The sequence below is a fragment of the Phaseolus vulgaris genome, chromosome 9 (genome assembly GCF_051622355.1).
Source record: "Phaseolus vulgaris cultivar YP4 chromosome 9, ASM5162235v1, whole genome shotgun sequence".
NCBI classification, from domain to species: Eukaryota; Viridiplantae; Streptophyta; class Magnoliopsida; order Fabales; family Fabaceae; genus Phaseolus; species Phaseolus vulgaris.
Window position 1 is genome coordinate 11,391,360 of NC_143506.1, and position 57,988 is coordinate 11,449,347.

General features: G+C 28.5%; 3 protein-coding genes and 1 non-coding gene across 7 annotated transcripts; 1 reads left to right on the forward strand and 3 right to left on the reverse strand.

Moving 5' to 3' along the window:
* Positions 1–7,196: 7,196 nt before the first annotated feature.
* LOC137820987 (uncharacterized) lies at positions 7,197–12,186 on the reverse strand. The gene is made up of 8 exons (XM_068625364.1): positions 11,769–12,186; positions 10,137–11,354; positions 9,937–10,027; positions 9,666–9,823; positions 9,526–9,577; positions 9,118–9,197; positions 8,896–8,989; positions 7,197–8,739 (listed from the first exon to the last, which is right to left on the reverse strand). The coding sequence occupies exons 2-8, from the start codon at positions 11,238–11,240 to the stop codon at positions 8,210–8,212; spliced, it is 2,109 nt and encodes a 702-aa protein (XP_068481465.1). The 5' UTR covers positions 11,241–11,354; positions 11,769–12,186; the 3' UTR covers positions 7,197–8,209.
* Positions 12,187–31,087: 18,901 nt separating this feature from the next.
* Positions 31,088–32,944, reverse strand: LOC137822871 (uncharacterized). Its single transcript, XM_068627884.2, has 8 exons — positions 32,777–32,944; positions 32,498–32,616; positions 32,158–32,393; positions 31,905–32,072; positions 31,724–31,831; positions 31,572–31,647; positions 31,400–31,495; positions 31,088–31,327 (listed from the first exon to the last, which is right to left on the reverse strand). Exons 1-8 carry the CDS (start codon positions 32,937–32,939, stop codon positions 31,220–31,222), a joined length of 1,074 nt encoding a protein of 357 aa, XP_068483985.1. The 5' UTR covers positions 32,940–32,944; the 3' UTR covers positions 31,088–31,219.
* A 149-nt stretch (positions 32,945–33,093) lies between these two features.
* On the reverse strand, positions 33,094–40,196 carry LOC137822868 (uncharacterized). 4 transcript variants are annotated; one of them, XM_090295535.1, is made up of 8 exons: positions 39,942–40,196; positions 39,224–39,316; positions 38,557–38,967; positions 37,691–37,748; positions 33,923–34,220; positions 33,635–33,841; positions 33,318–33,560; positions 33,094–33,230 (listed from the first exon to the last, which is right to left on the reverse strand). In XM_090295535.1, exons 5-8 carry the CDS (start codon positions 34,214–34,216, stop codon positions 33,099–33,101), a joined length of 876 nt encoding a protein of 291 aa, XP_090151661.1. In that variant the 5' UTR covers positions 34,217–34,220; positions 37,691–37,748; positions 38,557–38,967; positions 39,224–39,316; positions 39,942–40,196; the 3' UTR covers positions 33,094–33,098. The 4 variants fall into 4 exon arrangements, 3 of the variants coding, with proteins under 3 accessions (XP_090151661.1, XP_068483981.1, XP_090151660.1); XM_068627880.2 differs by lacking the exons at positions 33,094–33,230; positions 33,318–33,560; positions 33,635–33,841 and adding an exon at positions 34,312–37,515 and having other exon boundaries at positions 34,001–34,063; positions 34,144–34,220; positions 38,557–38,636; positions 38,840–38,967; XM_090295534.1 differs by lacking the exons at positions 33,094–33,230; positions 33,318–33,560; positions 33,635–33,841; positions 39,224–39,316 and adding an exon at positions 34,312–37,515 and having other exon boundaries at positions 34,001–34,063; positions 34,144–34,220; positions 38,557–38,636; positions 38,840–38,967.
* Positions 40,197–43,394: 3,198 nt separating this feature from the next.
* Positions 43,395–43,466, forward strand: TRNAW-CCA (transfer RNA tryptophan (anticodon CCA)). Its single transcript has one exon. It is a non-coding gene; the product is annotated as a tRNA-Trp (tRNA).
* Positions 43,467–57,988: the final 14,522 nt, after the last annotated feature.

Below are 57,988 nucleotides of genomic sequence, written 5' to 3' on the forward strand. Positions count from 1 at the left end.
GAGCATGAATAATATTTGGTGTAATTGCTGTGAATTTAGCAACCTAATCACAATCTTATTTGACACTGTATATATAGATTGGTTTTTTTAATCTTTCTATATGGATTTTGGTGCCTTATAAAAAAATCAAAGTAACCCCTTTCATACTTCTTTCCCATCCTACTTAAAAAATTCTATCCTGTACATATCAGTAATTGATCCCAGTTGTTGTTATGACTGCTGCATGGTCAGGTAATTTACAAGAAACACCCACCAACTGATCAGAATACAAAGTTGTGGGCAGTAATATAACCATTTATTTTGTACAAGTAATTTAAAGTTTGCCAATAATAGTTGCTTAGGTAACAACTTCATCACTTCATGACTTGGAATTCCATTATAGAATCTAGTTATAAGTTATATGTTATACGTAACCATTCTCGTCATAGGTATTTTCAACAACAAAAAAAAGAATTCGTTTCTTCAAGGCTTCAACTACATGAACGTCTTTTGTCCATCAAGTTAGAACAAATACAATTCACTTTGGTGCAGGACAAAAACTTTGTCCTTTGTTTGTGATCTTATATATGAAATTTGGAACTCAAATATAAATTTGGATGCTAAATAAGTTTTACGTAGGAAGCTTTTTTTAGATCTTCATATAAAAAGTTATAAGTGAATATGGTTATAATTTTCATATAGTTGTGTAAAATTTTGTTTCATTTTGATCACACTCTTTTCACATTTGTTGCCCTATCAAGAAAAAATGACATTAATTCGAAAAGGACACGTGTAGCCCAAGTAAAGGCCATGTACTTAAGTATATATTAGGTTGCTTTAACTTTGCAGTTGTACCTTCAGTTCATAGAGTGAAACCTACATTGATTCCACCATTCTAAGTATTCAAATAATTATTATAAAACTCAATAATTTTACCAAACATGATATTTTCACTTTAAGTATATTCACTTTAACATTTATATCTCCATTACAATTTTATTCTAAGAAAATATTTTAATAAATTAAAAAATACTTACCCCGATCCTTAAATTAATAAGACTATTTTAATATATCACTAAAGTAGTTCCAACAAGACAAGAAGGAAAGAGTAGTATAAACCCTTTCTTCTAAATGTATTAGATAATAATATAATTTTATTTACATTATTGTTTACATCTTTATGAACCTTTTTTTCGTGAAAGGTGACTAAAAAGAAATCACTTATACCTATTAAAAGTGATTGAGTTGAATTTTTTTATGGATGTTTCAAGAGCATTTGTATCACACATACAACACCCCTTTTTATGTGAACATAGCTAGTCATCGAGTCATTTTCAATATATTGGAAATGAAATTGCTATTTTTTGGGAACTAATAGTTTTTTTGTTTTGTTTAGGGTTTAGAAAGTTAACAAGATTAGCACTGAATGCAGGAAGTGTTGACATTGGCAGAGACCAATATACCTAACTGGTGTTATATAGGCAACATTTGTAGGGACCTATGTATACAGTGTGACGGTGCCAAACTACACTTTCATACGTGTTCATGTCAAATCAAATGTTCAAAAAACACGACTGCAATTTAAATGCTTTTGTTTTCTTTATCAACATACAAAGGAAAAGTATTGAAAAGTTTAAAATAACATCTTATTAATGTAAAAAACATAATTACAAAGAAATAATAATAGCCTCTTTAGCTAAACGATTTTCATCATAAACTATTTTAAAGTAAATAAATATATAATTTAGTGTCTATAGCGTCTAAGATTCTCAAATTTGACACGCCATAGATAAAATCTTATTTACACAAAAATAATTATCAATTTGATATGTCACAGTTGATTTTCTTGCATTTTTAATATGGCCTTACATATATAAGAACAGAATTATAAATGTGTTACATGGATTAAAATATATACTTTTATAGGAATTAAACAAAAATAGATGATGAACGACCCTTACCAAAAAGAATCTCACATATAAGAATTAATTTAATAAGGTTATGAACACAATTGATAATTCATGGACTAAAATACTAAATTATATGTTCAATACTGTATTAAATAAAGAAAATCAATTTCAGCACCTGGCTTATTTTTTAAATAAATACGAATGAAAATATTTTATTACCAATATTAGTTGGGTAAATTCCCTATCTAGCACCATTTACACTTTTATTTCCCTAACTAGCACCCTTTTGTTTTTATTTTCCCATCTAGCACCCTTTTGTTTTTATTTCCCTATCTAGCACCCTTTTATTTTTTATTTCCTTATCTAACACCAATTCAAAAATAAATGAATAAATAATAAATTATTATTTGTTTGATAATTTTAATTTTGAATGCATTAAAAATAAATATTTTTAATTTTTAAAATAGTTAGAAATATAATTAATGAATAAAGAAATGAGTTTTTACAAAATAAAAATAAAAAAAATAATAAATTTAAAATGTTCATTTTAAAATTATATATTTTAAGAATGAAGAAAATAAAAAATTAAACCCTACAACAACATAAAAATTGAATCTATAAACATAAATTAATATTTATTTTTATTATTATTGATGATGTAATCATGTTAATTTCAAGTAAAAAATTACAGGACATAATTATAAAAAAAAACTAAATGCAAAATATTGAAGTGGACACATAAAAAATATTGAAGTGTCTACCCTAAATGCAAAATCCAAAAAAAAAATTAATGCAAATGTTACACTTAATGCTTAAAAATGAGAAGAAAAAATGAAAAAATAAATAAGTTTAGAAAATAAAAACAGCAACAATAAAATAAAAAAATAAAGAATGGCAGAAAAAGAAATAATAACTAAAAACATAAAAGATATAAAATAAAAGCAAAACAAAATAAGATAAAGATAAAATATATAAAAAAATCCAAATAAGATAAATATAAGAGATATAAGGCGATACTAAATAAGTATATGTTGATCATAAAAATGAAAATAAGTTAAAGATGATCATTCATTTAATATTTTCTTCAATGGTACATTAAATAGTTTGTGCGAAATGAAACATAATTAATGACGAGAAATGCACAATCCAGTAATGTTGGGACAGATTCTTTATGTGTATCCTGGTGTTTGACAATATGAACATTTTTTTGTTCGATCATGTTGTTATCTTATGTCCATATCAGTCTTTATTCAACTTGGTTTTTTTTATAATTATGTCCTGTATTTTCTACTTGAAATTAACATGATTACATCATCAATAATAAAAATAAATACTAATTTATGTTTATAGATTCAACTTTTATGTTGTTGTAGAGTTTAATTTTTTATTTTCTTCATTCTTAAAAAGAAAAATTTAAACTAAACATTTTAAATTTATTAATTTTTTTATTTTTATTTTGTAAAAACTCATTTCTTTATTCATTAATTATATTTCTAACTATTTTAAACATTAAAAATATTTATTTTTTAATGCATTCAAAATTAAAATTATCAAAAAAAATTTAATTTACTATTTATTTATTTATTTTTGAAATGGTGCTAGATAGGGAAATAAAAAATAAAAAGGTGTTAGATATGGAAATAAAAACAAAAGGGTGCTAGATAGGGAAATAAAAACAAAATGGTGCTACATGAGGAAATAAAATAAAAATGTAAATGGTGTTAGATAGGGAATTTACCCATATTAGTTAACTTAATTTTAAAACTAAAACTGGCAATTTTATCATGCCATATGACAACTATTTTAGGTTCAATTTTTTTCCTTTTAGTTGGAATTGTCTGTGAATTTGTTCCTCAATGTCTTTTTAACTCATTAAGTTTTTCTACTTTCAAAATTATATAACTTTTCTTTTTCATTGATTGTTTTACCAAAATCCTAAAAATGTTATTGTCTATCTAAGAACTTAAGTTTTATTATGGAATGGAAGTATGGACTCATTTAAAAAGTTTAAAAATATTAAGTTTAATAAGTTTAAAAAAATATCTTATTAACTATCACTTACTCTTTTAATATATTTTAATTAAATTCTTAAATTTAATTTAATTTAATTTCAAAAGATCAGCTTAAATTTTTTAATTAGAATTTTAAATTTTTTAGTTAAATTCAATTAGAATTATAATTATTTTGATGTTATATGTCTTTGAGAGAGATTTTAATCATAAAATTAGTAATCATTTATAAAAGAAAGCAAGAAAAATTTCAACGGGTGTCTTTATAAATTAAATAACTTTTTACATAAGTAAGTTAATAAAAAAATATTTTACAAAGGTATAGGTTAAATTTACTTTAGAAAAAACAGTTTATTTCAAATTTTTAATTGTTTTAGATATTAGCAAAGAAATTTAACGTCTTTTTTATACGTAGTCCTATATATCTCTTATATATCTTCTCCCTCTCCTTTATATATATATATATATATATATATAACGTCTATTCAAATTAATACAATTTTATTATATATAGCGAAAACTCATTATTTGATACAACAACTTTAAATTTATAATATTTTATTAAATAATTTTTTATTACAATTACTGCATTATTTTTACAGTTTAGTATTTAATTATTAAAAAATAGTTGCCATCTTGCATAAAAATTAGCTATTGTCCAAGGACATCATTTTACAAATTTCTAAACATTATTCAAGTGGCTTTATTGTTTGTAACACAACATAAAAAAAAAAGTTGAACAATATGAAAAAACAAAAATAGTTTTCACATGATGGAGTTAGAAAAGGTAAACAATGAATGCATTAATAAAGAGTGAGACATGAAGGTACGATAAGGACCAATCTACCCAACCCAAACATTACCGGTAAACACACGAGACTGATTTTGTAGCATTGATTCACGAGCCATGGCACTGCGTTCATCACATCAAACATTTGAACAAACATTAACCATTTTTATTAGTTCAAACCCCAAAATAACAATAAAAACAATTAACATAATAAAAAATATATGTTAAACATGGTTTTGAATGAATAGCTATTGTTCACATGTGTTCAGAACTTGATGGAGATGAAAAGAATGAAAAAAATGATGAACATTCTACAGCATTACACAGTAAATCCAAAGTGTTTATTAAAGCAATCAAGAATTAAGTAAGGATTAAGTAAGTATAATGATGGTGCAGAGCATGGAGAGAGGGGAAACAATTGTTACATGTTTGTTTGTCGGGTGTATGTATATTTTTATCCAAACATATCTCTCTGCTAAGTTAATCCAAAGTTATGCTTTTTGTCTTTTCCTCATTGATTAACACAGCTTTTAGCATTTGATTCTCTGCACCAGTGCTCTTTGGTGGGTAACACTGTGTACTACCATGGTTGGCCTAATCTCAAAAGGTTAAACTGTCACACATTAAAAAATTCAAAAGAATAGGAATACACATATCATACAGGTTTTCCAATACCCAACTCATGAATTTGAAAATGAAAACTGCTTTGATTAAGATTGCAGCAAACCCCAACACTCCCTCTAAAATTAATCATTCATTTTTCCCCAATCGTTGTGTCATTGATTCGATTCCTTTCTTGGGTCTATTATCTGCTCATAATGTTCACAACCATGTGCATTTGATTTGGCTTGCCTGTTTTTGCTTTACAGTTTCTCCAATCACCTTCATTAATTCATCATCTTTTGTTTCCTCTGCAAAGGTTTTGGTCTGTGAATGTATTAAGACGTTTTTTCTTCAATCACCATATCATGTTTTAGGTGCCTCTGTTCCCTTTTTAAATATTATTTGCTACAATTATAGACCATACAGAGTGTTCCAACACTACAAAACTCAGTTTTCTGTCTGAAATTTATATAATTCACATTCAGTATGCTATTTTTAAAACAACATAAATATTCTTTCAAATAATGCTCCTATTTTTTAGTAAGTTTTCAAATATTCTTTCTCACTGATTTTTCCCTTTTGCAAGTTGCCCTTTTCTATCAGGATATTCTTCACTGCTGGTTTTCTGCATCCAAGTTTGCTGTGTGTATAATTTTCTGCAACAGAAAAGGAAAACAAAAAGTATAATTATTCGTCATTTAACATGTAGAAAAATAAGGTAATTTTTGTGACACCATAAGGTGTCAAAACACATGAAATTTAAAAATTACTTCTTTTATGTTGTCTTCTAAATGCAAGATACAGTGAGAAAAATAATAGAAGCGAGGTTTTAATATTGTAACTTTTCTTTTCAAATTTTTTAAATTAAGAAAAGGAAAAAGTAGTGCTACATTTTGTATATTGATAAAAAAGACCCCTAAAAATAGAAACAGGAAACAAACCAAACACCACCTTTAAGCACTAGTGAATAAAGGCTACTAATCATTCATAGCAAAGATTAAACTAATGATAAGTAGCCTCCATGTGACCGTCACACATTCTGTTTTCCCAATACCAAAGTATTTTACTTTTGAAATAGCAAATAACATTACAAAATGCAGGGAAGACAATATTGCATCAGCAATGTGTGGGCATGTTCATGAATTGGGCTCTTAAACAGGTGAATGTGAAAATAGTGTACTTTTTTGTAGTCACAAAGTTGTCATTACGTGTTTTCAATACTAATTAAATCACTCATACATCAAAAATAGGAAGTGGAAAGACACATTTGCTTATAAGGACTTCCTCTAACTCTTGAGCCACATAACAGAACAGCAGCACAGAACTGAATGAAGCATAGACCTCATATGAACGAGCAATCAAAACCAAAAGAGGCTTATAATTTGAGGGCAGGACAAAGCAATGCAACTGTTTTGTGACAAGGGACAAAAGTACCAATCAGTCACTTCGAAATCTATTGGCTCCAATTTTTGTGACTTATTCCCCTCAAGTCCCTTCACTAAAGTAGATCATGATTAATTAAACTTTCATCGTGGCATTGCTAGAGTCTAACAATCATGATTCTTTCTGGCCTTTTGGTTTGATGAAACAGTGAGTATTTCACAAGAAAAAAAAGGTTTCTTTTCTTCATCTCTCAGGTGCCCATATAACGTTTATTTTAAAAATTGAAATGCGTATCTAAAATAATTTTAACCACAAATTTTACATTGGAAGTGTGTTATGTACGTGTAAAGTCGTTTGTGATGTTTGAAACATCAATTGAAACGTGTTTGAAAACTCGTTGAGAACTGAGACATCATATTTAAGATGTGAAAATTATAACCATTAACTTCTAAGATTCATCGTCATCATTGCAAATCCAAAAATCTAAAAACACTACAAAAGGGGAAGCAGAAAGAAGCATCATACAAAGAACTCGTGTTTAATTGTATTTCTACCAAGCCCACAAAATTTTACTTACATAAGTTACAAATGTACAAATCTGCCTACAGTAGAATGGAGATAGTATTGTGGTGTCAAATTAGAAGGGATAAGACAGTTGTAACTCAAATAAAAAAAAATTATGTCAGTCTAAAATTGAGACCATATTCAGAATGTCTGAGTAATAATAATTGTCAGCAGTGCATCAGTTGCCAAAGACTGACAGTCAAGTAGATTTGAAGCCACTAAACAGAAAGCAACCAGATTGGTTGTTCGTACTGTTTGTATGATTGCAGCAACAGGCAGCTAAAAGCAGGTATTCAAACAGAAATGACCGCCACACACATCCTCACCACACTTGAAAGCATCAACTCCAGGCACATGAGGCCCTACCATGAGATGGACGGCAAGATTGGCAGACAAAGAGATTCATTTAGTTAGTCCTGCCAATAGTAAAATCATCAACAACCCCCGGCATTTTGATCACAGTGAGAGCTTCAGCCACTACCTCTTCATTCTCATCCTCTCATCTTAGGAAAATAATAGCCCCACAACATATCAAAATAATATCTCATAGGCCCCCTCCCAAGTTCTAACACATGACTTTGCATCTCTTTTAGGGGTCAGCAGATTCTTGTGCAGCAAAAGGCAATTTACACTGGGTGCCAAGACAAGCTAAAACTTGGCCATTTGCTAAGTTCAAGCAGGGTTACATTAGAACCATAATAGTGCCACCGCTTGTCATGAACCAATGAGCAATATGAATCCCCTGAAATCTGAAAGGGGACCACCCTCCAAATGCCCGTGTTCACCACTCATTTGAACTGTAATTCCTGCTAAAGGTTTTTACCACAACCTGATTTTTTACTGATACTGCCAAATTTAACATCGTTCACAAAATGGCCGTGCTGCATGGAATTTTCCAAGGACAATATGTCCACGAAAAGGAATGAATGAATCTTGATTCTACTCTCCAACCTAGGAAAAGTCACCTCATTTCAAACGGGAATGGGTAGCCCATAATTGTGGAATGATTTTATCCTGCCATCCCAGCCAGCTGTGACAATGACCATACCCCACGAATGAGCAGAGGAGGTACTCTTGCAAGAAGACTTCAAGAAATTGTATTCGGATTTGTGAATCACCGATGTTTTAGCCTTGGAGCTTGAAACAGGAAGCTTCTCCTCGGGCCAAGTTGCAGACCCCTTCGGAAAAGACTCCAAAATAAACTCTTGGTTCAGAGAAAAGGAAGCAGGTGGATTAAGTTGCATAACTTGAGATGATCCTTTATCCAACAAATCCAATTGATGTTCATTTTCAATATTTATAGATTTCAAACCATGCCAAGGTACTGCTACAGATGCATTTGAGTAAAACCGCTCACAAGACGTAATCTTCTTAGCTTTCACAGGATTAGACTCTTGGGAATTAACATTCCATAGGTATACGTTAGAGTCCTCACATGCTGATAGAATATGTTTCCCATCAGAAGTAAACGATGCACCCATTGGGCTCCCTGCGCTAATGCCTGGAACAAAAATATAAAAGAATCTTAGTAATAATATAACATGAAATAAAATTCAAAATTAATACGAATTAAGTTTTTAGGAACTAAAGAATGACAGTTGAACAAGCCGATCGAAAAAACTATCAATAAATATAGGAGTTAGACAAAAGGCCATACTTTTGTATTTGCCAATCACATTAAGACCGTCAAGGATTCTGACTTGTGAATCAGCACAGGAGACCAAAACTTTGTTAGAATTTTGTGGAAGAAACTGAAATAAATAACAGATAATCAGTTTACAAGACAAAAAGTAAAATTATATAGAAAACCAAAAATTCATGAGAAAAAGTAAAATACGACTCACTTATTACAATAAACAAAAGACGGAAAAGAAAATACCTGAAACCCAGTAATCCCTCTGCCAGGAAGTTTCTTTTTACCAATTAAGCATAGTTGGGAATCTAACTGCAAGCGATTCTCTGGATCAAGCAAAAATGAAAATCAGAAGAGTTAAAGGCCAAGTTCCAGTCCTATATGGTTGTAATTGTAATATAGCTAGTGAAATTCATAACATCCCAATGATAACTTGATTGGCATTTCAAGGCATAAAGAATCTTATTACTTCCCTCCTTATCATGATCAGAAGTAACAATAAATCAAACATTTAAGAAATAAATAGATCGGAAGCATCTATAGAATCAAGTTTAGCATAATTTCAACACTGACTTTTTTACAATCATAAGGAAATCTACCAAATGACATTATCCAGGGCAAATAAAATATTAAGATATGTGAAAATGATGATACCTGATACATTGTAAAACCGACAATAGCCAGCCAAGGAGCCAATGATCCCTCCCTGTATAAAGAATATCATTCATCTTAAGATCATTTCTAATTTTATCTATGTTTCTACAGAATTGAAATTGTTTTGAAAAAAAGGTTACCTGCCCATCAGGCCGATAGCATACCGCAGTCACTATATCTTTGATACCAATCCAATCAACAACATGACAATCAGGAATAGCCCAGATGCGCACTTTTCCATCTATAGATCCACTAATGAAATAGTTATCATCCACAGGATTGAATTGTATGCACGTCACTACAATACATCCAACACAAACAAATTGTGAGATAATTTGCGATAATAAAAAAAGTTAGGATGACGGCTCAAGAAGCCTGAAAAAAAAATAGAGCAATGCAGCGAAGGCGTACCATAATTACTGTGTGAGAAAACCTTCAAGCAACGGTCATTATTCACTTGCCATAGTCGGACAGTTTTGTCAACTGAAGATGACAGAAGATACTGCATTCAAAGAAGATGAAAAACCAAATCAACTCTCCAAACTTTCATCCATACCTAAGTGTATGGTGCTTAGTTTATTATAAAAATTGAATTAATATCATTCACTCACATTATTGTTTGACCAAGAGAGATCCAAAACTTCACCTCTATGCCCACGAAACTCATGCAATGGTTTCTCCAACAACCAGAAGATCTTAGGAGGAAAAACTACGCAAGCAGAATCTGATGTTTTTTTCAGGCTCTTCAGTTTGCTTATTTTTTCTTTATCAATAAATAGTGGTGTCAATTCAGAGAGATTGTTCACAGTAAAATAAATGCAAGATGGATCAATTTCTGGAATATCAACTTCATTACATCTATCCTCCTCAACCACTTGCCACAAGCGCACAACCCCATCTTCACCACCACTAGCAAGATACTGCCCATCAGGACTGAACTTCATGGTCAAAATCGAACCTTCATGAGCTTGGATATCTTGCCTCATGTAAAGAGCTGAAAGTTCCTTCACTGGCTTCTTGGACTGACGGACCTTAACTTTCGGAAGCCTGCACCTTGGCATTTCATCAAGGCCTTCTGCTCTTCTAAAATCACCTTCCCCATGTTTATTAACCATGCAATTTATTGACCGCAATCTCCTGAACCAACCCTTTCTAACCCGGCTTGTCCTCGCAGCAGAAGCATTGGCATCCGTTTCCCTAAAGGGATTCTCTGAATCCTTAGGCTCTGCCACATCCACCAACCGATCTGAATCCAGATCTCTTCCATTACTCATCTCCCTACACTGCAGCCCCTCCTGATCCACATTACGCTCCAAATTCTCATCTCTACACGGCGAGTTATCCACTAAACCAAACTCCTCTGAAGAAATCTCCCTATGCCAACAAGACATTGATGTCCGGCTTGAACAGAATTCTTCTTCTACAACACAATTTCGGGTCACAGCCCCACTAGTAAGTTCAACTCTATCATTTCCCTCTTCACACAGAACACTACCCACATCTACTGAATTTTCTCTTTCTAGGGCAATCAAATCCACGCTACTCAGTCCCATACTCTTCATAAACCTGCCCCTACGCTCTCTCACGCTCCTTGGACTCGGAATCCACAATCCATAATCCAAAGCATTGGATACCCCTTCATCATCCGCAATAGACACAACATCCTCTTGAGCATCGAAAAACCGACATTCATCGTCTTCGCTGAAGCTACCCATGATTCTCTGAATTCAACCCATGAACCCCCTCAAAGAAGCAACATTTTATACCCCAGGAATTTGTCAAAATCCAAATTTTTTTTCTCTCTCCAGACAAGCCACCCAGATCATGAACTACGCATTTAAAAAAGCAGCACGGAAACCAATATTAGCCAAAATAAACATTTCACTAAACCACACAACAACGATAACAATAATTTAATAAAAAAACAGATACCGAGAGATCCAACATAGATCCCAATCCACACTCATTTAACCTGGCCTTATTACATTCGACAATTGGGAATGTAAAGCGCAAACCACTTTCGAGTAATCAAGAAATGAGAACTATTTTATAAAAAAAAAAACAGAAATCAAAATGAACCCTCAAAAAAAGGGGTATGTGGAAATTGCAAAACCCTTAAAAATTAAAACCCGTCGAAGACAACTGAATTAACAAAGAAGAGAAATTGGCAGAGGAATAGTGGGAAGGAAAGAACTTTTTAAGAGGAAAGAAAAGGAGGAAGTAATAAGGAAATATGTGCTTACATGGGGTGTGTTGATGATGAGAATAAGATTGTGTATGTTGGGAGGTTCAGAGGGTTTAGACGGAAGAACTATAGCATCCAAATATTGTGTTGCGATGAGACGATGAAGAAGCAGAATGAGAGAGCAGAACCCAAAATACGAAGTGGAATATATATGTGCGTGAATAATATGTTAAAGTGCAAAAAGCGAAGAAGTCGGAGGGAGAAAACCCGGTTGGAGTGTAAAAAAATACGAAGGTTGAAAAGGGTAAAACAGGAAAATACGACACAGTCATCGATATTGGTGATGGTTATGGCCCAAGATACGAGATTGGGAGAAACACTGCGCAGGCTTGTGCTGTGAGCGCCCAACGCAACATCCTCTCTCTCTATCTCTCTGTTCTGTGCTACTCTTCGCTCTGTCTCATTCTCGTGCTAATGAATTTCGATAAATTAAAACTAAAATAAAACGACAATTCCTGTAGCTTTTGCATATCTCTGACCCAGTAGTAAATAACCCTGTTTTTCTTAATTAATAATAATTAATAAATTATTTAAAGTGCAGTTAATTCCTGCTCTTCTTAAAGTTTTCAATTTTACAAAATCATGTTTTCATTCAAAAGTGAATGGTTGTGCTATTATTGTATAATTATGAACATGTCAACCTATCACAACACATTTTACTACTTTTGTTTCCAACCCAAGTTAACAAGTGATACAATGCTATTATAACATTTTTCTCCCTACAAATTCTATGGAAGGTATTTTAAAAATTGGAAGTGTGTATGAAGTTATACGCAAGCCAACAAAATTTATTAGAAATTCAAAAAAAAAAATTATAATATATAAATAGAAATAAACTTTATATTATAAGTGAAATTTATAAAATTAAATAATGATTAAAATTAATTATTATAAGCTTGTTATACATGCTCGATTTCATAAAAAAAAATGGATAAACTAGATTAAGGAATACATTTGCTAATTTGAGTGATTTGAAGATGAAAAGGGATTTCAAACAAGGGGATTTCTTGATGAAGGTTTGGGTGGAATGATGAGAAAGACATATGAGAAGAGAGTCTAGAAAGGCTATAAGTATAGAAATTAGTTAACTACAATTTTTTGCTGAGGATACCATTTTTCTTGGAGACATGTCTTTAATAATCAAGACAGTGTTAAAAACTTTTGAACCAATGTTGGAATTCAAAGTTAATTTGTCAAAAAGTAAGTCTAAAAGAATAAAGCTGATTACATCTAATATAGTTAGAATGACACATATTCTATCACTATATATATCAAACATCTATCACTATCAAAAAGGGTGAACCAGAATTAAATATTTTTGTATAATGTATTTCTTTTTATAGAAAATGTCTTCTTTTCTTTCATTGAGAGAGTAATGATACAAGAAGGGTCACTATTAATAATTTGTTAACCCTCGTCTATGTGTTTAAATCAAATATTGTATACACTTTTATTCATTTAGAGTCAAATAAGTTAGAATTGAAAAGTGTCTATAATTTTTTTTTTCATCAAAAAATAATGAAAAGCATAAAATGCACTTGTACTATATATGCATGCTTGTAGGTTAAAAACGAGGGTCTTTTTCATTCTCGATTAAGCAAAAGATAGAGAGAATGGTTTATGGGTTGAACGTGAGACAATAGAAAGACTTGCATTCCAACGACCAAACATAGCAAATGGTTTATGATATGCAAATCGGTGTAAGATTAGCTTATTTTGATGTTGAAAAGTTGAAAAGAAATATAATCTTTTTTTAAAATACATATTTAATGAATATTGTTTGTTATATCTCTTCACTCACTTATTATTAAATAAATTTATATAAATGTTACTAGAAGTATGATGAGTACACTTTTGTTTAAAAGACTCTTGAAAAATGATGATGGCGGTGTTATTTAGATAAAAAATAGTTTAATCAGATTACTGTTTCATTGTTATTGACGGAGTAATAAAAACTTTGCAGGCACTTGATAAAAATTAATACAACAAAATACCTACCATTTTTTTAGTACATTTTGCATTGTTATTGTTATTGAGCAATATTAAGATTACATCAATTATTATAAATTAAATTTGATTATTGTAAGAGTAATAAAAAAATACATTTGATAGAAGTTTAATTTGAAAAATACGCTACTAAATATTTGGATTGACATGGAGCTAGATCATTACTGAGGTTTATATTATAAATTTATTAAATACTTGTCTTAAAATTATAAGAATTTTAAGATTTATTGTTTATATGGAAAAAAAAATTAAGGATAGGTGAAAAAAAATGCTCCATTTCAACAAATAGATAAATATGTTGTATTTATCACATCTAAAAGTTGACACTGTCAAATATTGATCTTACTACCTACCTTGTTTCTCAACAAACTCCCTGAAGGCTAATTTATTTTCTGTAGTATTTCACATTTTTCATTTTCTTTCATTCATATTAAAAATATTATTATTTAAATTAGAAAAATGAAATTTAAACCTGAGTTTGAATTTTAAATTTTAATATACCATATAAAATTGATAGATATAAGAATATAGCTTTTATTTAAATGGTGTATTCTCATTATTTTATTCAATTTGTTTATATACAATAAAATAATTGGTATTACTCACAGTACAAATATTATGTACTATTAAGTATGTGACTTTGAGACTATTTCAAATATATTAAAAAAAATACTTAAATCTAATAGACTAAAACTAAAACACTCATAAAGGATATATCCAAAAAACATGTTATATACTGAATGAAAAATATAAACCTTTTAGGTGGAAAACTGGTTAACCTACCCCCCACAATAAAAAAAAAAAAGAAGAAATATCTGTAATCACGTAATCTTCGCAGAAAATAAATAAAGTGTATGATTTTAATAATAAAAAATCTAATTGATTGGTACATTCCCTTACATCATGAATGACTCCTTTTGGTGATGGTGAGCTGAGTCCTAATCAGTTTAAATTTAAATTTGGTGTTTTTTCAACAAACTATGATTTGTTTTATGACCAAACTATTTAGATTAATTGTGCACTATAGTGCTCACATAATGGTATACTCAGTCAAATTTTGACATAATATTAAACAGAGTATGATAATAAAAGATTTGGAACAAAATACTCTAAACTTGCACCGAATATAGCTAGCACGATTTTTTGACCCGGAAATTCTTCAGTAATACCTACTCAAAGAGGATCCAGGCTATTGTAGGGTTGATTTTGTTTGTTTTTTTATGAATTTTTTAGGGTTGAATTGATTGGGAAAAAAAGTGTATTATTGATTATTATTTATGGAAAGAATGAAGGAGCATGAATGAGGAATTAGTCAACGGTGAGAAAGGACCCATAAATTGTTTTTATTGTCTTTATAATTGAGAAGCACTGTTGAAGCAAACATGGTTTCCTTGTCACCCCTTTTCCCCAGCTCATCCAACCTTGTATTTAGCAGGGCATGGGCAAATTATGTCATGCCAAATTTAGCCTTACAAACGTCCTTTTATACCCAAAAATACTTTTTTGTTCCCATCAACAAAAAAATTACATAATCTTCACCTGTCCATTTAAGATTTCACATTCCTTACATATAAAAATATTTTTTAGTATTGTAAAATTTATCTTATAAATTAATTTTATAAGACTACGTTAAATTAAAATTTATTTTTTAATATGATATCAGAGTTAAAATTATATAAAATCTATTTTAATGAGAGTTGGTTAGATTTACTAAATCATCCGGATCGTTATTGGATCATCTATTATATAATCTCACGTACAAGTTATTAACCGTCTCGGTATGAGGAGAATTTGTTGAAGATCTCGTATTAAGTAAAGATTAAAACATTTCATAATATATAACCGGGGTAAATTTAATTGTGTAAATTGAATTAAATTTAAAATACTTTTTAATATTATCAAAATATTATATTCAAACATTAGTACAATACTCTTGCATGCATCTATGTTTCCTTCCTTTGTACTCTCAGTGAGTAAGTCATTTTAACGGTTGTTGAGATGTATATCTCAATCATGTTATGTACAACCCCATGGGACCTTAACTTTTAAAATGAACCAACTTCTTAACTAATTTATGCTTCCCCATATAATAATATGATTAGTGTTGTTGTTTTCTGTTCGCTACTCCCGATAAATAGTGTTTGTATTCACTTGGACATGTTATGGAGTAAGATAATAATGAATTAAGAGATGTTGGATCCCACTGTTGCACGAACAAAACAAAACAAAAAATAGCTATATCATTACATTATGGATATTAGAGTAAGATCAAGTCACAAGAATTAAGAGATGTTATCATTATTAAACTAAACTAATAATGTTCACCATGTCATGGGAGGTGAAGATTTTCATTTTTCCGTGGAATTATTGTGAGGATTATCGTCATATTTCAGGGAGTTTGAAGATTTTTACCTCATACAAATGGGGACAGGCACAAAAATCCACAAACACATATTTTCGGATAAGGGTCGTACTTCATCTTCAATATCTATTTATGTTTTAAAATATTTTCCTAATAATTATTGAATGATTATACTTTTAGCCATTTTCTTGGTATAGTTTAATAAAATAGATTTTATAATTTAACGTTTATTAAAAGAAATTATTTTCATTTTTTATGTAGATCCCACAAAACACCAAGAAAATCAAGAAATGAATTGTGCCAAGAAATTTAAAGAAAAAGGAACACGATATGGGAGATCATACTCTCCATCTTGTTGAATGCAATTGTCATCGTCATCTTTATGTGAAGCAATTATTACATGGATTAGGATAATGTAACTCCACTCTATCTATATGACATTATTTATTATCGTAAATTAAAAATATATATATAATATTTGGCGTAAATACATGATTAGACAAACGAATTAAAATCTTTCCAATGAAATGTAAACCTTGTTTGTTTAACTTCTTAGTCTAAGACCATATATTCAGCTTAATCCAATGACAATTTTTTTTTGGATTTCGTTTAATAAACTTTAATTGGATTCTTACTTTTTGTCCTTGTCTATCATAACTCGCAATTTGCACCAAACCGGTATGTCATTTTGCTAGTTCTAATTAGGACCCCATAATTTCAAAGAAGATTATAATTCTTCTATTCAAGGGGTCACAAAATAGTCAAACATGAATTATTTAAAGATTTATGAAACAAATCTCATCCAAGTTTCTGATTTGATCTAATAATGATTTCATAAATCAGTTCTAATTGTATCTTATTTTTCCTTTTTTAAGTGTGTATTTGTCTCATATCATGGCTTAAATACATCCTTTTATTACTCATGGTCATTAATTTTGATTGTCAACAACGTAGATAAATTATTGATTATGTTGTTAACGGTAAAATCATATCGAATAATAAATAGTAATAAAATTATTCTTCATTATATATAACAATAATGAAGATATTTACAATTAAAACGTTAATTTACGTTTTGATGCTACATCACGTTGGATATGTTGATACTAGGGCAAAAGCCTATTATGACTCAACCTTAAGTTAAACAGTACAAAAAGACTTATTAGATATCACTAAATACAGTGAATAATAAACTCGATAACGAATCAATTCCTATAATAGATGAAGATATGTGTTAATTAATTAATTTTCATTTTTTATCACCATAATTAGGACTCTTGGATGAAATTAATTCCAAGCATCTTCATCACAAGTTTTACTCTTTGAAACGGGCCATTGAACTAGTTCTCAAATAATCACAATTAAAACTTTTGATATCAACCTTGCTTTCAGATTAAGTAGTGATGATAATTTTCTAGGAAGTAAAACAAATGAACATGGATTACATGGTCATACATAGACGGACGGTTAAGATTAAAGGATTACTTAAACTGGTGGGCCAAAAATTTGTAGGTAGCTGATAAAATAAGAATGATTATATCTTGGTGGCAATCGAAGTGAGATTAGGGTGGAGAATTAAGGGGTGTGGTTGTCTCCTTGAGAACCATACAAACCCTAGAAAGTCAAAAAGATGCTATCCACTGCTTCCATTTAATCCAACAAGTTACTTTCAAATTACTTATTAACTCTTTTATTATTGTTGTCTACTAGCCCTACACTTTCCTTAATCTAGTAGCCACCCGCGAATTTAATTAAAAGTGTTTGGTATCTGTCTTATTGTAGATGCCTGATTAAGTGCAAGAACAAGAGTAATTATGATAAAGCTTCACAAAGAGTACTGAAAAAGAGAGATAACTGAGAAATTGTTTCTTTAATGGCCACTGTAGTTGCAAAACCATCACACAAAACATTAATGATTCAATGTTTCCACCTTTTGTTCCTAGCTAGTTTTAGGTAGTACAGTGAATTGTTACTGCTTAATCGACATGCCGACAACCCTTTCATGCAGTGTAATAATTAATCAGCCCTTATTTCAAAGTTAATTTTGTTTCATATCATGTTTGGATTATAACTTTTCAAGTACGTGTTATTCAAGAAAAAAATCATTTTTTAACTCTTGTTTAAATCATGGTTTTAAATTTAAAAGTTTGCTAATGTTTTGTCAAACATAAATTTTAGGAAATACACCACCCCTCCAACATTTAATCGCGTATATTTTGATCTGGAGAGTTCGAAAAATTACGTTTTGATTCCTGAACTTTCTAAAAATTAGTATTGCTATTTTGTGAAACATTTATACTTGCATATTGTTTTTCCTCATGAAATGACTATTGACATAAATATGAGTTTTTTTAAGGTGTGTTTAGATTAGAGAGTCAATGGTGGGATTTGAATGAGTGGAAATGTGAGAAGGAAGTTTGAAGAAAGATTATTTGGATTATCACGTTAGAATGAATTTGTGAGACAATTTTATTAAAATTTGTGAAAAATCAGATGATTATGAAAAAAATAAATTAAAAGGTATAAAATCTAAGTTTATAGAATTATCATTGTCTTTAAAAATACTTAAATAATAAAATATGATGTATTTTATGTAGATTTAAGTTAACTAAATTTTGTAAATTATTTTTAGTATCATTAAATAATTATTTTTGAAAAGAAAATAGTTTTTTCTCTTTAAATAGTGTAATTCCATTTGGTATTTTTTTTTTAAATAGATAAAAAAATATTCTAAAATTAGGCAAGTAGTAGAAGTGAGGTACAATGATATAACTGAAGTCATACATACTTCAGTTTAATATAAACTAAAATAGTTTATTTGTCCAATTTCAAAATAATTTTTCTTTTGTCCATTTTAGGAAATATGAAGTAAAATTACATTATTTGTGAAAAAACCCTGAAAATACGAGTTATTTACAATATTACAAATTTACCATTCTATTTAAAAAAATGAAAAAATAATTTTATTTATTTATTATAATTGTTTTTAATTAAAGTATTATTTCTTATACTTTGTAAAAAATAATTTCAATAAAAATGTGAAATTGTCCAAACATATTTATGATTTGTCAAAAATGTTATTTAAAGTTCTATTGAAATAAAAATCTAAAATATATAAATTTAAAATAAATACAAATCTTAAATTATTTAATGAATTATTTAAATAAAAATCTGAAATATATAAAAATTTTAAAATATTCAAAATCCTAAATATTTAATGTGCTATTTAAATAAAAATCTAAAATATATAAAATTCTTAAAATATTAAAAAATATAAATAAATACAAATCCTAAATACTTAATGTCGTATTTAAATAAAAATTTGAAATATATAAAATTTCTAAAATATTCAAAATCCTAAATATTTAATGTTCTGTTTAAATAAATTTAAAATATATAATTTTTTGAAAATATTTGAAATCCTAAATAATTAATGTTCTATTTAAATAAAAATATGAGATATATAAAATTTATGAAATATTCAAAATTATAAATATTTAATGTCCAAATTAAATAAAAATATAAAATTTATAAATATTTAAAATCCTAAATAAATACAAATTTTAAATATTTAATGTCTTATTTAAATAAAAATAAAAATATATAAAATTCCTAAAATATTCAAAATCCTAAATAAATACAAATCCTACATATTTAATGTCATATTTAAATAAAAATATAATATTTAAAATTTATAAAATATTCAAAATCCTAAAAATATGAAATATAGTATAATAAAATAATAATTATTAGGTAAAAAATACTTCATAATCAATTATGGAAAGAAGATAACCAATTACGCACCAAAAAATAGTGCATAATCAATTGTGGAGTTGGTGTTTGTGTTCATGTAACATAATTTATTACCCATACAAAAACAAGTCTTAATCGATTATGGATTCCTTTCTTTATATTCCATAATCAATTTTCAATGTGTATGACATAGAGTTGACGTGGTTTTGGTTCAAAAATAAGGGTAAGAAGGTAATACTCATGGTCCAGCTTGCTTTTCTAACATTTCTTGGTGCAACAGTGCAGATGAATAAATCCACTTTTTATGCATTTCTACGTTCGCATTTTCGCTTAGTATCAACGATCTTTTATCGTCGTGCACAATACTCATGTGGAAGTAAACACATCGTTAAAAAGATAATTTAAATGCATTACATGTGTTTGTGTTAGGAAACCCTTTGGTTTTTATTCACAGTGCACACTTAGGAGTTGATGTCAAGAGAAATTTAAAATATCTTTCTCTCTTAGTCCTTCGAGACACCTTGTAAGGATAAAATCATGTTGAAACTCCAAATTTCAAAATGGATAATACTTCAGATGCGGTAATTGATCCTAGTGATGTTATCTCAACAAATTTGAGATTAGAACATTAATTGATGTCAAGGAAAATATAAATACATGTTCTTTCTTTAACCCTTCGAGACTTCTTTTAAAAACAAAATCATGATTAAGTTTCAAGACCTACAAGGATGGACAATACCTCCAATGGTGATTGACATTAGTAATGTTATCTCAACACATTTGAAGTCATAACAAGTTTTATATTTTTTTAATGAAATATGTTAACAAGTTAGGTTGTAGATCAATTAAGTTAAAAATCTAATTACAATTTGCTAACTTATTACAACTAAAAGCCTAATAAGTATAGGTTAACAATATCTACCAACTTTTTTTTTAATTTGTACTATTTTATTTAAAAATATATAAATATGTAATAGTATTATAATTCAAATTTTAAATATTGAAATTTATATTTTAACTAGTAATCATAATTAACTAATCTAATAAATAAAATTATTAATCTTATTAACTAGTCTAATTAGAAGTATTAATTAATTAAAAACAGAACAATATTATATATATATATATAATACTTCAAGCATTTTCACACAAATTTTCTGTTTTTTAGCTACTCTTGTTCAGTCTTTCTTTAGAATTCAAAATTATTTGTCTCATTATATTTTTTCAATAACTACTTTTTGTTTTAAAAAATTTCTCTCAAAACAACTTCACCTTTTTCACTTATTTCACTTAGGCATGTAAAGAATGATTGTTGGAAAGAAACATGAGTAAGGAGATAATTATTACAGAGCAAAATCATGCTTGGTTTTTGGTAAATATTTCCTTAGGAAAACACCTAATTGGATATAAATAGAGTTACAAGATTAAACATAAATCTAATGGTACAAATGAAAATATTTAAGTTACGATTGGTTGTTAAGGGTTTACACAAACATAAATTTTAAATTATTTAAAACCTTTTTTTCGATGACAAAAACTGAATACGATCCAGTTTATTCTATCAGTTGCAGCAAACAAATGGTGAATTTTAGAGCAACTTGATGTTAATGATGATTTTCTTAACGGTAACTTGTAAAAAGATGTATAAATAATACATCACCAGGTTTATATCATAATCATCCTCAACAAGTTTAGAAATTGTGAAAGTCTCCTTATCCTTTAGATCAAATTATAAGAGAATAAAATTTAAAACTTATTTTGACTCTTTTATATATTTAGGTTTTGCTCAAAAGTAATATGATAACTCCTTGTTTGTAAAGATTACAAAATCTTTTTTACTTGTCATTCTTTTTCTTGCCTATGTCAATGAAATGATCATCACCAGAAAAACAATGTATAGAATTAGAGACAAAAAATAATTAGTTGCTATATTGATTAAATTATATATTATTTTAGAGACTAAAAAAAATTATAAATTTATATTATTAATAAATAGTTTTTAAATTGGTATCTAATTAATTATCAAAGTTTTAACTACTAATTGTTTAGATTCTAAACTTTGCACTACAAGAAAATCATTTGATATAAACCAATTTTAAACAAAAAATAATAATTAATTGTTATGTTGACTAAATTATATACTATTTTAGATACTAAAAAAATTGTTGGTTTCTATATTGATTTCTATTATTGATAAATATTTTTTAAATTGGTATCTAATTAGCTACCAAAGTTTTTGCTACCAAATTTAAAATCTAAATAATTGGTAGTTAAAACTTGAGTAGATAATTAGATACTAATTTAGAAACTATTTATTAATAATAAAAACTAATTTAAAAATCAATAATTTTGTAATCTCTAAAATAATATCTAATTTAGTAAATATAACAACTAATTATTTTTAATCTTTAAAATTAATTTTTATTTAATGATTTTTTAATAGTTTGGTAACTAAAATCTTAATATATGTAAAGTAATTTTTATTATTGGTTGAAATTTTAGCTTTAACCATATAATAATGTATTGTCTTAATCAAAGAAAACATTGTCTTGATATTCTTTCTAAGAATGACATGTTAGCCTGCAAGTTTGCTTTATCATTTGTGGATTCATCTTACATGTTGGATAATCACTCTCATTGAAGGTGTTTGCTTTATTTAACTAATATTCGGCGCAAACATTTGTGTTTTTTCAATAATTTAGTCAATACCTTTCTAACCCAAGACATGTTTTCCTTTTACAAAACAATTTTAGTATTCAGACATTTTCATATTTTAATTTAGCATATTGTTCCAATAGTATACATCTGTGTTCTTTTACATGATATTGTATTTTGTTTGGGATATTTTGATTTGTGAAGCTCACTACCAATAAATTCAAATAATTATGCATTTTTATATTAGGTTTTTTTGACCATGATGTTTTTTTTCTTTTATGGGGTCCATTTAAAACAAATTACAAATTTAGACAATTCGTGTCAATTCGACACGACTTCATACGCGCAAATCATCCTAATTAGACACGACTCTGCTATATCATACTGAAGTCGTGTCAACTTGGCATGACTTTTACCTTGTCATACTGAAATTGTGTCAACTTGGCACGACTTCTGTCCTGTCATACTGAAGTCGTGCCAACTTGGTCAAAAACCCACAAGCAGTCTCTTTGATTGATCAAATACCATTGGAAAAATGGACACAAGCCTATGATGGGGGCAAGAGGTACAGGCACATGACAACAAATCTTGCTGAAAGCATCAACTTCTTTTTGAAAGGGGTCCGATCCTTACCGATTTGTGCTTTGGTTAAGACCATATTTGAAAGAACAAATGTTTGGTTTGTTGAACGAGCGACCAAAATGCTCAGTGGGTTTTTGACCAAGTTGGCACGACTTCAGTATGACAGGACAGAAGTCGTGTCAAGTTGGCACGATTTCATGCTAAGTTGACACGACTTCAGTATGACATGGCAGAGTCGTGTCTAATTGGAACAATTTGTGCATGTGAAGTCATGCCGAATTGGCATGACTTGCATAAATTTGTAATTTTTTCTAAACGGACCCCATTTTAGTAAAAAAAAAATAAAAAAAAACCCTATCATAATCAAAAACCCATTATATTATTTATGCGTTAACTTGGATATATTGTTTCATACTCCTTTCGCAACTTTATATATGATAAAAAGAAAAACATACATAAAAAGAAATCAGAATTTTCGAACTTAAGAAATATATGAAAATTGATTGTAATAAAGAAAACTTTAAAAGAGTTTTTTCATTCCGTACTTATTTTCTTTTTAGTTATATATAAGTATGTTCTCTTTATCATCTTAGAAATCTAAGAAGATATTTTTAACTCTATCTTTCATTTTATTTATTATTATATATTTTCAATAGGTTATAATTTTTTAATACATTTGTATATATTTCAAACTAGGTGTTTCAATTTCACTGATAATGCAATAACAAATTGGCAATATTAATTTGGTTTTCATTTGTGGGCATTAATTTGGAGGTGCTGACCAGAGGAAGTGTGACATATGGTTTAGAGTGAAGAAGCATATCATGACCATTAGATATATCAACTAAATGAAAAATATAGTTTCACAACTTTAAAATTAAATATAATTTTTTTCTGTAATAAATTTAAAAATAAATATATATAATAAAAAATAATTTTAAAATTAAATAATATAAAAAATATTAAAATAATAATATTAGAAATTGTAATTTATTATATAAAAAAATATGGATCGTAAAAGTATAATTGTCAAGTAAATATTCAAATGTTTTGATTGTTACTTAATTGATTGATTCAGTTTTTAGCATTTAACTTTTCTTAAAAAGAGTAAATTGATTAATTTACTCTTTTACCCTAAACCAGATATCTCTCCTTGCGGCGATGTTCCCTGCAACTTTCGGATAACATTGTCAGGTTCGAAACCTTTCATCATAAATAACCTAAACTAATTCTACACATAAGAATGAAACCACCACACACCTTCTTCTTCCAACATTGCTAACTCAAACCACTGTGTTGGTTGGATTATATATTATACAAATTCGTTTTTGGTAGAAGCCGTAGCATGAGCCTCATCACATCATAAATGTGCTTTTAAGTATAGCATGTTTCTTTGACTTGCATTCAATACCCAAAACCAGTTGGTGCAGCAGTCGCTATAATTCATGATTACGCACCTTTTATTTTTCTATATCATTTTCTTTAATCTTACGGCTAAATAATCAGTTTACCAATAACTATTTTCACATTATATTTAATTTTAAAAACCCAGTTAACATATTTAAACATATATGTCATCTTTAATAATTATCATACATATTTATTAAAAATAATAATAATAATAATATGCTATTAACTTTAAAGAAACTATTAAATATTTTAAATTTACAAAGAAAAAGAAAGGAAATAATAAAAGATTCTTTCAAAATTTAATTCTAAACATGTTGTTCACTTACTTTAATTGTTAATAAAATTCAAACAAATTTAATAAAAATATTTTTTTAAGTAAGACTATAATTTTTGTATTTTAATAAAAATATTACGTTAAAAAATCATTAAATAATAACTAAATTTAAAGTTAAAAGTAATTAATTATTATATTAATTAAGTTATATATTATTTTAGAAACTAATTAATGTATTCTATTATTAATCCAAAATTATAAAATGGTTTCTAATTGGTATCTATATTAACTATAAAGATTTTTTTGTTACTAAAATTTTAGATTCTAAATTACTTTATAAAAATTTAATAAAAAATAATTTAAAATATAAAGTAAGAAGTAGTTAAAATCTTTATAACTAATAATAGTTAGATGTTAATTTAAAAATTATTTATATTTTTTTATTAATAATATAAACTATTTTAAAAATAAATAATATTTTTAATTTATAAAACAAAATAGTTATTAATTATTTTAGTTTTTAAAATTAATTTCTAGATGATTGTTGTATAGTAATATTTGTTGTTTTGAACGTATGGAAATACTTTTAAAGTATCAACAAGAAGCTTAAATATGCAATAGTGAATTTGGATAAAAAAAATTAGGCTTTAGATGACATTACTATGCAGAAAACCAAAGATTTCTGGGGTAGAATAATATTGACATAAATTTGACTTTTTGTTTACCTGACTAAAATTTGGTTGAAAAATAAGGATATGCTTTCATTGTTGATCTGGAATATAAAAAAACTTCCTCCGTTTTGCTCTTATTGCAAATGATAGGACATGAGTTATCTAATTGCAGGTCCATTCAATGCTAAAAAAATGGTGGTCTCGGGTTCCAGCAGTGTTGTTGATAATATGAAATGAAAGTCATAGAACAAAGGAAAACATGTTTATAGAAAATCATTAAATAAAAAATAATATTAAAAATAATAATAATTAATTATTGTATTCACTAAATTAAATACTATTTTATAAATTAAAAAATAATTGATATTTAAATTAATTTTTAAATTTATAAACTAGTTTTTAAATTTGTATCTAATTAATTAATTGATATCTAATTAGATATCAATGTTTTAACTACCAACTATCAAGGTTTTAACTACCAATTTTGAAATCTAAAGTGGTTGGTAGCTAAAACCTTCGTAGATAAATTATATGCTAATTTAGAAGCTAGTTTATAAATTTTATTAAGTATAAAAATTATTTTAGATATCAATAACTTTTTTAATTTCTAAAATAATATCTAATTTAGTTGATATAATGACTAATTACTTTTTTTTCTAAAATTGATTTATATATAATGATTTTATTGTAGTATTAACATAGAAGCAACACTTATTTTATATAAAAAAATATTTTAAACTAGATTTAAAAAATTAAGTTTATGAAACATAATGAATTAAATTCAGAAGTATAAGATGGGGCTTGTTTATATATATATATATATATATATGTATATATATATATATATATATATTATTTATTTTTTAAAAAAAACTTACAAGAAAGAATAGAATATTTACTTAAGTTACAATTATTTTATCCATAAATTAATTAGAAGTAATAATTTATTTTCTCCAAAACTTGATTTTTGTTCAACGATATTATTCTATAAACTTTGTCATATTATTTTAATATTTATTTTATTGGTTTTTCATTTTAGGTATTTAGACTTTTAATTTATACTCATTAGATTATAGAATTAAAATGAAGTATCATATGATGTTTAAAAATAAAATAAAACTCATGATAGACAACACTTGTAATCACATGAAAAATAAGATGAAAAACATGAAAAAATAGACCAAACACATGTAAAAAAAAAAAGTAAAATAAAGTAACAATAATAATAGTCTAAGCAACATCACTACATGGAGAGTTTAAACTAAAAGAAAAGAAAAGCAGGCAAACAAAAGAATATTCTTTAATGAATAATTTTAGTAGAAACAACAAAGAGAAACTATTGAATCCCAAAAATTCAATTAGATTGACCTCATTTGCATTAAGTAACGGTAATAAAATCCTATGATATTGATGTACGTCACTACCATTATTTTTTTTTACATGTTTTGGTGGTCATCTTATTTTAATTAGTTTATTATCTTCACTTATTTCTCCTTATCCATATTTTCAGTGCAAAACTTAGAAACCAAATTGGCTGTTAAAAAAAAAATATTAGTCCCAAGTACATTCAATTTTATCCACTACCTAGATGGTCAAATATGAATATTGAATCTCTTGTTGATAATCTGAAAATTCAAGGGAAATAGATTTAATAAAATTAAGAAATTTGCATAACACAAAGGTTGAATGTTAGTGCAATAAGAGGAAGACCAATGCTGCAATTTGAGAAGCTGACAAATAAAAGACCTATTTTTAGAGCATGATTGAGTTTGATGAAAAGAGGGAATGGGAAATTATAAGTTAAATTTGAAGTTTATTTTGTAATATAATATAAAAATTATTCAGAATATATTCTAGTTAAAACTATTGATTGTTGTGTGATCTATTATTAACAGATATCTAATCTAACATATAGAAGTGTTGAAAATATTAGATTAATTAAAAGAAAAAAAAAAGGTGTGTTATGGAAGAGATATAGAAAGTGGGAATAGTGGTTGTAGCAGGAAATTGAAATGAGTGGTTTGAAAGGGAGGTGGGCGGTGACCACTTCTCCGGGCACAAGTAATAAGTAGGAGCAAAAGCAGTGTTGAATAAGTATAACAGATTTTATGGTCAGATAAGTTTGGTTCAAAAAGGTTATATTTCCCCATCTTGTTTTCATTATGCTCACCACCGCCCAACCTATCCTACATAAATTCAAATACCATTTTCTTTATCTTTCATTTCAACACACTCTTAACTCAAATACTCTTAACTCAATGGGAGTATCAAACTTGCGGATTAATAAATTTCACTCATTCCGCATAATTATGGATTCTTCAACAACTTCTCAATCCACCCCATCAATTATGGAAATAAAATTTATAAAGTTTTTTTTATTCTTAAATTTAAGTATTTTAAGGAAATAAATTTTCGCATGTATGACAATTATAAAAAGAATTAAAAGCTAATAATTTGTTGTTTACTATAGCTAAATAAGAAAACATACTATCACAAATTATATATTAAAGTAAATTATAAAATAAAATTTAGATTTAGATTTAGATTTAAATATATAATATCGATGATATAATGAATGAAAATATTTAATTATATTTAATATAAATAAAATAGTGTGAATGGTAAGACAAGACAAATTCACTCACGTTTTTGTTAATGTCACATAAATTATGAGTTATACGAGATAGTAGGTTGGTTGATGAATTTAAATGTTTAGCATGCTCCTCAATTTTTGATAGAGAACGACGTGCTTTCATTATTATCTCTAAAATTGTGTGATTTATTTGTTTTATGAATTTAAAACTGAACAAAAAAGTTATTTGAACTAAGAGAAAGAGAAAAAAAAAAGGAAAAATTTATGAGTGATCATTATAAATTAATTGTAATTAAAACTTTTAATATAATCCAAAATTCACTAATGTATAGTGTTGGTTTTTTCTTTTCTTGCCTTTGAAGGTGATTGAACATTCCTGGTCTAAAGATCTATTGGTTCAACTTTGTGTAGAAGACTAGCAATTATAATAGTGGTCCATTGAGGAGGGGAAAAAACGTGAGTATCTATAAGTTGTTTTCTGTGTATTCCATAAATCAACGTTTGAATTTGTTACAAGAAGTGTGAATATTTAGTGTTCAACAACTTTGAACAAAAATATTTTAAAATGAAGCATTTTATGTGAAAAAAAATTAATACTAAAGTCGGTATATTGTTAAACAGAAAAAAAGCTTATCGAATACGTCTTTAATTAGTATGAAGAAAAACTCTAGAAAAGGACATAACATCAGTTGTGTAACTAAATATAGAATGTGTTTTCAGTAACTATAATAATGTCATCTTATTTCTACTCTATTAATCTCACGTAAACAAATATTATTTTTAACGTAAAATGGATTTTCGCATTAGTATTTTTTTAAATCATTTAATGAGATTTTATATTTAAAAAGACATATTTAATAAGTATGCAAAATACTTTAATTCTTATATATTAATAATGAGAAGGATTTTATAATTGTATAATCTATAATAAACAAAACTTGTGAGTTACACATTAAAATTTTGATTGAAAGGTAAATAAGCATGACATTATAATAAAAAATATTAAGATTTTGAAGATGTAGTTCAAAGTAATTTTTAATAAATAAAAATCATTGATAATCAATAATAATGTCATATTTATGTTCCATATGAAATTGATTGTAAAACTATAAACACAAATTCATTAATATCAACTTTTGAATGTTGATTTAAAATAGTATTTAAATTATTTTTAATTAAAACATTTTAGTGTTTATTATGTCAATGTTAATGAGTTTTATTTTAAAATTTATTTAATTTAGTATAATTTTTTTTAAATGAAATCAATTTTTAATATTAATTTAATTTACGTCAATGTGGTTAACACTAATTAGAATGATTATGAAGAGTTTCTCCTACAACACCTCAATTTTCAACACAAATAAAACACAAACAAGAAAATAATCAAAAGAAAAAAAAATTATAATAGATGAAGGAAGTGTGTGTGAAAAATATGAATATGGATGAATTTTTTTTATCAACAATGGATGAGAAAAAAATAAGTGAGTGAAAGAGATGAGTGTGAAGGAATGGAATAAATATGAAAAGATTTATAAAGAAAAGTGAGATATACAAATTGTGAATGAGTAAACTTTTCATCTTAATATATGAACTTTTGGATTAAGAAGAATATACGATTCTTATTAATTATTACAGGTACACACAAATTTATAACATATACATTAAATAAACAATAAAATAAATGTCAGTTCAACCTTACACTATATAAAATAAATATAAATATTATAAATAAATAAATAAAAATTAATGTCAATACTAATAAAAGATTAACATAAATATTTTTATTTATTAAAAAGTTAAAAAATAATTGACATTAACTTAGACATATACACAAAATACCACTTCAAACACAAATAAAAAATAATTACGTGTAAAGAAAGATTTCATGATAAATAATATCTCTAAATAATTAATCGAATTAACAAAAATACATTATTACATTACTAATGTATTTTTTTTCATGTCTAAAGTACAAACAATAGTGTAAAAAGTTTAAATATAAAGACTTAAAAAATTCTAGTTCTTAATATGTTTTTTTTTTTCTTACTCTATAAGGTACCTAATAAATTAAACTTTTGGATTTAAACCTCCAACGTTATTTCTGATATTCATATACACATGTTTGTTGTATTAAAACATGTGTCATATGATTTAAAGGGTTAAATTTCGTTTGTTATATATTTAATTTTTTCAGTTTGTTGAATGTTACTATAGGATACAAAATATATTGATTATTATCATTTAAATGAATTTCAAAAATTACATAAAAGAATCAATATAGATAAAATGTAAATATTTTTATTTTAAAAAAATTTAAAAATGACAATTTATTAGATATTAATATAAAAATATTAAATATTAAAAAAACAGTTATATGTTAAGAGCCTAAAGCTTGTTTAAGCATTAGATAAATAAGTTTATTATTATTATTCTCTTCATTCTATTTAATGCTTGATTGGATATGTAAAAGAAAATAAAACGACATACTCTCTTCCTGCTGCTCTATTTTTGGTAATTGCTGCAAAATAAAACAATACTCTATTTTAGTAAAACCATACTTATTGATTTATCGATCTGTCTTTTTAAAACACTAACACTAATAGAAAAATGACATTTTATGACGGTTAAAACATATCTTTTTATGACGGTTTTAGACCCGTTATAGATGCAGGCAACATAAAAAGTCTTTATTTTTTTATGTTATATTTAAAAAAACCATCATAAAAAATTTACTTTATATGACTAATTTATTTTTAACCATCATAGAAAATAACACATTTTATGACGGTTAAAATTACATCTATCATAAAAAATATTACTTTTTATGACACATATTGTTTTAACCATCATAAAATATGTTATTTTCTATGATTGATAATATTTTAACCGTCATAGAATGCGTTTTTTTTTAATTCTTTTTTGATATATTCATTTTCTTACATGCATAAAGTACCCTGCATAATAATCACAATTCTCAAGCAAATATTTTTAAAATAAAATCTTAACGATCTAGCATATAAATAATGATATATTTAACTAAAAGTTAATATGTTGAAATTCATACAAAATTGTTAACTAGTTCTAAAATTATCATTTAGAGTAAATACTTAAAAGTGAATATGTTGAAGTTCATACAAAACATTTAACTAGTTTTAACATGAGAATTTACAGTACTTAAAAGAAATGATGCCAACTGCTCTCGAACCTCTTGTAGCACTTCCAACTTCAATGGAGATGGATCATTGAATATCTACATAATCAAATATTGAAGATGAAATTAACATTTAACACATTTAACATATTTGAGTTAATTATATATTACCTCCTTCCACGAGTCCTTAATGTTAGCAGATATAATTTTATGCATATGTCTCATCAAATAATACCCGCACTCATAGTTTCCCGGTTGATATGAGCACTACAAGTTAAATACAAATAGAATAATATAATAATTTATACATTGCAATTTCATACTAGTAAGATGAATTACTTACATTTGGTGCAATGTATTGTAGCTTCTTCTTAGCAATATGTGGAAGTCCTTGCAACCTTAAATGAGCTTCCATAGCTCTACAAATAGTTACATACATTAAATTTTATATTATTTATAAAATCATATAACATAACAAAATAATTGAAAACTTACGCATCCAGTATATTTCTAATTGCCAAACTATTAATTTTCTTGTGTAATGAACACAAGAGAACAACAAGAGATTGTCGAGGAATAATTACTATCAATTGCCAATGGCCCCTACAAGATGAAATAATATTAGTAACAATTGAATTTTAGATAGATGTGCATTAATTTATAAATGTATACTTACTGATGCAAGTAAGGTGCTAAGTACACCTCTTTGTTCCCATTTTGAAATGTCTCTTTGAAATACATCTGCACCTCACTAGCTTTATTCCCAACACTCTGAATGGCAACAGGGTCAAGAAACCCATATATGTTAACATTTTTTTTCTCAATGCACAGATGATGTAAATACCTTGAACATAGAAAAAAAATATTGTTATAACAACATATGGAATATATTAAAACTTATGAAAAGTTATTATAGGAAGCTTACTTACATTAACCAAAGTTGTATTACAGATACGCATATCATATCAGTACCGGTGAGAATATCAAAAATATCCCTTTGGCACAGAAAAAAAGGGATGTTTTTAGTCCTGCCTACAACTTCCAGTGGCATATCTAATTGTATAGGTTGCATCCTGATAGTCGCTGCCATTGCACCGAGTTGCTGAAAAGTACTTGGATGTTGTTGTGAATGATTCACAACTTCCTTTGCTTTTTTAGTATCATTCTATGCATATATAAAAAAATTAAGTAACACTAGTATATCAATTTAATTAATTATAATACCTACAAAAAGACATATGCATAATTAAAACAAGTAAAGAAAATTACTCTCAACATAATTGGTTTTGCTAATCTAGCTGGCCAAAGAATGAAATTCCCAGGTGCTTCTCCCACCGTCTGAACCTCCTTAGTAGGCACAGGGATTCGAGCAACAGCATCCCGAACGTCTACAACAACCACTCTTATCATATCATCTACAATTTTCTGGTGGTGGATAGTTGACCCTAATGTATACATTTTACCTAACACAAATAATGTAATTGAAAGAAATTAAATAATATAATTAGACTAAAACATATCAAACAATATCATTAAAGTAAAAATTACCTAAGGCCACCAAGTACTCGAGGGGATCATCAATATACAATTCGCAGTCTGCAAGGATAGTAGGACCAACCTCCTCTGATCCTTCAGGAGCATCACAACTCTCCTTTGTACTTATACGAATAGGGGAAGGCTCTGAAGGGGCAACAGAAGGTTTAACAGACATGGATGCTAACTCTGCTCACATGTCTAATAACAACTCTTTCTTCAATTCAGAATATACCTCCTTTTTAATTTCCTTCCTAATATCTTCTTTGAGGGATTCCATCTCGGTCTCACTAAGATGTAATTTACTATAATACCGAGGTGGAGGACCAAAGAATTGTCAAATTCCCACCCCTCTTCCTGCAGCACGAACACGTCCAGGATGCTCTGGGCGACCAATGGCAACCGTCAATATGTCCTCACGCCCTTGTGGAATGAACAATCCCTGCGTGCTTTGCTCCACCAACTCATCCTACAACACAAATTTTTAAAACTTATTTTAAAATATGTGCAAATAAACATAAACATTCAAACATGACATACAATATAAGTTACTAACAATGCGCTTAGCTACGCTTTGAACTTCTTCAGATGTGTAATCCCCTGATGGTCTTTGGCGAGCTCTTTTCCATTTTTCATGTCGGGGAGGACGGGTTATAATGCTACAATTTGAGTCCTCGGTGGAGTGAGAGGAAGATATCTCTTTAATCATTTTTTGCTCTAATTTATCATAACCCTCACGAGATAGTCTGTGAGGGTGAACATTCTTTTTTTGAATCTCTTGTGCAGCTTTCCTCTTAGCCTATTATATACATAAATTAAATTATTATAATGCATGATAATTAGACACTTAACCAACATATGATATTAATTTACCTGAAAGGTAGGGTCTAATCGCCTTTCTCGAAAAGTCTGCCATGTTTCCTCATCGAGGAATTGATATTGCTCACAGGGGTTTTTTTCACCCAAGGCACCATAAATATAACGACTAGTAAGGTCACTCTTAAAACCCCTCCATCGTGCCCCAGCATATGAAATCCACTTTTTCCTCAATAAGTTATTATTTGGGACGTCATATGTGATCTGTACAATAAATATAAATTATATATGTTAAATAGCAATTATGTATGCTTACAATGAAACAAATAAGTTAAGATTTCGTACAATGATACTCTGCCAAATTTGATTCTTCACCATCTCTGGAACATGCTCCCAATCATCAATAAGAATACTAACTTTGCTTCTACCAAGCAAGGCCACATAGCTAGTAAATTTTGTACTATGCTCTCCCAAAGCTTTACCCGTCTGCATATCAAATTGGATTGGCAATCTCTGATTAGCATCGCGGCTGATAGTCAACTCTCTCAACCTAGTCCCACGCCTACCTTTTTTATGGGTAGATGATTGACTCTTGTCCCCATCTTGTGAAGGAGGGAAGATATCAGATGGATTAGACATATCTCTGTTCAAATTATTAGATTGTAAATTATTAGTAAAAAACTAAACATATAGTTATTAAAAATATAAAGGATAAACATAAATAAATGTTTTACATTGTCAAATTGGAACATTCTCCCACAATCCTTCATGATGATCATCACGTGTGGCATGCACATCATCTACTTCATTATCGACATTCAAGGTTGGCATATTTGTGGAGAAAGATGGAGTCTCACTTATATCGAATGTTAAATTATCATTCTCATGAGTACCATGCATGATTCTTCCATGGAGAACCACTGACCACCGTTTGTTAGTGAGATCAGTAACATAAAACACTTGTTTTGCCTGAGATGCCATGATGAATGGCTCTTCAATATAACCTACCTTTTCCAGATCAACCAAGGTAAAACCTAGATCATCAGTCTTCACGCCACTATTACTGTCAACCCACTTACATTTAAAGACAGGAACTCTAAAAATTGTGTAATCTATCATCCAGATGTCTTCAATTACACCAAAGTAGCACATTGATGCCATAACAGAATATTGATCTTTTGAACTAGAGAAATGCATTGATTCAGCCACCACCATTACTCCACTATTTTGCATGGTGCTTTTTTCATCTTCAAATTTTGTGTAAAATGAATAATTGTTTATATCATAACCACTCCAACTTATGACTTCAAAGTTTGGCTCAGATGCTAGCCAATTTAATGTATCAGAAGTTGTATTATCATTTTGAACTTGTTGTTTAAACCACTTCAAGAAGCTTTTGTTGTGCTCATTAATCACCCACTTCTCAGACATTCGTGGGTTTTTTCTCTTCACAATATCTTTATGAGCATTTAAGTAGGGGATGACTTCTTTAGTGTTATTCAGTATATAAAAATGTGCTTGAAGAACTTCATCTCGTGTCAATGTTATAACTTTTGCACTTCGAGTACCCTTACCAACACCTATTCCATGGTAACGAGACTTAGGTACCCCTATCGCTTCAACTTCTGATAAGTATTCTGTACAAAACTCAATGGCTTCCTCTGCAATATATCTTTCAACAATTGATGCTTCAGGACGATATTGATTCTTTACATACCCTTTTAATATCTTCATGTATCGCTCCATGGGGTACATCCATCGTAAGAATACTGGACCACAAATTTTAATTTCTCTAACTAAATGAATAATCAAGTGAACCATAATATCAAAAAATGATGGAGGAAAGTACATCTCCAATTGGCACAATATGACTACAACATCATTTTGTAACTGATCCAACTTCTCAGGGTCCAAAACTTTACTACATATTGCATTAAAAAAGAAGCACAATCTAGTTAAGGCATATCTGACATTCTTAGGCAATATATTTCGAATAGCCACGGGTAATATTTGTTGCATCAAAACATGACAATCATGAGACTTTAAGCCAATTAATCTCAAATCTTTCATGGATACAAGTCTCTTGAAATTGGAAGAATAACCTAGTGGAACCTTCACGCCTTGTAAAAACTCACAAAAACTTTTTTTCTCTTGTTTAGACAGCGTATGACATGTCGGAGGCAAGTATGTGCGCTTACCATGAGACTGTGGAGCTAATTGTTCTCTTATACCCATTTCAACCATGTCCAAACGAGCATTGACACCATCTTTTGTCTTCCCTTGAATATCGAGGAGTGTTCCGATAATACTGTCACACACATTTTTCTCTACATGCATGACATCTATACAATGTCTCACATCAAGCACCCTCCAATATGGGAGATCAAAGAATATTGACCTTTTCTTCCATATGTTACTTCCTGTGGCTTTGTTTTGTGTCTTTCCAAACACAACTTGGATGTCCTTCACACGCTCATATACTTGCAATCCAGTTAAAGCTGTTGGAGCTAATTTGTTTTCTTGACACCCATTAAATGGTTTCTTTAATTTACGATACGGATGGTTTGATTTAAGAAATCTCCGATGTTCGAGGTACACTGTTTTCCTTCCATGTTGTAATTGATTATGACATGTGTTTTCTTCACATATAGGACATGCTTTGTGGCCTTTGGTGATGTATCCACTCAAATTACCATATGCTGGAAAGTCATTGATCGTACAAAATAACATGGCATGCAACTTAAAGGACTCACTTGTGTACCCATCAAACACATCAACACCTTCCTCCCATAACATCTTCAAATCTTCAACCAACGGGCTCAAATAAACATCAATGTCATTTCCCGGTTGTCTTGGACCAGAGATCATCAAAGATAACATCACATATTTGCGTTTCATGCACAACCATGGTGGTAAGTTATAAATCACTAACAACACAGGCCATGAACTATGTTTACTACTCAAGTTACCATATGGATTCATTCCATCTGTTGCAAGTCCAAGCCTAATGTTTCTTGGATCATTGGCAAAATTTGGGAACATGGAATCAATTTTCTTCCATTGCAAACCATCTGCCAGATGCCTTAAATTACCATCCTTTTTACGTTCATCTGCATGCCATCTAACAAGTTTTGCATCATTCGCATTACTGAATAATCTTTTCAACCTTGGAACTATAGGAAGATACCACAACACTTTTGCAGGAGGACCCTTCTTAACATCATGTTCAAAATCATCATATTTCTTCTTGTATCGTGATATCCCACAATGTGGACATTGATGTAACTTATCAAATTCCTTCCTGTACAACACACAATCATTGGGACATGCATGAATTTTTTCAAACTTCATACCCATTGGACACAATATCTTCTTCGCATCATAATTACGTGTTGGCAACGTATTATCTTCAGGAAGCATGTCACTTAACAACTCAAGCAATTCTGTGAAACTTTTATCTGTCCACCCATTTCTTGCCTTCACAGTAAATAATTTTAATACCGCCGACAATCGAGTGAACTTAGTGCATCTTGGATATAAAGGTTTTTCAGCATCAGTACACAAATTTTCATACACATGTGCATGTTGGAAGGCATCATATCCTACATCACGGATCATTTCCTCTAGTTGATCATCCATCTCTAAATCAACTTCTTGTGCTTCAACTTCATACATATGTACACTTGGTATGTCTACTAATTCACCATGCCATATCCACTTTGTGTAACTTTTTAGGAAACCATCACAAAGAACATGCTCTCGAATAACTTCAGTCGGTAGTCTTCGCTCATTCAAACAATTCACACACGGGCAATAAAATCTTCCATTATTATCTGGAACATTCACCTTTGCAAATTCAAGAAATTGTTGTACTCCATTCTCATATTCATTTGTTGTGCGTTTGTAATTGATCCAACTTCGATCCATTGTTATGTTCTCTGACATAACACAACAAATAACTATATATTTTAACTTTATGGGTATTAGTGTATTTACGGATCAGGTTGGATCGTCTTTCGGAATATCATCATACAATGTTGCCAAATTTGAAATAGCATACAAATCATAAATACAATAAAATAAATATTAATAACAAATAAATATTTTACATACCTTAGACAATGTAGGTTAAAGAGTCAACGACAACTTGGGAAGAGACAAAACAAGAAAGCTGGTGCATTCGAAGAATGAAAGAAAAACATAGAAAAGTAAGAATATATAAAAATATTTTATTATAATCATAATAATTTACATCTTACAAACACTTTTATTGGGAATACAATCATATTAATTGCACAAAATGAAAGCATAAAATTTTCCATGCCTTAGGGAATAATCTCATACCAGGGTTGGATTTGGTTTACTCTTGTTTAATGGACCATATGTTCAATTCATTGCACAAACGTAGCCTTCAAGACTACAGAGTTTGCTTAACCAAGTAATGGGTAAGTGAAATGGATCATATAATCTAATAATTTCACACTTTATCAATTCACAACGGCGGCCAGTGACCCTGCCACATGCACATCAACTCTACCATCTACAAATCACTTTCCAGGACAAATTCTAATTGCATTCTAATTGCCTTTAAATTTTGTTTGTTGAAAAATTTAAATCAATACAGAATATACCCAAATTAAATATAATATAATATTTAGACAAAGATCACATTACATTTTATTTTTCTTTCTTTTTTTTGCTCTCTCTCGGTTCCTAATTTAAAACCTAATTTAAAGTATTACACACTATCATTGTTCACTTTATTGTTCTTAAGAATATGTAAGAAAAAAAAATAAAAAAAAATCTAACAACAATAAATTTATGAAATGTAAGAAATATAATTTATATCGACAAAAACTGCACCAATATTAATACTTCTTCCATTCCATTTTTTAGGCCTATCAGAAGAAAAAATTATAAAATAATTAACCACTTCCACATGTAAGATTTTATTATTAAAGAGGGATAATAGTATGAACCTGTAATGAGGGGTGTTTAATGGAAGGCAAGTGCGAGACAATATAGTCAGAATAGAGAGGAAACGATCAAAGTCACCAACCTGGATTAGCAAAGGTGTATAATGTCATGCTTATGCTAAATGAAACTTTAGGTTAGAGACTAAATAAAATCTTCCAATGAATGCAAAACAGACAAAGTGCTAAGCTGAAAAAACTAATTAAACAACATTAGAAGCTGAAAAAATGCATGTTAATCCACATTATTAAAAAGCATGTTAATCCAAAAATTCTAAATTGTATGTACGCAGAGTCTTCATCATGGACAACTGTGAAGAGTTGATTCCAGAGTATCTCAGCTTTGTTAAGGGTATTGTGGATTATGAGGAGCTTCCTCTCAACATTTCTAGAGAAATGTTGCAGCAAAACAAGATCCTGAAAGTCAAAGATTACTTATTAGTGCATGCGTTTATTAGAATAGAGAGAGACAAAGGCAGAGACTATATTAAACCTGAATGAGTAATAAATCCTTCCTGAACAGAACAAAACATGAGAGAAAGAAAGGAAATACTCCCTGGATAATTGAAAATTTGGCAAGGAAGTATTTGTTGCAAGTTATTAAAAGACTAACATAACAAGAATAAATAGGAGTTCATATAAATCATGAGTAATAAATCAGAAGCTAAAAAACCTTCAGAGCAAACTGTTGAACCAGCCAAGGAGATAGTGAAACTAGAATCACAAGTTGAGAAACCTTCAGAGCACTATGCACTAGCAATCTCACCTACAAAAAGAAAGTCATCGTTCTTCATGGAATATAAATATAAATATTATTCTTAGAACTGTGACATTGATTATCAATCCTTTTTTTTTTTTACTAACACAAGCATCTATATATACAACTCAGATTCACGTATTCTTGATTATCTAGGAACTTACTATTACCCCATCCTGCAATTATACCTCATAAGAAATTTCACAATTTCACACACATCTAACTCATTCACTTACTAGCATGCTAATTAATTTATTATAAAATTTTAAAAACAACTTCTACTTAAATCAACATGTATACTTATCTAGCAATAATTTGTTGTTATAGTTAGTCGTGACAGGGTAACAATTGTCTAATTTGAAGACTCTCCCATATATATATATATATATATATATATATATATAACAGATGGCTCTATTGTATCATTTGGCTATGTATGCGGAATACATAAACAAGCAGAGAATTCAAAAATGAATTAAAAAATATAGGCAACATGATCATTGTGCAAAGGAAAATAAGTATTTAGGAATTAAAAAAAGGAAAAAAAAAATGGGAAACTCAAAATTCAGAACAAAACAAGTTTCGAAGGAAATGAGAAATGCATCAGATTGAACCAAACAAGCGGAAGGGTTACCGTAGGGTGGAAGGAGAAGCTTCAGCATCGTAGTATGGAAGAAGAAGCTTAGCACGCAAAAATCGTAGTGTGAAAGAAGAAACGCGGGAACCATAATGTGGAAGAAGAAACGCGGAATCCGTCGTGTGGAAGAAGAAATGTGGAAGCCCTAGTGTAGAAGAAACGCAGAAGCCACAGAGCCGCAGTGTGGAAGAAGAACGCAGAAGCCGCAGTGTGGAAGGAAGAAGAAACGCAAAGCGGCAATGTGTAAGAAGAAACGGCACGCGGAAGAATTAGGGTTAAATTTTTTTGAAAGCAATAGGGTTAAAAAAATAAGAATACTTATTATGTCAGTTAAAATAAAAAATTGACATAGTAAAAACTTACTATAACATTTCTACACTGAACAGACATAATAAATACTTATTATGTTAGTTTTTATTTTAACTGTCATAATAAATTTTATGATTATTACAAAAATGCCATCATACCATTTTCTATGACAGATAAAGTATACCCGTCATAATAACCTGTCATTGATTCCTATTTTTGCATTAGTGTAATTAATAAAACTTATTAAACAATAAATAAAATAAAAATGTACAAAGATAATTGGAAGAATAATGTGTATAGTGATAATTCCGTGGACTGCACCGTCATTATAGACTGCATGCATGGTGTTTTTTCATACCATGCCTTCCCAACTACCAAAGGAGGAAAATTCTCCATCTGAACTAATTTAATATTATAAACAAAAGTCAAACTATACTTTTTAGAAATACACGTCACAAATTTAACACTAAATTTGATTCTTTTATTAGTTTCATTGTGTGATGTACCTTCCGTCAAGCATGCCAAGTGAAGAAGAACAGCAATATTAAAATTATCACAATTATATAACATTCATTTAAGTGTAGAATTGTTTACATTTTTCAGAGTTGTCGTACAAATATAATAAAAAACAACCTGTAAATGTATATTTTTTTTATATTAAACTAACTATTTATGAAGTTTGTTTAAATTATTGTATAATACAGAAATTATAGTAAGTAGTCAACTAGAGCATGATTTTTTTTATAAAGTTTTTATCTTACATATTATTATACAACTTAACAACTTAACATCTCAATTGTATTGATATTTCAAATAATAATAATAATTATTAATCATCACACCAGTTGTTAGATACATTATACTATCATGAAAACAATTTAGGCTATATTTAGGATTAAATTCTCTTTTGATCTTGTAAATTCTTTTCTTTTTGAATCAGGTTTTCGTATAAAATTTTATTTAATTTATTTGTTATTGATAAAAAAATTCTAATAATTAATCTTTGAAAGTTGAATATAGGATAAAAGAAAATTTAATATGTATAGTATATTATGCAATTGTTGATCACATCAAATTAATTTACCATATTATTGTTGATCGTCAATGGGTTTATCTGTGAAAAAGAGGAAAGTTTTAGTGTAGGTGAAGAGAGATATAATAGAAGTTTAGGTGGATAAAATGGAGGAAAGTAGTTATTGCATTGGAGAGGTGAGAATGTGACATAAAGCACGTTAACCACCTTTTGTTTTTGTGTGTTGAAGAACAAGTTAAGTGGTTAACCATCCTTGTATGATGTCTTTTTCATATATCTAAGATACTCATGGTACGATGAAGTGACGAGAGGAGTTGAACTACATAATGTGCTCAATAAATTTGAAAACCGACATAATTAAAATAAATAACTAATGCCAAGAATATGTCGGTAATGAAGTATAAGGGCATGGTATTAAATATTTTAGTGTTTTCGTTGGTGTCTTTAGAAACATAGGCACGACCGTCCAATTTTAGTTTACTTCATCTTTGGTAAGCCTCATTGCTCCAAATACAAGTTGGAAAATCGCTATATTCTTATAACAACAGCTTCAATATATTTCCTCCCATAAATCATTTTTATTATCTAATCACATTCAAATTACAAGATTACACTTTTTAAACAAATTTTTTAATATTTAAAATATAAATAGTTAAAATAAAGTAGCAATTCAATAACCCCAACCTTTCAATTATCATTTAATCACTAACTAAGTTTGATACATTGAAGCATATTGGTATCATCGAAAGTTGAAATACAATTATATCAGCAATAATACTAGTTAATAATTTAGCGCGTAACTACCAAATAATTTGTCGAATATTTTTCATTAATCACAATTGATTAATGAACAAATGATAGGAAAGGAGCCAATTACATGTCGAGGGATTCGGAGTTGACTGAAAGTAAACGTGGGTGATTTGCTATTAATAGACATTAAATTCCTATTTTAAATCTAAATCAATAGTCTAAATGTAACTTAACTAAATAAAGCATTATTTTATATAAAATTAAACTAGATTACGAGAGTCTTTTTCAAATAATTACTTTAAAAAAATTACAAGATTGATCATATTGAAATCTTTACATTACGGATAGTTGAAAGCTTGGTTATGAGTAAAGTCCAAAACACGCAATGTATGTTTTTCATATTTGATTGATGTCCTGAGCCATTAGTTTGCATGATGTATGTCAAATTTTATTAAGAGATCTATATGACGAGTAGAGAGACTTTAACAATTTTATTTTAATAGTTATCTTCACATATGTTTGTACAAGAGGAAATGATTAAGGTTTATTTTGTTTGTGTAAGAAGGTTAGAGGGGAAAGAGATTTAAGTTGGTCTTTTGTTATATAAGGGTTAACGTGTCCCTAAAATATATATATCTTATTTATTTATTTGTTTTTTGTTGATAAAAAAAATGAGAGTCTTTTTTGAAAATAATTAGTCGAGTTTTAGATTTTTTTTTTCTTGAAATCTTTTTTTTTTCAATCTGTCTTTTTATTTTTAAATTAAATTTTAAATTTGTATGAAATAAATTATTAATTACCAAATATGATATTTTAATACAATATAATAAATAAAAAATAAAAATTATATGTTAATAAACATTTTATTATTGCAACCTTTAACTATAATATAATTTATATATTTAAAATATTTTTTTACTGTAAAATTTATTTACATAAAAAATCCTATAAGTATTATTTCAATATTTAAAACTCTGGTATCTGTACAAATAAAACTATTTGAGAATATTGTAAAAAATAGATTATTATCCACTAAAAATATAAACATTTTTTAATAATTATAAATGCGCATATTTGTAAAAAATGGAGAGCCACATGGCATCTTTTAATCTCAACTACATTTTTTCCTTGAGTGAAATGTTCTTTTAAGAAAGTCAAAAGGTAAAATACTTTTATTAAAGTCAAATCTAAAAAGGTAAAATTGGAGTGTAAGTTATAAAGTTGATAATATTTGTATATTATTTATGTTGTTAAAATTAATACAAAAGTAACCACTGTGAAAGATGCTAGAGCTTGTATTAGGAAATTTGTGAAATAATTGATTTTAATAAAGTTAAAGAAGAGATGATAACATCAACGGATCCGTGGCGCAATGGTAGCGCGTCTGACTCCAGATCAGAAGGTTGCGTGTTCGATTCACGTCGGGTTCAAACCCCGTTCTGCTGATGTTTTTTTATAAATAATAATATTATTAAAAGTACGTTTAAATTACTTTAAAGAAAAAATGATTAAATTACTTATATATATTTTTAATTATTAATTTGATACTTATAATTTTAAATAAAAGAAGTTGATCGAATTAAACATACAGTAGGTAGAGTGTTGGCAGAATAGAGCCGTGTTAGGACTGATTAACATTTGGTGTGCATGCATCTTAAATAGTATTTAATAACGGTTTTCCAGAATTGACGTTCACTCAATCACGGAAGTGAAGTCCAATAACTCAAATTAATTAAGACGTAATAGTTAACAGTTTGCTGAAAGTGTGAACACTCAGTTGGGGTTGCAATAACTACATTAGTTAATTCATGATGTGCTTTTTAATTATATCTTATCTTTAAGTATCAATGTCGCATACCAGTTGAGGAAGGTCGTGGTAAGAGCGTGGAGGAAGAGTGAAAAGGTAGAAAAGTTTGAGAGAAGGAAAAAAGGGTGTATTCCATTAACCAAAACCACGCTTTTTGTTGAAAGAACATGGATGGGTTAAATTTAAATCCTTTTATTTGTTTCACAATAAGTGGAAAACATAGTTTGTGCGGTGAAGAGTGCGAGTGACTCGTAAAGAGTTGACTCGAATGAGATCAGAAAAGTGGCTTCGAAATCCATTCATATCTATTTCGATACAAGAGTTTTCCTCAAACGCACGGGTGTAGACGAGGGAAGAAAGTGCATATAGATGCATAAGAAGGAAGAGGGTTATTTTTGGAGTTTGAAGGAAGTAAAAAATGATAAAAATTGATGTGAAGTTTTGAGAGATGTTGATGGTAAATTAAATAATAATGGAAGTGAGAATGGGATGAATCCAAGTACCACGGTTTAGGATAAATGTTGGTGAAAAGTGAGTGAGTATTGTAGACAAGGGTCCAGGAAACAAGGGGGTATGGAGTGACATAGGGCGTGGGTGTGGGACTTTGACAGTTACATTCCTATGCATCAAGTTATTTCCAAGGGGGTACCCACCTTCCCACTCAATTCTTTCAACACACTCTTTCTTTCTTCCACTTTTCTTTGCCCCTATACCACCATTTCTATATATTCAAGTGAGTCAAAAACGGTTTCCCAAATAAAATAAAAACAATCATGCCTTCTATGTTACTTGAATGAACAAATTAGCATACATTATTTATAAGTATTATTTTAAAAAACTTTGTTCTCTCTCTAGGTGAAAAGAATGATATTTTTAGGAAGTTGTACTTCAACCCTCAAAGAAGGATTACTGAGTGAATTATGGAGACCAACCTATTGAGTATTATTCGAACGTTCAAAACTGTAAGAGTTAGAGAGAAAATATGTAATATATAAGTATTAATAAAGTGAGTGAGATGATTGAATGATTACTCTCTAAGATCAATGTGTATTTATAAACGATTTAAGTTATTTGAATAAAATGTATAACTAAAGATAATTAAGATAAACAAAATGCATAACTGTCTAAAAATATAAGTAAAATTTACTTTCACATAATGCAAAAACAAAAAAAAAATAATGTTTCTTCTACTACTACTTTAAATTTTAAGCAAAACAAAAATATCAAACTATTTATATTTTAAATTATATTATCTCCATTCATATGTGTAATTGCATGGTATTTAAGTATGTTACATTTAAACTAATTTTTCTCTCACTAAATTAATCCATTTTGGATAAACTAGACATTGAGGCATAACGTATCTTCAAGTAAGAAATCAAACATTCGTATTCATGTATTAATGTCTTTATATTAAAGTTAGTATAACGTGCAGTATCAACCAAAGCTTTCGAAACAAATTTAAAGATTTTTTTTTTACCAAATATCTTTTAAGTTGAATATTATTAATTAATCTAAAAAAAGTAAATGAATAAACAGTTAAAGTACTATCAAGTTTAGGTTTATTTTTACGAATCATAATATAAGTTGTACTTTTGGAGTTATAAAGAGGGTTTGAAGGTTCTTGGGCGTTGGCATTTAAGCCATGCTATTCAAAATTGTGAACTACAAAAAACCTAGAAATGAGTGGGGAATTAATAACAATTGTACGTAGTTGTAAGTTATTGTCCTTTAACCAACAAAATACCCTTGTAAGTTGATAAATAAATGTTTGTTGTTTATTTTAGTCTATAATAAATAGGTAGGTAATATAGGGGACGATGGGTTGAAAACCTTGCACTCACACTCACTCAAAACCCTACACCAATAACTATTCTTTAAAATAAATAAGCAATTAAAGGAATAAAGTGTACACATCCAAACTAGTAATACCATTTCAAGTGTATATTTAGAGAAAAATAAAATAAAATATAAGTGCTTGCTTATAAAAATATAACCATAATATCATTAAGAAAATTAATGTACTTTTGTTTTTTTTTCATCTAAAATTTTAGTCTATATTTATTCTGAATTAATATTACTGTTGAATTATAAGTTTACTTAATCTTATAAAATACATTCATAATATTATATATCATAATATAAAATATATTTATCTTTCTAATTGATACGAAATCAGATAATTTAAAAATTGTTAGTAGTTTACATTATAAACCTTTAAACCATTAATTTACTTCATCAAATTGAGACGAAAATTCAAAAATCGAGGAAAGAATTCAGAAATGCACTGCAAACAATAGTATATTTTTTTTCCCTATTTTTCTTATTTTTTTTAAATTGCTTCTCTTCCCTATAACATAATCTAACTTAATATTATGAAGTTGTAATTTAATTTTTGCATTTTATTTCAACATGCTTGTATGAATATCATCGAAGATCTATATATGTTAAAAAAATTATAAGTACTTATTATTTTCAACTGATTTCATATATAATTTGTTTTGGTATTTATATTTGTCTTTTAAAATAATTGCTACATACGGTAGAAGAATAAATATAAATTGTAAGATTAACGAGAAGAATTTTAATAATATGCATAAAATAATCATTTATATAATTGTTATATTTTTAATTATTTACTATTAGCTGACGCATATAATTCTACACTTTATATCTTTTAAAATGAAATATGTAATTTAAAATAGAAAAAGTTCCTAATATATTGTATCGTCACTATCCGTTTGTACAGTTTTCACTATTTTTAAAAATAATCACTTCTATATTTTTTTCCCATACATATCTATACGTTTAGGAGCTTGTATCAACTATATAAAATAATTAGAAGATAAAATGAATTTTAATCTGATTAAAATAAAATAGTTTCAACGAAATAATTTTTTCTTTTAAACTTTTTGCTATCATTATAAAAAAATATAAATTAGGTTCTTTAAAAATAGAATCTTCAAAGTTTACTAAATCTTTTAAATAGTATTTTTTTCATCTTCGATTTGGTCTGATTTCTTTTACAAGAAATCTCGCATAGGATCGAAAGCACATATTTGTTATTTACATTATTTATATTATTTATACTACGGGAACACAGGCGAGCGCCTGTGTATCCGCATTTTTTATTTTTGTTTTAATATATATCTATATTTTATTTTTATTATTATATATTTAATATTTTATTTTTATAATTATTGTGTTTTTTATTTTTTTATTTTTGCTATTAATGTTATTATTATTATGTATCAATATTTTTTATTTTTACTGATTTGACTATTCATCAAATCTATAGTAGTTTGATTTTAATTAGTATTTCAAACTAAAAGAAACTTAGGTCTTAATTAATACATTGTTTTAGTGATTATAGTAATATTTAACCTTTTAAATCAAATATATAGACGATCATATATATATAGTCATTTTGTTTTAACATAGATTGTGAAAATTATGTCATAAAAATATTTTTTTAAATGCATATTGATTGAATATTATTAAAACTCATTAAATTTAGTAAAATTATGTTTATTATGGTTTACATAATAATTTTAAAAGACCTCTCATTAAATTATGTTCCACAATATAAAAAAAAATCAGATCTTCATAAATAAAAATATAAACCAAAATAAGATAATGCATAAAATAAAAAATTGAAACATTTTACATACTAATTTTGCTGTTCAAATTTGAATTAGAGTAATGATGAAAAAACATTATTCTATGATTGCGGAGGTGAAATTAGAGTATGAGAAGTTATCACTTTCCAAATTTTTTTATAATTTAATATAAAGCAAAGCAAAAAAGTTAAAAAGGTTTGAATTATAATGTAGTGCAATATTGAGAAAATATAAGTTCTATGTTATCAAATTACAAAGACGGTCACAACACCACATAATTATGATAGGCAGAAGAAAATCACAACAGATATTAAATGATCATAAAAACAATAATTAATATGTATTTAACTTTAATGCTTTATAATTAAGATATAAAAATTTGAGGTATATGTATTAGATTTGTTGCACTTTTTTTGATACCCATTGAAATAGGATTCTTTCGCAACCAACTTTCTCTCAAAATTGCACAGTATTCTTCTCCCCAGAAGAAATAAATGAAATGTATTGTACATCTACATACCGTAATATATATGCATATAATTCAAATTCATGGTGGATAATGAATTGCCCAAAGAAGAAGAAAAGGAAGAAAACAAAAAGGGAACAACGCAAAAGTAGGTTATTAAGATCATATGTCATTGATTTGCAAACTCAATCTCATTATGTTGCTCAAGAAGGTCTTCAACAAATTCTTCTTCTAAAGAACTTACATCAATATCTTTTTCAGTCTTGAGTATAGGCTAGACCCTCATTAGACACAACAAAACCTTCATAATCATTAGACAACAAAACCTGCATAGTTTCTTGAAAACAAATAAACCTTGAAGAGATGCTCCTAGAACACCATAGTTTGTTGAGATTTTCTCAATCACCGATCCAAAGCCACTGCAAAAAAAAAAAACCCAAAAACTCACAAACAATCAATGAAAAGTGCAAGATTAATCAAAGAAATGAAAGTATGATTTTCCATGAAAGTGAAAAGGAAAGAGAAAAGAAAGTGAGAAGTATGGTAAAAAAAAAAGTGTGTTATGTGTAGTGGAGAGAGAAAGTGAGAAGTAGGTACCTATATAGGAAAAAGAAAGTGGGAAGTAGGATACGTGAGTTATGTGTAGTGGAGAATATCAGTTTAAATCAGAAAAGTAACGTACCAAATCATCTTCACTCTCCATAGAGAAGAAGATCTTTAAAACAGAAAAGTAACTAATCAATCTCTCCACTCTCCACTCTCCACTAAAGATAAAATGGAAAAACAAATTAAGAGCAGTTAAAAGGAGAATAAGAAATGACACAATGACCATAATACAATAATAAAATTAAATATTAATATAAGAATAAAATAGGAAAAAAAATTAAGAGCAGTTAAGAGGAGAATAAGAAATTACACAAAAACCATAATACAATAATAAAATTAAATATTAATATAAGGATAAAATAAGAAAAAAAATTAAGAGCAGTTAAGAGGGGAATCCCCTTTATATATAGGTATAAATTATTAATCTTAATTTTATAAATCTTATAATATCACATTTAAGTTTATGCTGATAAAAAAAAATCACATTTAAGTTTAAGTATTTTTTTACCAGAAAATCACTCATATATTAAAATTAATAAAATAAGTATTTATCTTAGTTTTAAACTTAATATTAATACTTAATATATTCTTTTAACTATCAAGGATATTGTCTTTTAGAATAACAACACTTTAATAAGTAATATTACTTAACTTTAATCAACCCAGACAAAGGGTGTAAATAGTCATTTAGCTAATCAAAATCTTAGTAAATGTCATTTTCATCTTGCCAAATACTCACACATTAGTTCCACCAAACTTCTTAAACAACTTTTTCTACCATTTATTTAGTTTTTTTTTGAGAAAATAAATTTTGGATAAATTTCATTATCAACGGTAAGGATCTAGAAAATTACTTTAGAGTAGAAGTGGTATATTTTAAATGACTCCTGAATAATTTTAAATAAAAAGGGTATATAAATAGAAATTCAGTTATTCAGGTTTCATTTTAAAAAGAACCACCATCTCTCTAGAAAGTTCTTTTTCTTTCCTCTCCCTTCTCTCTACAATTCTGACTTCCTCGTTCATCTGTTCAACGATCAGAGTCCACCATCAGACTCTTGGCAGTGAGTACTACAAGACTGCCTGATCAAAATCTCTGATAGAGTAAGTTCATTTTTGCTCTTCTCTTTGAGTCAATTTTGGAACTTGTTAGGTTGTTTTCTTCCTTGCTTGCATGTGACCCTTTTAGCTTCAGGGTTAATCTATGTTAGCTCAGGGTCTTAGTGATATAGTTAGATTTTTTATTAGGACTCTGTGATACAGGTTAAGTTACCTTTGGGTTCTTGGTGGTTTTGGAGCTCTTAGTGAATATCTTCTAATTTTTCAGGTAAGGGAAGCTAGCCTTAATTTCCAATAGAACACTAGGCTAGAAGATTTGAAGGTGAAATTAGATATATGGTTGTTGTTATACAATTATAATGTTGTTGAGTATTGGTTGTTGATGTTGATTAGATTAATTTTAGCTATAGCAGGGACTTTGTTAATTTGGATGCTCTCTGGTATGATTTCGATCAACCTAAAATATTTTCGTTCAAACCAAAATTTCTGGATGCTCTCTGGTGTGATTTCGATCAACCTAAAATATTTTCGTTCAAACCAAAATTTATGGATGCTTTCTGGTGTGATTTCGATCAACCTAAAATATTTTCGTTCAAACCAAAATTTCTGGATGCTCTCTGGTGTGATTTCGATCAACATAAAATATTTTCGTTCAAACCAAAAATTTTGGGTGCTCTCTGGTGTGATTTCGATCAACCTAAAATATTTTCGTTCAAACCAAAATTTCTAGGTGCTCTCTGGTGTGATTTCGATCAACCTAAAATATTTTCGTTCAATCCAAAATTTTGTATACATATATGAATATTGCTATTTTTATTATTTTAGCATAGTTTATTTTAGATTACTATTGTTAAATAACTTCTTTGGATATATTTGGATTATTAGAAAGTTAAATTATATGTTATGATTGTATGGTGTATTGATGTGTTAAAAGAAGTGTGCAATGATGTGAAAGTAAGATCAAGAAATAGTATTTTCAGGAAAGAAAATACCGTGTTAAGATTGTTTAGGATGTGCATTGACTAGGGATTCGTCTAGAAGGAGATATCCTGACTCTACTGAGATAATGAAATCATATAGATGAAGTTATTCAGGTGGTGAGAGTCGGAGGAGGTTCATATGAATAGGTAAGTTGTTTGAAAGATAACTAACTTGACCTGTTATATGAGTTAACCTGTCATACTAGGAGAGAGATGATATTGAGATTATATATGCGCATAGCTGTGTGGATTTCACAATGATATAGTATGATAGGTACTGATCTCTGAGCCAACGCACGAGTCTTCCGGAAGTAGAGTTAAGTGTCTATGTTATATGAGTCAGTGGAAGTCTGACATGTGAAAGATGAATATAGAATTTGTATGACACTTGATGATTTGATAATTTGTATGACATTTGATGATTTGAGAATTTGTATGAGACTTATGATTTATGTTTTATTAATTTCAAAGTGAAATTTTATAGAATTTTGTTTTATATGGTTAGCTTACCTGTTATTTGGTTGTTTCTCTAACTGTGATGATGGTGTATTTACACGGGAGCAGATGAGATTGCAGGTAATAGAGTTCCTCGGTGAGCAGAAGGATTAGATATATTTAAATTGAATGCTTTGCTTTGTTTTGTTTTTAAACTTTTTGGATGTATATATTAAATTCCTATGAAGAAGGATATATTTTGAGATACAAATATGAAAAAACATTATATGTTTATATGTTAATTAGATATTACACGCATAATATTTTTTAAAAAAATTTAGGAATTTTACATCAACCCTATACAATAAGAAAACAAAAGAACAAAATAAATTAATTTTCTTACAATTAAAATTAACTTATGTACTTTGACTGTTACAAACACCATCTCATTTAATTTTTCAAATAAGAGTATAAATGAATTTTAATTTATGAAATAAATTCATTTATTTTATTAATCAAAAGAATAAAAGGATCGGGGTTTTAACCTTTTCTTTTTTTAATTGGACGAGCTTCTTTTATTTTAAATTGTAAGACTGAAATTAAAAGTTAAAAAAAGAATCACCAATTATGTATTATAAAGGAAAAAACGTAATTTAACATTTTTTTTCTTTAAAATAGTTTTCTTTATTTAATAATATTTAATTGAAAAAATATCAAACAGTGGAAGCTGAATCTAACACGCAAACTTCTGAGGCAAATGCTCCCTGCACCCAACACATTTTAACCTGCACCCAACACAATTTTAAAAACTCCAAAAATACCCTTTATTCTGGAAATAAAAATCCGGAATTAAAAATAATATATTCTGGAAAAATATATCCGGAAGTGGTTATTGAGTTTCGGAAATAAAAATCCGGAAACAAAATTTAAAATTCTATTCCGGACAAAAAAATCCGGAATTGATAAATAATACATTCTGGAAAAAAAAATCTGGAAAAGAGATTATTGTGTTTCGGAAATAAAAATCTGGAAACAAAAATGAGAAACTCATTCCGGATAAAAAAATCCGTAATATAAAATTTCGTTCCGGAAAAAAAAATCCGGAACACATATTTTGGAAATTTTTTTTAAGGATAGTTTCGTCTTTTCCGCTGGAATCGGGTGCAGTGATATGGTGCAGGAAGCAATTGCCAACTTCTGAACTGGATTCAGACGTGCTACCGTTACGACACGGATCCGATCCGTTGTCGAGAACTCCATGCATTTACTAAAACTTATAACGATTGATTTTCAGGTATGAATTGGGCCACCGTTTCATACTTAATTTTTGGGCCACTTTTTTGGATTGGTTCATCCATGAGTCTAGTTTCAATTATGGACAAAAAATATATCACAATGTCAATTCATTATGTTCCTTGACAACAAAATGTTTTGAGGAAAATATTATTTATAAAAATAATTCACTTTTCGTTATTGTGTTACACGTTATTTGACTTACTTTTTTAAGCACTTGAGCTCATAAAATTACAATATAGTTTTCGGATATTACGGGTGACGTCAATATTGAAGGCTAGTAGCAGGAATATATAATCAAATTATATTATATGAGCCAAAATATAACATTTTTTGAATAATACAAAATAGTTTAATATATATGATAGAGAAATAATTAGCAACAATTATAAGCGAAGTAAAAGCACAAGAATATAGTATTTAAGTTTTCTGAGTCAACATTTATTGATTCAGTAATGCTTCAGAGAAGGAACAAAACATTTATTGATTCTTTAAAATTTTTGCAGCTTCACAGTGTTCATTTAAATTCGAATTCATTGGTGTCAACTACCAAACTTACAATAAAAAACAGTGCTATTGGACTTCTCCCCTAAAAGGCCCATTTCATATCTATTCCACCACTGCTTTCTATTGTTCATATAAAAGGAGCACTTTTTTTAGAATCACTAATTTATTGTCAAACAAATATACATTTACAGAACCAAAATGCATACTTCTTTTTCACTTTTCTCAATGGAAAATGTTATAAGCTCAATAATGCTGTCCTGGTAAGACAAGAAAACCTTGAATAAACTGTTCTGACAAACTTTTGAATAATATGAGATATTGAATTTAACACTTCTCAATACTAATGCTCTGATCTCATTGTTGTAGTTAAATTTATTGTGTTTCAAATATTACTATTACATGCTTTGATATTCCCGACAACCTTTTAACATATATAATATTAACTAATATAAAAATAATAATTAATTATTATATTAATTAAATTAAATACTATTTTATAAGCTAAAATTTATTAATTTATAATAGTTTTTATTATTAATAAAAATTTATAAAATAATTTTTAAATTGATATCTAAGATTAACTACTAAGATTTTAGTTGCTATTTTAGATTTTAAATTAATCTTTAATTAAATTAATGACTAATTTAGAATATAAAGTAGTTAGTTGCTAAAACTTTTATAGCTAATGTTGATACCAATTTAAAAACTATTTTATAATTTTTTTATTAATAATAGAAACTACTTTAAATAAAAATAATATTTTAGTTTATAATGTAATATTTAACTTAGTCAGCATAATTATTTTTGGCTTCTAAATTGGTTGATATTTAATTATTTTCTTGTTGCGTGAGTTATTATTAGGTAGGATCAGTATAGATCCAATCCAAATTCTTAGATTCATTTTAATTGATCAAATTGATTTGAATTTTTTTAATTTAATTTAAATTAGATTAAACTCACTTTGTTAATTAGATTAAATTTAATATCGGATCGACCTAATTAACCTAACTTGAGATCAACCCAATTTAGCTTGACACGACCTTAACTCGATATAGGCTCAATTTATCGACCAAACATAGGCCCAACTTGACGTGACTTGACTTGGTATAGGTCTGTTTTGATCCCCACCTAAACTCGACTTGATCTGGACCCATCTACACTAAGCTTGATCTCGACCCAACTTAACCTAATATTGATCAAATTCAACTCAATTTGAGTCCTACACAACTTGGTTGAACGTGTATCATCCTGGGAATAGGCTGACTTAGTTCGACCTAATGTAGGATTGATCTAACTTAGCTTGACAGGGTCCCAACTTGATGTGGGTTTGATATCTTAGCCAACACGAACCCAACTCAACTTAGTTTGACTTGACCCAATTCATCTTGCTCTCACCTAGGCCCGATAAGACCTGGACCTGACCGAGTTCAGCTCAATCTAACTTGAGACTAACCCAACTTGATTGAACATGGACTGCTCGGGTCGACGTGGGCCTGAGTTAACTCGGCTCGACCTGACGTGAGATTGGGTGAACTTAATTTGACATGGCCCCAACCCAATATAGGCTTGATGATGTGGGCCAACAACGACCCAACTAGACTTCATCAAACCTAGCCCCATCTTTCTAGAGTTGGTTCTGGGTCAACCCGGCTTAGCGAGTGTCTGGTTTGACTCTAACTTGACTCATCTGGGTTCGGATCAAATCCCCTCAATATGGACCCCAACCAGCTCTAATTTAAATGAATCTACTATACTTGTTTTCAAATTGACTCAACTCGATCTAGGTTCGACTCGAATAAACTCTTTGGATTGACTCGATTTGACCTGAGTCCTGACCAAATTGACTCGACTTTCTTTCGAACCGATTCAACTCAATCCCAACCTAACTCGGTATTACCTTGGATCTCTTCCGACGTACCATTTCATAACTTAAAATGACATATATGCATCTTGATTTTAGATTTTTAAAATCCAAAAAATTATTCGAGTAACCAATTCAAATCTATCCAAAAATGTATATTTGAATTTGGGATAAATTCATTTAAATAAACTTAAACATAATATAAATTAGGATAATTATGGATTAAATTTAAGAATTTGATTTTGTTTTACCTTTGTTATTAGGCATTATAGAGGGTTTTTGACCATGATGGGGTTATTTTTTTTGTTTTTTACCAAAATGGGATCCGTTTAAAAAAAATTACAAATTTAGGCAAGTCGTGCCAATTTGGCACGACTTCATATGCACAAATCGTCCCAATTAGGCACGACTTCTGCCTTGTCATACTGAAGTCGTGCCAACTTTGCACGACTTCTGCCACGCCATATTTTTTTTATTTTATTTTATTGTTTATATATTGGGTAGTAAGTTATGTAATGTTAAAAATTAATTTGATACATAATTTTCTAAGAGTGTTAGTTTTAAGGAACAAAAAATTGGATAATCGTGTATGGATCATGTTTGCCAGTAATGTAATACAATAACTTGATTATTTGATTAATTAAAAAATGGAGAAAATTGTTATTGAATTTGGAAATAAATAGATAATGAAAATTTATTGTATTTGGAAAATAAATAGAGAATTATTGTTGTGAATTTGCAAAATAAATAACTTGAGAAGTAATGATTTTACAAAACATGTAATGATGAGAAGAAATTAATTAGAACTAAACAAATTAGTAAGATTCATTACAAGATATAAAATAAAAATATAAAGTTGAACTAGAAGTAAATTATTCCAATTTTTTGTTCCTTAAAACTAACACTTTTAGAAAATTATGTATCAAATTAATTTTTAATATTACATAACTTACTACCCAATATATAAACAATAAAATAAAAAAAATTATGACGTGGCAGAAGTCGTGCCAAGTTGGCACAACTTCAGTATGACAAGGCAGAAGTCGTGCTAAGCTGGCACGACTTCAGTATGACAAGACATAAGTCGTGCCTAATTGGGACGATTTGTGCATATGAAATCGTGCCGAATTGACACGACTTGTCTTAATTTGTAATTTTTTTTAAACATACCCCATTTTGATAAAAAGCAAAAAAAAAAAAACCCCATGATGATAAAAAAAAACCATTATAGAAGGAGATGAGTGAAAAGATGTGTAGGTTGAAGGCAACTTGTAACACGCACGTTCTCTGGCTGTCATGTACACAGGAAACCCCAATACTGACACCAAAACCATAATGCAGAACAGAAGTTCATTGACGTTTGCGATGTTGAGTGACTAATTTGAACTTCACACAATGTATGTACACTTCAGTGACGCTGACATCGCATAGTTCTCCATTCAACAACGTCGTTTTCTCTTCAATATCTTTATTTCAATATGCAATTATCTAATCATGAAATTTATCTTTCTATATATATTAAGTTGGCGATGATCATATACAGTTTTTGACCCCACACTTGTTGTGTATTCTACTGAGTGGACCTTTTCTTTGGGTTTCAATGGACTAAAGCTGTATGCCAAAGCTGGAAACTCTTAAAAAATGCTGCTAAGATCGCATGCGTTCTCCCAAGTCTTTGTTCTCTTTTGAATATTTTTGTTATTTAGAAATTTAATCTTCATTTCAATGCAATAGTGCTGCTGTCTTGGCTTGAATAGTCGTATAAACTATTCGTCTACATGCTGATTCCTTGAAATTTTGAAAGTGAAGATGAATTAAAGCCACTTATAAGACATATTGTGAGCTTCATGTGACTGAATTTATAAGGTGCAATAGCATTCTTTTTTTATTCTGCTGCCTTCTTTTGAATTGAATATGCTTCTCACTGATTCAAAACTTCCAACAATAGCTTTGGCTCCACCACTTCTCCAACAAAATGCAAAACAATAAACTATAACTAAAGCACATAAAAGGAAGGAGCACCATGGATTAGCTCACACTTATCCTTTTTCTTTTTCATTTTGTTAAACGCTGAAATCACTGCATGTTGAGGTGTGTCCCAGTGTGAACAGTGGAATTCTTTTTGTACGGAATAAGGAGACAAGAGAACCGGGTAAACGGCATTGATGGTGGAGTTATATAATTATTGTTAGAGCATGTTGAATGGTGTAACTATGGGTGCTGTTTAACTACTTTTTGTGAGTCCTATAACATTACATGAGACTTAAGAACTTTGAGAACTTTTTTTTCTTTGATAATGCCATATTTAAGAATTTCAAAATAGTTAGTTTTATAATTTTCTATCAATTCTTAAACTTTATTAAGAATAAGTATATATTTTTCAAATGTATAAAAGCTGTCACATCAAAAAAAATTTTGTAAATAGTGAAATTGTAACCCCTACAAATAACCTTCTTTAAGGATGTTGTTTTTAAGAAAAAGGTGTTTGAAGTTGATGACGAGTTTGACTTTAAAAGATGTTGCTGAATGATGAGAAGTTTTCGTGCAACTACTAGTCCATCTTAAATCTTCATTTTTCTCATTTACCTTAAGATTGAGTTTGAGACCTAATTTTCATTTGTTTTTCTCTTTTTTGTTCTTTTGGTGTGAGCTTTTTGTGAGAACTTTAGGCGCTTCCCTTTGTGTCCTGAATAGAATATGAAATTGAAGTGTCGGTTAGGTCTCCCTAATGCACAAAGCTTTGACGTAATTGGTGCTGCAAATAAAAAATGAGTGAAGGATTGGTTGGTAGGAAAAGGTTGTATACATGTGGAACAAGGAGTGGCTAAGCAAAGAACCTACTAATTAAAGCTTAGTAGATAAGACACAGTAGATTTTGTATAACTTTTGTTTCCAATGATTTTTTTAAAGAACTCTCTTCTTTTTCACTGAGTTGATTCAGCATGTTAATCTGCTTAGTGGGTTTTACACAATGGATCAGAATTGAAGTTAGTTAGGACCAGTAAATGAATTGTAAAATTCTTATGCACCTTTTGAGAGGGAATTTCATCAAAAATAAAGGAAAATGACACTTTACCACTGTTTCTCCTTGGTAAAGGAAAATCACCTCTTAAGAGAAACCGCACCAAAAATGACATCTTTGAAACAGGACTTTTTTTGACTGAAAAAATACAGAAAAACATCTTATTGACATGGGAACCCTCATATAATTGAGGTTGATAAAACAATAATAATAGAACCGTAAAAAAATAAATAAATAAATATATATCTATAAAATTTTCTTTCTTATAAGAGGAGCTGAGATAAGTGTTATTAGCT

Bases quoted from the DNA above. Each gene is read 5' to 3' on its own strand.
- LOC137822871 (XM_068627884.2), bottom strand. From the start codon at position 32,939: ATGTCTGTTAAACCTTCTGTTGCCCCTTCAGAGCCTTCCCCTATTCGT. The intron at 32,073-32,157 runs GTAAGTAAGCTT...TCTATGTTCAAG, and splicing joins GTAATACAACTTTGGTTAAT to GTATTTACATCATCTGTGCA. The intron at 31,496-31,571 runs GTAAGTAATTCA...TTTAACTTGTAG, and splicing joins TACAATACATTGCACCAAAT to TGCTCATATCAACCGGGAAA.
- LOC137822868 (XM_090295534.1), bottom strand. From the start codon at position 37,504: ATGGATCGAAGTTGGATCAATTACAAACGCACAACAAATGAATATGAG.
- LOC137820987 (XM_068625364.1), bottom strand. From the start codon at position 11,240: ATGGGTAGCTTCAGCGAAGACGATGAATGTCGGTTTTTCGATGCTCAA. The intron at 9,824-9,936 runs GTACGCCTTCGC...GATGTATTGTAG, and splicing joins TTTCTCACACAGTAATTATG to TGACGTGCATACAATTCAAT. The intron at 9,578-9,665 runs GTAACCTTTTTT...TTCTTTATACAG, and splicing joins GCTATCGGCCTGATGGGCAG to GGAGGGATCATTGGCTCCTT.